At 32.4% G+C, this 72,089-nt stretch overlaps 7 protein-coding genes across 8 annotated transcripts in view; 5 read left to right on the top strand and 2 right to left on the bottom strand.

The window, feature by feature from the left end:
- Positions 1–1,815, top strand: part of LOC106125066 (proton-coupled folate transporter) — a 3,308-nt gene extending 1,493 nt beyond the window's left edge. Inside the window, exons 3-7 of the mRNA XM_013322150.1 lie at positions 87–188; positions 311–448; positions 711–794; positions 1,136–1,292; positions 1,665–1,815. Coding sequence (XP_013177604.1) covers positions 87–188; positions 311–448; positions 711–794; positions 1,136–1,292; positions 1,665–1,815 — 632 coding nt within the window. The remainder of the gene's footprint in view (positions 1–86; positions 189–310; positions 449–710; positions 795–1,135; positions 1,293–1,664) is intronic.
- A 1,667-nt stretch (positions 1,816–3,482) lies between these two features.
- On the top strand, positions 3,483–10,019 carry LOC106125579 (proton-coupled folate transporter). The gene is made up of 7 exons (XM_013322843.1): positions 3,483–4,501; positions 4,865–5,006; positions 5,726–5,827; positions 6,985–7,122; positions 8,234–8,317; positions 8,753–8,909; positions 9,365–10,019. Exons 1-7 carry the CDS (start codon positions 3,695–3,697, stop codon positions 9,462–9,464), a joined length of 1,530 nt encoding a protein of 509 aa, XP_013178297.1. The 5' UTR covers positions 3,483–3,694; the 3' UTR covers positions 9,465–10,019.
- A 5,347-nt stretch (positions 10,020–15,366) lies between these two features.
- LOC106125565 (proton-coupled folate transporter) lies at positions 15,367–22,265 on the top strand. 2 transcript variants are annotated; one of them, XM_013322820.1, is made up of 8 exons: positions 15,367–15,454; positions 16,432–17,511; positions 19,162–19,315; positions 19,546–19,647; positions 20,210–20,347; positions 20,944–21,027; positions 21,417–21,573; positions 21,893–22,265. In XM_013322820.1, exons 2-8 carry the CDS (start codon positions 16,696–16,698, stop codon positions 22,047–22,049), a joined length of 1,608 nt encoding a protein of 535 aa, XP_013178274.1. In that variant the 5' UTR covers positions 15,367–15,454; positions 16,432–16,695; the 3' UTR covers positions 22,050–22,265. The 2 variants fall into 2 exon arrangements, with proteins under 2 accessions (XP_013178274.1, XP_013178275.1); XM_013322821.1 differs by lacking the exon at positions 15,367–15,454 and adding an exon at positions 15,887–16,113.
- Positions 22,266–23,911: 1,646 nt separating this feature from the next.
- Positions 23,912–28,957, top strand: LOC106125538 (solute carrier family 46 member 3-like). Its single transcript, XM_013322780.1, has 7 exons — positions 23,912–24,880; positions 26,208–26,367; positions 26,946–27,047; positions 27,351–27,488; positions 27,695–27,778; positions 28,068–28,224; positions 28,637–28,957. Exons 1-7 carry the CDS (start codon positions 24,059–24,061, stop codon positions 28,704–28,706), a joined length of 1,533 nt encoding a protein of 510 aa, XP_013178234.1. The 5' UTR covers positions 23,912–24,058; the 3' UTR covers positions 28,707–28,957.
- Positions 28,958–29,819: 862 nt separating this feature from the next.
- LOC106125537 (proton-coupled folate transporter-like) lies at positions 29,820–34,533 on the top strand. The gene is made up of 7 exons (XM_013322779.1): positions 29,820–30,783; positions 31,368–31,524; positions 31,740–31,841; positions 32,126–32,263; positions 33,441–33,524; positions 33,945–34,101; positions 34,454–34,533. The coding sequence occupies exons 1-7, from the start codon at positions 29,929–29,931 to the stop codon at positions 34,524–34,526; spliced, it is 1,566 nt and encodes a 521-aa protein (XP_013178233.1). The 5' UTR covers positions 29,820–29,928; the 3' UTR covers positions 34,527–34,533.
- A 6,882-nt stretch (positions 34,534–41,415) lies between these two features.
- Positions 41,416–47,939, bottom strand: LOC106125547 (proton-coupled folate transporter). Its single transcript, XM_013322795.1, has 8 exons — positions 46,530–47,939; positions 46,297–46,456; positions 44,378–44,479; positions 43,868–44,005; positions 43,499–43,582; positions 42,727–42,883; positions 41,813–41,937; positions 41,416–41,687 (listed from the first exon to the last, which is right to left on the bottom strand). Exons 1-8 carry the CDS (start codon positions 47,328–47,330, stop codon positions 41,614–41,616), a joined length of 1,641 nt encoding a protein of 546 aa, XP_013178249.1. The 5' UTR covers positions 47,331–47,939; the 3' UTR covers positions 41,416–41,613.
- LOC106125548 (proton-coupled folate transporter-like) lies at positions 47,623–60,064 on the bottom strand. The gene is made up of 7 exons (XM_013322796.1): positions 58,912–60,064; positions 57,055–57,214; positions 56,703–56,804; positions 52,042–52,179; positions 51,620–51,703; positions 48,551–48,707; positions 47,623–47,794 (listed from the first exon to the last, which is right to left on the bottom strand). The coding sequence occupies exons 1-7, from the start codon at positions 59,698–59,700 to the stop codon at positions 47,722–47,724; spliced, it is 1,503 nt and encodes a 500-aa protein (XP_013178250.1). The 5' UTR covers positions 59,701–60,064; the 3' UTR covers positions 47,623–47,721.
- Between the last annotated feature and the right edge of the window lie 12,025 nt (positions 60,065–72,089).

Raw genomic sequence — 72,089 nt, 5'->3', positions numbered from 1 at the left:
TCTATAAAATTTTTGATTTATGACATAAAAAGACATCAATTTGGTGAGTTTTTTTAATTCTAATGTTTATCTTAATTATTTTTCAGGAGAATATACAATACGATATCTTTTCACGAGATATCGTTTCAACTGGGATGCCGTCAAGTACAGTTTTTACAATACTTTTTATATTTGCATTCATGCGTTCGGTACGTATATTCTCAAGACGATAATATGATGTGACATATATTGTGAGCAAGATTACAGAAATTGTAATATTATACGTTTTAGTATTAGTTGTTTATATTATAATAAAATATGAAATTTTCAGGAGCTCTTGTATCCATAAGCCTTTTCAGTCGGAAGTTTAAATGGGACGATGCTACGTTAGGTCTTATTTCGAATGCGAGTAAAATGGTCGGTGGCTTGGCGACTGGTTTATCAAGAAACAGCCTGGATATGTACTTAGGTGATTTTTATTTATTTCACTAAACACGAGAACACATTTATTTATACTTACTAATATTATAAATGCCAATGTTTGGATGGATGGATGGATAGATTGTTTGTTTGAAGGTATCTCCAGAACCGCTGAATGGATATCACTGAAATTTGGCAGAGATTTAAAACATAGTCTGGAAGAACATATTGGCTACTACTTTTTTATCCTTGACGAACAGTTTCACAGGCGACAGCTAGTTTTCAAAAAATATGGCTTTAATTTGTTTCAGCTGTGGCAGTGGAAATGTTTAACGCAACATCATTTACAGCTTTAAGATCGATATCATCGAAACTTGTTACGAGTGATGAATTGGGTTTGGTTCATTTAGTATTTTGTAAACTACACACAAGTTAATTATAAATTAAGATTGTTAGATCCAACAACATAACATGTGCCGGGAATTGGCCTGTTGACCAGCTTGACTGGTGGAATACAATGACCTTACAGAACATAGCCGAAGGATACGCAGTGATCCTAATATTAAACACCAAGAACAGATCTCTAATCTTAAAAGCTTTAGAAGACTACATTTAACTCTATCGATTAAGTCAGACCTTTTTGTCTTTCATAATAAATCCATTCAAAACTACTAAACGTCATTCACTTTTATAATGACCTCTGTCAGTTTTAGTTTAAATTATTGTTGTTTTTAAGGTAAAATGACGTCATTCTTTAATCTGATGGAGGTGCTAACATCGATGATGTTTGGTCCATTCTACTCCTGGTTGTACATGATGACATTGAAGATAGACGCCGGCATCGTATTCTACCTCAGCACAGTCCTCACTGTACCTCCTATATTGATTTTTGGGTACGATAACGATCATCATTATATTTTAAGAATGCCGTTGCCTTTGTCGTTGGAGCATTTTCCATCAATGTCTAATTTCCTGTCCCATTCTTTTGAATTCTTGTTGCAACACGACTTTTACTCATTTATTGTTCTTTGACATTTTTCTTTTCTACTTTTCCTTTCTTTATTGTGGTTATTAGATCTTCGTGTTGTATCGTATATCCTAGCATCTTTCCTGTCCCATTTTACATTGTTTTCAATATTGTTCTCTCTTACTCTATCTAGCACTTTCTAATTTGTTGTTTTACAATGAAGATTATGGATAGCTTCTCCAGCACCGCATTTTAATAGTACTTTTTTGGTAACTTAATTTATTTTAATTAATTCCAGATGGTTTTTCATTCACAACAGAAACAAACGGCCACAAAAATGTAAAGACATGGCTGGCGAACAAGATGAGTGTAAAAATGCACAAGAAAAGAACAAGGATGATTTGCTCAGCAGTATTGACTTAACGGACAATAAAATTTTTATTGAATAAACGATGTAATATATGTATCTTAAAAAAATCTGAAACAGTTTGTTATTTCATATCCTAAAGATTAATATAGAAAAATGTATATAGAAAAATGGTCGTAAATTTTAGAATTTCTTAGCTGTCAAAAGTAATTGCTTCTCTTTACCCTAGTCTTTTCCTTAATAGAGGAAAATTTCTTTAATTTCTTGCCTCGCACAGTCGAGTTGTGGAACGGTCTGTCCTCGGCGGTATTTCCAAACCAATACGACTTAGGAACTTTCAAGAAGCGAGCATACCATTTCCTTAAAGGCCGGCAACGCATCTGCGGTTCCTCTGGTGTTGCAGATGTCCATGGGTGTCGTTGATCACCTCGGTGTTCCCGCAGCTCGTTTGCCCCCTTCTCTTATAAAAAAAAATCGCACACTTCTTTTACTTCAGTAATTTATGTTTTCATGCATATGAAATAGATAATATATTGCAGAACCTAGAGAGTTCAATGGACCATGATAATCTTCTTACTTATACAGGTTTCAGGAGTATCCCGATTCGTATCTATAAGAAACCAAAATAATGCAGTAATAACGGTATACCTTGTCGTGAAAACGACTAATTGTCCTACTTTAATATCTTCTTTATTTATAATTATAACAAAAAGATGGTATAGAAATATAGTCAATGTTTCATTATAACAACACAAATAGATGCTGATTATAAAAATACAGCTAAATAAAGTTTAGACTCATCTGAAAGGTCAGAAAAGCCATAACCTGAATATACATCTGTGTATGACAAAAGTTACTGTAATAAATGTAATCTTTCCTACTGCTACATTTAATAGCATAGTACCTATAGTGATTGTTCATATAAAAAGGGTGTGGTCGACCGGACAAAATCGGTTTAACTTGACATCGCGAGTAACTCGCGACTTCCGTCGCTAGTTAGATATGTACACTCTCATATAACGTCATATGTCGCGACTGCGCCCGCGCCCTCGAGTTTGATATAAACTAGCACAAACCCAAAATGTGTTGAGATTTGATGTACTGTCTTATATTACTGAAACAAATTAAAAATCAAAAATTAACACACGCTGATGTTGCTAAATAAGTATAAAGTTGTTTAAAAAAATAAAACTGCAATGTAGAATCCGTTATCTAAAACTATATTTTTCTTTATACGATAACATTTTGTAGATGTTAAGAATATTATTTGCTGTTGTATTTATTTAGTAGCAGACAGAAGTCCATTATCCAAATGCAAACATCGCAGTAATGCAATTATGTGAGGTGTTGTAATTCATAACGATCTCTTGTTAAATCTTTATCACGTCATGGTCGATATAGAGGTAACGTCAACACCCAGTGCAAATAGTTAATTATGAGTGTATTTAACAAAGATAATAGCACTATAGTATGTTTCTTTTAAGAAAAAAAATCAAAAATTGAAAGTTTTTTAGGAATTCGTAGTGTAAAAACCAGTTTTCAAAAAAATGTATATCTTACGATTAATATTTTATTAGGAGACAAAAGTAGTTAAATCCATGCAGTGGAATGTTCTTATTTTGTTCTGAAATTATAAAATGTATAGGGATCAGATTGTTTCATATCTGTGGCATTATTGTTTATTTATCCTTATGCCAAAAAAACGATGTCTTCCGTGACATATTTATGACACATGACATAATAATTATGGCTTTTTTCTTTGATGTTTTATACAAGATAGAAAACATTTCAAATAAATCCTCAATAAAGATACATCCTGTACCAGGCATTTGATATAACATTTCGTTTTGTTTTTCTATCAAGCTTCATATTTAACACGATAAGTTACTACCTCAGAAACTGGTAAACACAAATTATCATTAGTACGATTGAAGCTTTCATTCCGTACAAAGTATTTAGTAATGTCTGGAACTAAAGAGAAAAGTTCTGTTAGTCCAGAAGAACAACCTTTTGATGAAAAGAAAGAAATTAAGAATAAATTTGAAGATAAGACTTTTTTTGAAAAATTATGTGCCATAAAATCGAATATTACAGTGGAGCCAATCCTGGCTGGACTGATTATACCATCAACATTGTCTCGTCTTGCAGTTCAAAATTTAAATCTGGATAAAAGTTGTCGAGTCAAGCTTAACTTTGGTGATGAAATTTGTGATGCATTACTACAACGGAATGGTAACCTAACTTATTATGAAGGTGAAGTACAAAAAGTCATATCCTCTATAGAAGCATGGAAGAGCATCATACAGACTGCTATACCAACATTATTAGTAATATTTATGGGTGCGTGGAGTGATAGAACTGGTAATCGAAAATTGTGCATACTTTTACCGATTTTTGGAGAATTCCTCGTCTGCATTAGTAATATTATTAGCACGTTTTTCTTCTATCAAGTTTCCGTTGAAGTGACGATGTTTCTCGAAGCTTTGTTTCCAGCTGTAACAGGCGGATGGGTGATGGTATACTTGGGCGTGTTTAGTTATATAAGTGATATCACCAGTGAAGAATCCAGAACGTTTAGAGTTGGACTTGCCAACTTGTGCATGACAGCCGGTATTCCTATAGGAACAGCGCTTAGTGGGATATTACTCAAAGTACTTGGATATTATGGAATCTTTGCGATAGCTGCGTCTATATATGTAATTACCTTATCTTATGGATTATTTTACCTGAAGAAAAATTCTAAGCCAAGTTCCGAAGAAAACGAAGAGGTAAAGTATTCTTGCAAAATTAGTATTTTAAGTGTAAAACTTGAATTTATTAACATACCAGCGGTCGCCTGCAACTCCGTCCGTGCGTGATAAAAGAACGTAATTAGTAGCCTATGTGTTCTTCCAGACTATGTTTTATATGTATGCCAAATTTCAGCGAAATCCGTTCCGCCGTTCTGAAGGTACCTTCTAACAAACATCCACCCATTCGTCCATCCATCCATCCATCTAAACATTCGCATTTATAATAATAGTAAGATATCAGAATATGAGAAATCCATTTGGATAGATCCTCGCATTGCAAAATTCTATTTTTGGGATAATTTGGGAGACGTTTCTAATAATTAATTTTGCTGTTCCTAGACGAAGTCTGTGACAATATCAGAACTTGCTACATTAGTAAAAGAAACAGTATTAGTTGCTTTTAAGAAACGAGATGGTAAAACAAGAAAGAAAATTCTCATTACTTTATTGACAGTTGCTATTGTTTATGGACCTAATCATGGTAAGTGAACGTGTTAAAAGATTTCCAAAATTCAGCGACTTTAAAAGTGAAAAGTAACATCAAATTCCAAGAGAATTTACAGCCATAAGTATAGCAGTAATCTTGGAACTTTAACATCAAACATAAAGGCAATAAGTTTACTACGAAAATGTACATAAAAATATGATTATATGCACATAGATAGAAATCATTAACAGCCTTTCAATCTATTGCTTAACCTTTGACTTCTCCAATGACTTCCACAATATACGTCTCTCCACGCTTCCCTTCCAGTGACTTTCTGCGGTCTAAACAAAGTCACACCACATGGAAGTTGTCTTATGCTTTATCGTGGCCTATATCTCCAGATTTTCTTCCACATTAATGTCGTCATAAATACGACAAACGTGACCAGCTCTATGCCTCTAAAGTTTACCAACCTCTAAATTAGTGATCCTAAAATCTTAGATGTTGTGACTGTTTGGAAAGGAGGTAAGGTCTTTGACAGCACGTCGCGGTGGTAAGTTAACACGATCCCGTGGCGTCCCACATTATGGCTATGAGGGAACAGAGGGGTTTAGTGGGTATGCTCCCATTCGGGGAGAGAATCCCACATAACTACCGTGCCTTCCCCGAGGCATATGCCTAAAGCATTCCCCTCTGAAACAAAAAAAAGGTCTTTGACAGCACAAATTATTTTATTTTTAATTATTGCCCTTAAATTGAATTGTCTTTTTCAGGTGAAAGAATTATAACGTATATGTTTGTGAGATATCGTTTAAAATGGGACGCTGTTAAGTATAGTCTTTATTCAACATACAGTATCATCACGCATTCGCTAGGTAAGTGTTATGTAATTAAATTACATAAAACTCTTTATATACTTTCCTTATTTACTCATCGTATAAAGAGACTTATATTTAATCATGATAAATATATAAATAGATCAAAGAGGACTATGGTAGCGTGAATGACGCATTTACATTTAAGGATATACAAATATTTGAACACGATTGTCCTTATATCTGTAATTTACTTTCTACGTTTTAATTATAACCGAGAACAAACAAGACATTCTTATAGAAAAATATAGTCGTCTCTTACATTCTATCTGTAAAATATGAAACATAACCACAAGCCACGGCCATATATCCTAAGGTATAACAATCCGATATTAGGGCAAGTAGCGGTCTGAGTAGCTAAAGATTTTCAACTAAACTGTAGTTAGTAATTAGAAGTACTTCTAGTGGAATGTTTCAGCTAATTGAACGATAAGACTGAACACAGATAAGTAGCCATGTATTATCAGTCATCACGCTTTTTAAAATAATATCGTATGTTTAAAATGATGGAATTTCAATTCAATCCAATCATCTACATACTGATAAATAATAGTTTATTATTAGTAACTTATTCATTTATTTAACTTATTTTTAATATATTACATTTCATATAAAAAATAAAAAATAATACAAAATATATTATATTAAAAATAGAGCACCACCGACTGCGGAGTCCCATGACTCAAACAACCAGTGGTCAGGGCTGCAGAGACAGGAACCTTCTCACGATGCGTGCGGTTTCTAGGATAACTGCCTTTTGTATCGGGACCTTAATCCAACTGTTTAGCGAGAGCTTCTTGAGATGTTGGTCGAAACTCTTCGCTATCAATCCATTCACCGATACGACTATAATGGTAGTCGATTTTATACATTTCGTTTCATTTATAATAAGTGTTAGTTACTAAACCATAAATGCATAGATATCCCTAAACCGGAGTACAAAAGTTAGGCGAAGCTTTCGTTGGCCTTTTTTTATGAAAATAAATCAAAAACAACCTCTTATACTATTTTTAGTAATGTTTTAAAATATTTTTTTTACTTTTCATAAAAATGTAATTATAAATTGTGACATTTTAAAAAGACTTGATATTTTTTAACAAAAACAAACCACAATATTTTATAATTATACAATGTTTATTTTATTCGTTTTCTTGCAGGAGCACTATTTTCAATAACCGTCTTCAGTAAGCGATGGGGTTTTCATGACTCTTTGCTATGTCTGATATCTATAACTAGTAAGTTGGCTGGCTCTGTGTTTATTGCTTTCGTCAGAACTGACTTCGAAATGTTTATGGGTAAGTTATGTAAATAACAGGAAACTACAACTATTCTGTGAACCTAACACGAATATTTGTGACATTTGCATTCGTATCGTCATTGTCAATTATGGCGAAATTAGTATGAAATTTATTGATGAACATTTTAATACAAATTTTGTCGAAGATGATACGATGGCGATTGTCGCAATTCGTGCTAGCTTCACGGATTTCTTTCGTAATTTAATACGAGATTAATGCGTCAACTCGTCTTAATCATCATCATCATACCTGACCTTGAGTAAACCGCTCTGGTGATTCGGCGCTTCAGGTTTTTGTCCATCAAATTTTATATTATTCTTTCTTTCAATCGTCACTCTCTTTTTAACCATATATCTAGACTAATTTGCTGAAGTAATATTTAAATGTATGTAAATACAATAAAGTAACGCAAAAATATTATTTCCTATCATATTTTTGGCCTTATTTAGCATAATAAGGTATAGTATTTTGAGGTAAACATAAGACGCAAAACGTTACTGCCTGAGAGAATATTACAGTGTAATACAACTCAAAGCATCCAGTAAATTCAGCTCGCTCGTAAAACCAGACTGGATTTACTAAATTACGGTCTGCCATCAAAATAAAACCATAACTATAAACGGCTCATACTTTTCTCTTATTAATCTATCTTGTTCCGGACAAACAACTTGATGTGAAGGAAAAAAATGTTGCCAATTTTAATGTTCATTTATTTATATCACGTTTGTAAATTTATGAACTTAATAAAACTAGTTGTAATAGACGCTGCAAAATTATTCTTCTTCGGTTCTTTCCATCTCCTCTCCGGTCTTTCGTATTCCAACTTTCTTGCTTATAAATTATCAAACAACTAGTATTTGGCAGCGATATCAAGGGCATGAAATTAAAAAAAAAGATCCAGCATTAAATATAGCCATGTCACCTGTGGATATTTTAGCCACCAATTTCCAACAGTACAAGAATTTTTCTAATCGCTTCAGTAGTTGAGGCGTCTATTGATTATATTTTCATAAACGAACTAGCAACTTATCAATCATATAGGAAATAGCAAACGTAGAGGATGTTGTATTTTTCGTGAACTTAAACAATTTTTTTTTGTTTATTTCAGTGCCCATAGTGGAGATATTGAATGCGTTAACTTTTACGTCACTAAGATCGATGATATCAAAATTGGTGTTAAACGAGGAAGTTGGTTAGTATACCATATATTTATTTATTTCAATACTACGATTTATATGTACCTACTAACTGTATCCCGCGTCTCCGTTCGCAGTATGAAAAAAAAACCTAATAATTAGCCACACTATATAATCCAAATATCAGACCATCAGGCAGACCATCTGTGCCAAATATCATCAAGATCCGTTGAGCCGTTCCGGTGATATCATCTAACAGACATCCATCTAAACTTTCGCATTTCTTGTTACATATTTATAGTTGCCTTTAAAAACTATATAAAAAGCTAGTAATGTTGCTCATGAAATGAAATAATTCAATCGATTTTTTTTTCGTATCAAAATTCAGTGGTGGAAAAAGGTAGAGAAAAAAGAGCCTTCTTGACTACTAGTCAACTAGAAAACAAAACAGTAGAGATATTCAAATACATTTTTTTAAAATAATTTTTCAGGAAAAATGAACTCCTTATTCAGTTTGGTGGAGACACTCGCGGCTTTGGTCTTCGATCCGACGTATTCCACTCTGTATGCCAAAACGATACCAATATTTGCGGGTACAGTTTACATATTCAGCGCTGTCATGACTCTACCACCGATCTCAATGTTAATGTGAGTTTTACCACTCTATTTTATATGAACAAATTCTTCTTTTGTATTTTATTTTGAAATTACTAATTTAGAATAATTTAGCGCGAATGGCGCGCATGACACGCTCCCGTCACCACGTTAAATGTCAAACTCTGTAAGCGTCGATATTTTAATAAGACTAGTGTTGTGCCGGTAAACCGGCACAGAATCGGGTTTTTTTTCTAACAGTAGATAATAAAACGTATGTTTTTTTTTAATAGTTATTAGTTTTTATTACTAAAGCAACTGTTTTCTTTAAAAAAAAACAGGGGGATATATTTTTGTACGTGTTGTCAGTTGAAAAATACAGAAGTCTTTTTACGATGTGATTATATATGGTGTTTAATATTTAATTTTATTAAATTGAATACAATAATTATGGTATCGAACACTATTTATATTTAAAATTTTTACTTTAACTGATGTCTTTTTTTCAGTTGGTTGTTCACCCAACACCGAAGAGATAGAAGACTTAAAAGAATGCAAGCTACATCCTGTGATATTATGCAGCCTACGAATGAAAAAATAAAATCTTAATGGTACCCGGACTTAACTTTATCTTATAAATATTTGTTACTATCTTCAGAGTATTTGTAAGGTCATGTTATTTTAGACCTATTTTTTCCTTGTGAAAGGAGTAAGTATTGTTTAATGCCATCATTTTTTGAAATTAAGAAATATTAATTAATAATGTCTTAAATTTTTATAGTACTAAAACGAAATTGAAATTATAAACACTCATCTGTAGTAGATACCAATTTTGAAACTTTACAACTGTATTTATGAAATGAATTTGATTTCTTAAAGTAAAATAAATCTTAATTCAATAGTATTTACTCCGAAATTGTTAACTAATGTGTAAACTAATGTGTACTAGTTTTGCATGACAGTTGTAAGATTGGCTTTTGAATTGCGTGTAGGTTAAATAACTATAAAATGAGTATCGAGATATTATAATGAGTATATTGTGAGTACATAGGATGATTTGATAAGAAAATTAGATCTTTAAGGACGCAGCCTGTGTTTTAATTAAAATTAAATTAATTATAGACATGGCCGAAAAATGGCCATCTACAAAAAAGAAGTAAAAATAATTAATTTTTTAATCTTAAGAATTTTATACTATGTTATTTTATTTTTGTAAAATAAAGTTTATTCTGTAAAAAATATTCGTTTCTAATTACTCTACTACGTATTTTAATTTACGTAAATTAAAAATATTTATTAAAATTTGTAAACAAAATGCATAACAACAATTCTTTCAATGACCATTTGAAATACTTAAACAATGTTCCAGACCAGTCACTACTCAATTGAAACAAATGCACAAATTTTTTTTTTTGGGCAGGTAATAGTGCTTTTAATCACGAATACGTACATTATATTCTTGTACATAAATTCGCATAGTTCATAAAGCAAGTGACATTAATAAGACAACATAACTTTCGACGACAACAGTTGAAAAGCCGCAAAGGACGCCTCCACCTCGTACTGATAAAGTTACGAGCCAATTGAAACTACGAACTGTTATAACAAGTTATTGAACCAACAGCTGTTTCAACTTATTGAACAAATCCGCATCGCCGTCTATAATTTCTATTTGCCTTGTTGTTTGCTGGAGTATTAAGAAAATTAGTCCCAATACAACTATGGTAGAGCCCGCTTTAAAATCTTCGCACGAATTGGCCCGGCTCGCCCGGTGAAATACCACGACCACACAGAAGACAGGCGTGAAGTGGATAAGTGTGCGTCCCGGAGGCCTAATTTAGTCTTGTTTCCCTTCCCACCCTTTTTCTTATAAGGAAAGGATGGAAAGTGGAAGTGGACTTTCCGGACGAGAGGATGCATGGAAAGGGAAAATATTTTCTCTCTGTGCATCCTCTTCTCCGTCGATTAAAGGTAGGCAAAGCATATGCAATTGCGTATGTCTATGGGCAACGGTCACTTCGCTATTTTAGCTATTTCAGGTAGCCGCTCGCTCGTTTGCCACCTTATGATATAAAAAACTATCTAATATTAGTAAGATGTGCATCAGTTTAGGCATCCATGAATGTTTATATAACGGCAAACTGATGCAGTAACAACAGATCATAGACAACGTAACACTAGAATTATACAGATGACCGCTCTACCTAATAACCGGAAGGCTACTAAATATAGGTATAGTGGCTATATCAAATGACATAACCTTGATAGAATCCAATTTAATGTTGCTTCTTGCAAATGAAAATAAAATAATGATCCATGTTTTCTCAAACAGAATATGAATAACTTTAAAGACACTGCAGTTAAATGTTCATTTCCAAGTTTAGATGGACGGATGTTTGTTTGAAGGTATCTCCGGAACAGCTCAACCGATTTTGATGAAATTTGGCACAGATCTAGAACTTAGCCTGGAAAAACATATAGGCCAATTATTATTTTTTTTTAATTCCGCGTAGGCTAAATCGAGGGCAACAGTGAGTGCATTATTTTGATTTTATGCCACTACTTCCTTTTGTAATGTAATTTTTAGTTGATTTTATTCTCGTTTTGCTCTTCTCTTCAACAATTTACTTTGATGGTACAACAGATATTCGTTTAACTGTGATTTATACATATTGGCATCTCATTCATTCTGTTTTATAAGACAAAGATAAAAAGTTAAATTAACAGCATTTTAAACCGCCTGTATGTGTTTAAAACATTGATCGTCTATTGTTTAAATCATTTTTGCTTGTTGAATAAACTAAAGTTCGACATCGACATTGTTTGAATAATCTTCCCGATTATTTTTCTGTGAAATTACAAGGCATGGACATAAGTTATGTTATGAAAACCATTGTATCAATATCGTATCTAAATAAAAATCGAATACATACGGTAGATACGGTGTGTTCAATTTTTCCATATGTGTCTATCATCATCTCCTTATCCTTATGGCAATCATGTAGGGTTGGCGCATAAGTTTTCGTCCTCCAGGTCGATTAACCTTACGTAATTTTGTCATCACTTCCTTTTTAAACATAACACCTTTCACACATTCATATTGGTCTACTCCTAATGATCTCTCTCAGCTGTCATAAAATTGAAACACATGATAATATAATATTAGAAGTGGAAAAATAATAAGAGTAAATTGTTAGACTAGTAAGTGATAAAAAATTTTGGATACCTATCTCTCATACTCATTCAAAATCATTACAAACAGGGTTACGTTCTTTTTTCAAATGTTATAATTAGTGAAAAAAATCCGAGTAGCTTTAATATTCCGTTGCTATGGGAACTAAACAATATTTTTAATCAAAAAGCTTGAAGTTCGAGCAACGAACGATAACAGTACTTCATGTTATCATTCAATTAATGTCAAACACTTAAGAGAAAGTTGACCAAAATACTTACTAGGCTGAAATATGTTATCACTAGAGTTCATTGACAATAAATACTTATAAATACTACTCTTTGATAATATTAAAAAAGAGGATTTATTATAATAATTTAAAAAAATCTAGCTGGAAGACTGTCAGGGGAAGAATAAATTGAATGACGTTCGATTTACTTTAGTTTAGGTTCCATACGATCTTAATGGAACTTACATAAACACAATCCAATTTACGTACACACGAGAAACATTATCTTATTGAGACAAAGTACAAATAGTTAAAATTTTATTTTAATTTAATTTATTTTATAAGTCACTTTTTCTTGTAGACATTTATACCTCTATTCACACGGGCGCTTTTTTAACGCGCGTTAAAAAAACCATTCAAATATAACAAATGCATTTCGACATAGGTATGTATCTGTTCATACGGCAGCGGTTTTAAACCGCGACCTTTTTTATAGTGCAGCATTTTGAGTACTGGGCGAATGAAATAAGAGTGAGTTCAAAGCGTTCGGCGCTCAAGAATCTAACACCGACTTTAAAAGCGGCGTTAAAAAAAACACCCGGGGGACTAAGCGACACACGGCTTAGATTGTGACTCAATGAAGTTGATAAATAACAATATCATTAAAGACAATATTATTAAGCGATATTCGACAGTTGATGGTAATTATGTTATCATACATATTTATATCTAGTCAGTGTAAAGTCTCATTAAAATATCAACACTATTCTCGTAGCTTATAAAAACCGATCCGAATCTTACTAATATTATAGATGCGAATGTTTATATGGATGGATTTTTGTTTGAAGGTATTTTCAGAACGACTGGACGTTTCTCGATGAAATTTTGCATACATAGAACATAGTCTGGAAGAGTACATGGGCTACTAATTTTCTTTTTTTTGATACCGCCCGGACGGAGTCGCGGGCGACCGTTAGTTATATTATAAGCTTGAGAGCCATGTTTCCAAGAAATTAACCTAGATTTAATGCGATAGTGTTATTGAAAATCTTATTTAACAATACAATTACTGCAATAAAGATACGACTAAAACGTGGCAGCAATATTGACCTTTCTCTGATCTGATAATAAAACTAATTTAATTATTAATATTATATGAATATTTATTGAAACGAGTTTTGTTTCGGTCTATTTTAACACATTTTTATACAGTTTATAACCATCTATTTTGTTATTGTTAAATTTGGCTTACATTGGCAAACAAATTCGAACTTTTACAGTTATTAATACAGGGAAAACAGACTGCAATAAGAAGACGTACATCTTGACTGAACAATTGCGCCAGTGGTGTCACAAGAGAATCATCATCACTCTCACTATACGTCCGGACTGAGGGGCTCGGAGCCTACCCTAAGTTAGGGGCGATTAGGCCATAGTCAACCACGCTGCCGGTTGCATCGCGATGTTTTCCTTCACCGTAAGAACGTCGGATAAATATACATATGTAAATCGAAAATCAAAAAACACATTGGTACAGGGCGGGCTCGAACACAAGCCCTGAAGATTGGAAGTCAAGTGCTTAAGACACAAGAGAATACGTTCCTTATTTAGAGCTCCAATGTAAAACGTTCAAGTTGCCATGATTGTCAACTTTAGATATAAGATGGCAAAAATGGCGCAAATAAACAAAATAATTTTGACCAATTGTAATAATCTTTTAAATTCTTAGTGACTTTTTAAATATTATAACAACCTAATCAGGCCTCTAAATATTTAGTAAATTATACACTATTTTATATTCTACTAGTTGTAATAAATTTAAGCTGGACATTTTTACACATTCATGACACATTAACCTTCGATAAACATAATCCCATAATCTTCAATTCACTGATACAATATTTCCTACCAATATTTTAGCAAATATATTTATATCATAGTTTAACATATCTTGAAGAATAATAAACTTTGAACCGCACGACATTTTCTTATTTCCCACGGATAGTGTTTATTTGATATAAGCAATGCTATTAGCCACAAAACTTGATAATTCTTAGCGCTTTGCTTCTGCTGTACGAATCTGAACACTACTGACGCAATATTATTTCATCCTTGTTCAAATCAAGATATTTACATCTACAATGTACTCATCATCAACCTGCCTTTATCCCTACAGAGAGTCGGCACAGTATGTGGAGTACATAAATCCATAAATCTCTATCAGCCGTCTTATCTGACTTCACCCCTTCTTTTCTTTGGTCTTTTTCTTTTTTGTTTATGTGTACAATAAACTGCAGGTAATGTATTAAATGTGGTCACTCTGTTTATAATATAAAAGCTGTAGCTTTAAGACCACTACCGTCCTTGCTATTTTAATAAATATAATATTCACCATTTGATATCACTTGGATTCTCTGCACTCGGATCAACCGCAGTCGTGTCTCCAATTACCTACTTAAGCAATTGCGATCAACCGGAACATCCTTTGTACGTTACAAGTTCAACATCTAAATGTATATTAACAAGGTAAAAGAATTTTGTACACAGCTACGATAAACGAACACAGCAATTGACTGATACGAAATACCCACAGCATAGCACTAGCTACTTAATAAGTTGCAAATGTGAGCCCCTTATTTATTAAATAAAGGATAGGATAAACAAAAAAAAAGGTTATGTTCAGCTCTAGCTATCTCTTTTCCAAAAGAATCTATTTCTAAAGAATCTTCTCTTTTCCATATTAGAAAAGCGTGAGAAAAGAAATTAGGTGAGATTGGAATTAGGTACCATCATCACGCAAAAATGAATTTTATTTCGCACACTAGTGATTGTATTTCATAAGGTAGGGCCTATTCATTACAAACTGCTATTATTGTGAGTTTTACCACTGTTTTTCTCAAGTACAAATATTATTAACTAAGTATTTTATTTGATAATATTTTGATTTAATTGTTTTAAAAACGATGTTATTGATTAAGGTGGGGATGCGTAAATGATTGACATTACTCTTTCTAAATATATCAATTAGCAAATGTCGGATGTTTTTCTTGCTGCTCGTTACACAATGGTCATTTGCTTGTTTATCAAAGATCAGTTTGCCTTCAGCCTTCGGTTACTTTAGATCGCATACATCGGTCGCGGAGTGAGAAAATATTTAATATTGCATTTATAAGTCAATGTGTTTGAAGTCCTGTTATGGTATGAATGTATTATGATAGCATCTTATTTTATAGTTTCTTTGGTTATATTCAAAATTAAGATTCTATTAAGTGATAAATATTTAATTAATTGCCGAAATAACTTGTATAACCGGTTTTATATCGTCTTTTTTTATTTGACTATTCTAAAATTTCCTATTAATTTATTGTTCGTTAAATTTGAATAATATTTAAAAGTAAGATAACCAAAATTAATTAGGAAGTAGATTAATGTTTAATGCGTTTTTATATTTAAGGTTTATTAACTTATAAGAATATAACTAGCTTATTTATAAACGAAATGAATTTTTTTGATTGAAAAAAAATGTTTTTTTTACATTATTGTACAAAATTTTAATAATTAAATTAATTAAGTAATCCATACAAAATATTATTAGAAAAACTAATAAAAAATTCATACAAATTTTCCTAAAAAGTCACGGATCAATGCAATAGAAACATTTTTTGAGTTAACATAATAATGGCAAAGTACACAAAAAGTAAACTATTGTTTACTAGAATTGTTAGCTCGTAAAAACCAGTGGCTAAACTGACTTGTTCATTGTACATTTGATTACCATCTAGTTTTTATGTTTATAAATGTCGGAATTTTACCTATGAAAATATCTGCAACTTACAACTATTATGTAAATGATGGAGGTAAATATTCGACATAAATCATTGATTTATTTCGATGTCAATTTTTTCCATCTACTAGCTGTCGCGCGTAACTCCGTCTGTGCGGTGTTAAAAACTTAATGAGTAGTCCATGTGTTCTTCAAGACATATTCTACATTTCTGTCAAATTTCATTAAGATCCGTTCAGCCGTTTCGGAGATATTTTTCCAACAAACATGAATCCATTCACCTAACCTTTCGCATTTATATTATTAGTAATATTTAACTTCTTGAGAGAAGAAAGTTTTCAAGTATTGTATAGATAAATTTCTATGTAACTAACACTTATTACCTTTCCAGTAATAGTATCATTCAACATGAACAAATAAAACAAGAAAGTGTATTGTAGTACGTTGATCCAGCTAATATAAAACAAAAGCTAATTATCAACAATCTATGTTTTATCATTATCTACGCTTAATTGATATCACACAAACATATCGTGCAAACAAATAATAGAGGCTATTAGTGTAACAACAGACGTGTATTGTGTTAAAGCATTAATATTTGTGACACAAAGAAATGGGAGCAAGTTTAAGTTAAAGGAACATAACAAACATAAAAATGGCAGATAAGAATGAAAGAGAAGATAAAATAGAAGAAAAGAAAGAAGAGAAACCTTTAAATGATGATAACAATAAAAAAAATAAAAAGAAAACCTTCAGAGAAAGGTTACGGCACATCAAAAACAATATAACAGTTGAACCTTTATTAGCAGGATTGATTATACCAAGTGTTATATCAAGATTTGCAATGTCAAATTTCAATTTGGACAAAGCGTGCAGAGTTAATTTAGATTTTGGAGATGAAATTTGCACAGCACTGATAAAAAGAACATCTAACAACTATTCAATCTATGAAAAAGAAGTACAAAAGTTAATTTCATCTATTGACATTTGGAAAAGTGTTATTCATACATCACTGCCGTGCATTTTAATAATGTTTTTGGGAGCTTGGAGTGACAGAACGGGTAAAAGAAAAATTTGTATCCTATTACCAATTTTTGGAGAATTTGTTACATCAATAAACAACTTGATTAACGTATATTTTTTCTATGAAATACCAGTGCAAGTGACGGTATTTTTAGAGACTATATTTCCGTCAATAACTGGAGGTTGGGTGACTATGTTTTTGGGGGTGTTCAGTTATATTAGTGATATTACATCTGAAGAATCACGGACATTCAGAGTTGGTATGGTAAACTTTTGCCTCACAGCCGGATTACCCGTTGGAATTGGATTAAGTGGTATTCTCTTACAAAGACTTGGATATTATGGAATATTTTCAGTAACTGCTGTACTATTTTTCCTTGTTCTAACGTATGGTTGCTTCTTCTTGAAAGAACCTAATGATTGGCTTCGAGACAACGGTCGTCCAGTGGTATGTAAACTGTTTTTATTAATTTATTTACAAGCTGTAATTTTTCGTGCACTAACAGACCGACAGTTAATCAGACATTTACTTACTTTAAGTGCTAAAAAATCATGATAAATTACATAAAAGTTTTATTTTTATTATTATAAATAATAACAAAGAGTACTAATGTATGTTCAATCAAATGATAATATAAATTCTGACATTATTGTGTGTGCTGTATACAAATGTATGGATGGATCAAGAGACAATCGTATACATACAGAAACTTTAATGTTTCATACCGAGTGTACCGTGTATACAATCTTAGTTTAATCATACCAAAATTTTACGTCAATACATTTGTATGGAATATTTTACTCTCTGAATGGAAAAACGAAATGTTCATACGTATCAATTAAGAAATATTTTATCTTGGATTAACATACATTTTTTTTAATGATAGTGGCAATGGATATACAATGAGATAAGATTTTTTTCATGGTTATGAGTAGTAATCGCGACTGACAGACGATTTAATCGTTTATTAATTTGGTGCAAATTTGTAAATTGTTTATGTATAGGTGTTAAATTTTGTTATTATCAGCAACTTCATAAATGACTATAGCTATTCTATTGATTTATTAAAGTAAGAAAATTATTGGTATTCGAACGCAAACAGTTGTTTTTTTTCAATTTTCTAGGCTCAGTTTAGCCTAGAGAATTGAAAATTTGCAAAAGTTTCTCGTTGAAAGTAGTGGAGAAATATTTGACTTCAGTATGACTTGAAAATTTGATAAAAGTGATTTACAAATAATTTGTTCGCTGTTAAATAAAACCATAGACAAATAGTGCAATATAAACTATAGTTTATGTCTATTATTTGATACTTTCAAAGTATTATTTAACTTTACAATTGGTCACGCTTCTGCCTACTATAATGAATTTATTGTTGCACGTCACCATCATTTACTTTAACGCCATTTATCTCTTAAACTATTATTTTCGATTTGTCGACAGTTTATGTAACAGCAATAGAATTATTTTTATTATTCAAACTGTCGAAAACATACAAAATAAAATACCTCAATGATTCTCGGTCATAAAACTAAAATGGCTTTACTTGTACTTGTAGAATCTGACAGTAAAATTATTAACGTAATAGTGATAGTTACTATAGATATTTTGGGCGTGATTAGAACTTGAAGATGTTATGACACAATCACAATGTCCTATCATTCCCGTGAACATATCGTGTTTCACTCAAATTAGATAGTTTATATATATCGTACATAAATAATACTACATTCTTCTAAGCTCAAGTAGTTTGTATTGATGGTAGGAGAGTAGCTAAGTTACTTTGGATGATGACGAACGTGAATTAGGATTAAAATAAGGAATAACAATTGATATGACTAAAGAACTAGGTAGACTATGAGAAGAAAACTGCGACATCTCTTAACCAAAGTAAGAGAAGAGATAAATAGAAAGAGAGACATATATTAAAAACTATAAATTAATAAAATTATAAATGGAGTTGTCACTACCACAAATTGTCTGACATGGTTACTAATTCTTAAAGACTAAGGACTAAAATAAATACATTAAGCTTAGCTCCCAGGGGTAATATACTTGTAATTATAAAACCTGATCCTTGAAATGTAATTTTTCTTGCAGATAGAACGTGCAGAGGCACCTAAAGTATCCTTTTTTAATGTGTCACACGTAGTAGACACGGTAGATGTAGCCACTCGGCGCCGGCCGTCCAACAGACGTGTTAAAGTTATTCTGACCTTGTTTAGTGTCTTCATTTTATATGGACCATCGATGTGTAAGTTCAACCTTAATAATAATTCATTCCACTGCAGTAACAATGTCAGCTAACATTGTCTCAATACATGTGCATTACAGTTTAAGCTTTATTTCCACTGTGACAATGCAAACCTATACTAACAAATGAAACATCGTTACTGTTACGTTATGTAAAGAATGTTTTAATTTTTAAATCAGGCATTTATGGCTTTTTTATTTTTTTGATTTCTTATTTTTTAATTATTTCAGCGGAGCACACAATCTTTTACCTTTTTGTTCGAAATCGCCTCAACTGGGACATGGTCAAATATGGTCTTTACGCAAGTTACTCCATCCTGCTACATTCATTTGGTAATTTTATTTGTTTGTTATTAAATAAAACAGGTTTTAAAGGATAATTATACTTACGTCCTTTATTCTCAGTTCAGTATTCAATCTGATGAATCCAAGTTTCGTGATGATATGCTAATTAATACTGCAGCTTACTTTTTGGTACATAAAACTTACGTTAATTCTTTATTAATTACTCAGAGTCATTTGATGATTACATAAGCAGTCTCTTGAGAACATCCTTCATATTAAATGTACACATTCCTATTGAGTATTGCTTGAATGGACCGGCTCGACCGGTGCAATACCAGTACCACACAAAAGACGAGCAGGTGTGGCAGAGTCCTCTTTTGACAGAGGAGTGGACGCACAGGAAAGGGAAACATGTATTCTCTTTTAGTGTGTCCCCTTCTCTGTCGATTAAAGGAAAGCAACGCATCTGCAACTGAGGATTTCTACGAACAGCGTTCGCTCTATTTGGGCGAATTCACGCAGTCGATTGCTCACTTGCCACCTTATATCATAAAAATACTTATCTGATTTCGGCAGTGCGTTGTTAATAATGCGCTATTTTCATTTTCAGGTGCTATTTTCTCAATCACAATCTTAAGCAAACGGCTGCAAATCGACGACTCCTTCCTCTGCTTACTCTCGATTAGCAGCAAGTTCTTCGGCTCCATTTGGACTGCATTCGTACAGACTGATATTGAAATGTATTTAAGTAAGTATTTTTAGTAACAAATAGGAGTGCCATAGGTATTTACGGTGTTATTGTTAACGTATCCAGAATTATAGTCGTCTAAATCCATATTTCCTCCGACAGGCTCGATCCCACCCTTGGTAAGGTGACTAGGTTATACTTAATCATGTCGGTCCGGTGCAATTTGGTTGACCTCACACATATCAAGAATTACAGTAGTGTGTACTTGATAATTACATCTACTTTATTGATACTGAATGACTCTTCATAATATTGTTAATATCTGATTATTAATCATATCCATGTTCTACGTGCATGTTCAAGTGTTGTTGTAAGTACGGGAAATATACTAAAACAGTTATATTGTCTAGATAAACAGTATTGCTTGTTTTATAAGTAACTAAAATCTGTGTAAATAACTAGTAGCTGTGCCCTGCGACTCCGTCCGCGCGGAATTTAAAAAAACGTAATTAGTAGCCTATGTGTTCTTCCAGACTGTGTTCAACATCAATGCCAAATTTACCGAGATCCATTGCGCTGTTCTGAAGATGCCTTCTAATAAACATCAGTCCATTATTTAGATTTATAATCCAAGATTTATTTATCTATATTTGCAGTTCCTGTCGCTGAAATACTGAATGCTACAACATTTACATCTCTGCGATCAATCATATCAAAGTTGGTTGAAAAACAAGAAACTGGTAAGTATATATTGTATTTGGAAACTAAAATTTGCGTCAGTCATCACATTCATTCTACGAAAGACAGTATATAACAGATACTGCTGGGAACTCTACCAATGTATAACTCTTTGACTGCCCTATCAAAGTACTGCGATGCATCAAATCCACTTCCCCTTGCTAGCCTTTCTTTATATGAAACGGGTAGAAGGGAAAGAAAACTAAAATTAGGCCTTCGACACCAATCTCATCAGAAGAAATGAAGAATTGCTTCCACTTCAAGTCTATCTTCTATGTGGTGCGAGCCGACCGATTCGTGCAACAGCTGTTGTGCTGGTGTCTACCACTGTTAAGGGTCTGTCAAGCAATCCTAAAGGTTATTTAGTAATATATGGTGTTCTTTGTTCCAGCTAAAGTGAATTCATTGTTTTCTCTAACTGAGACGCTCGGTTCGCTCGTGTTCCATCCCTTCTACTCGTGGGTGTACATGCGGACGTTGCACGCGCTGCCGGGGGCGGTGTTCCTCATTAGTGCGGCCTTCATTGTTCCCGCCGCCTTCATTCTTACGTAAGTCTAACACGTAATCATATAAAACTACAAAGAGTTTGCTTTTGGTTTTTATAATTTTGTCGATTTTTTTTTTAAATTTTAGAACACGATGTATAAAATTTATGGATTGGGGAATGATTCATCTGATGTTACTTGAAGTAATTAATTAGATACAATTTGTGAACAGTGAAAGTATTATAAAAGAAGTTGGTTACAACGTATAGAAGTACAATATTTAAAAAAAACTGTGACTATCGTGTCTGTGATGTTTATATTAAAAATACTTCTATCGGGTTTACTTCTTCATAGGAATTTAATTCACTTTTATTTCTTTCAGATATTTTTACTCACAACATAGAAGAGAATTAAGAAATGCCAGAAAAACTGCGTTAGAAAACGAAGAGAAAAAAGATGCACAAAAACCACAAATAAGCAACAATTTACCGGAAACAATTGGAAGGATAGAGACTGAATTTGAAAAATCAAAATTGTAATCATATTGTAAATTATTTTAACTAAAATATAAAATGTCCGTAGAATTAATAAAAGCTTACTTACTACTGCACTGATAGTCCCAGATTAGTACTAAGCACATCCTTAGTGTTGATTTAATACCATATCTATCATAAGGACGCTCTTATCGTGGGTTTCTTAAACCAAAACCCTTGTTTAAAACATGTTATCTCTGTTTGGTCAAATTGAATGATAGAGATAACGATATGTTTTATAGCAAGATTTCGGTATCAGAAACCCACGGTTAGTACCAAATTATTATCTGTGCATCCTTAAAATTAAGTATATCATAACGTGTAAAGAATTCTAAATTGAAACTGAATATTAAAAAAACATTTTTAACATCTTAAGCGCCGTGTATTTTGTTTTGTCAAACAGTGACTAGAACACGCTGTATAACGGTGTGAACAAAAGTATACACATCGTACACACACAGTATACAGAGTATTTAAATACAAACCAAAAACAAAAATTGTGTGTTTTTATACTGTCACTTAAGAGTTTGGCGCTGAGGGTGTTAAAGAATTAATTTCTTTTTGATTACTTTCATTATTTAAATCGAATTTATTTTTTTCATGACAAAATTGTACATACAAAAAAATCTCACAATTACATGTAACTCGAAATTCCTAAATTATTAATATAAATCAAAAGTTTATTGTATTCTCAAATAGATAAGATTATTTTAGATATAATAATGACAATATATTGTCAAGTGGGGTTATTGTAATGTCGAGCACTGTACAAATATAATTTATGTAAATAAAACGAATTATATACCTAAATAAAAAAAAAGGTTTTTTTTTCACAGTTCTCTTTAAATAGCGACAATGGTTCCACGAAAAGAGAACACGGAATGGAACCTTATATTTCAGATTAGAAGAATTTAGTACAGACAGAACTATCAATTCGAAAAACAATAACCAAATACTGATTAATAAACTAGCTGTCGCCCGCGACTCCATCCGCGCGATTACAGAAAGGTTCCTAGAGGGTTTCCCGGCGATTATTCGCCGTAAAAACCATGTTTGAACTTCAACGAACATTAAAAAAAAATGGCCAAATTGGTCCAGGCGTTGTTGAGTTATGCGCTTATCAGCACATTTTGCGATTCATTTTTATATTATAGATTAAAGAAATGAAGTAAACAAAACAAAAAGAAAACCTATAGACTTAAGTTAGCCGAGTATTGTAAACAATGTCACGGATGTTGATTTTGCGTACCCTTATCGAATGAGCACTCGTAGACCAGACTATTCTATAGATAATTTTGATAATTATTTTATTTCAATCTAGTTATATTGACATATTCTTTTGATGATTCATTCAAAGATACCTCTACTGTTGATCAGGCGAAAAACTCAGAGAAAGTTGGCGATATATCCTACGTAACACAATTTCAAAGTATTATAAAAATTTGAGAGACTATTCTTACCACTTTACACGATTTTTGGTATCTTCGGGGGAAAAGATTTCATGAATTAAATTCATAAATACAATAATACTGACAGTGAAAACAGTTCATAGTAACAAATCAGACAATGAGAGTACACTTCAGAATGGTTCTAAAGCCATTGACAATACAAACTTTATATTCTTCTATCTTTTGTAGTAGTATGTCACCAATGTAACTAGACACTCATAAATTGAGAGAATATCACAAAGTCCGATTCTCTCCTATTCAAATTATAAGATGATTTATTATCTTGGATATAAAATTGTGCCGGACATGACAATGACTCCAATATTATTATAATAGCTACGAGGATTACGATAAGCTAACGCCACGATAAGATTTAAAGATATACATACATCTTGTTCTAACAGTACTAATTGCCCGGTTGTTATGTTACAAACATCTTTATCAAATATTGATAAACAAAATTAATATCAATATATAGAAGCTTGTGCACCAAGTGACAGTCTTAAGAAATCTTTGTCGGAATATCGTTGTTTTAATTAATTAGTTTGTAGGAGAAAAAATATAAAAATGTCTCAGACTCAAGAAAATACTGAAAATGATAATAATGAAGCAGAATTTAGTGAAATAGATCCTTTAAGAAATAAAATACAAGATACAGAAGAAAAAGAAAGAAGATCAAGCAAAGATACTTTATTAAATGTACTTAATAATGTGTCCGTGGAACCTACGGCTATGCTTTTTGTGCTTGCAACAATTTTAGTATTAATAACATCACAGAATTTAAGTCTTGAAAAAGCTTGTCGAGTTAATCTTAATTATACAAGTGAAATTTGTGATTCTCTACGTGCACAGAACATGGAGTCACAAAATGCATATGAAAGAGAGACACAGAAATTGATAGCGTCAGCAATGGCTTGGAAAACTTATCTAACTGCGACTATCCCTTGTGTTATTGCACTTTTCGTTGGATCCTGGTCAGATCGTACTGGACGTAGAAAAATATTTATAATCTATCCACTTTTGGGACAAATTCTTGTGTGTATAAATGGTTTGATAAACACTTACTTCTTTCACGAAATAGGTCTTGAATATTTCGTTTTGTTCGATGGAATATTTGAAGGTCTAGCTGGTAGTTGGTGTGTTTTGTTTCTTGTTGTGTTTTCATATATCAGTTCTATAACGACAGCTGAGAATAGAACATTTCGAATGGGTTTAGTAAACTTCAGTATGTCAGCTGGATTTCCAATAGGAATGGGTATCAGTGGATTTTTCCTTAAAACTTATGGATATTACGGTTGTTATGGATTAGCGTGTGCATTACATGTTACTAATGTTACTTATAATTTAATCTTTTTGAAAGATACAACGATAAAGAAAACACAAACACAGGTAAGCACGACTCAATTTTTAATTCGATATTTTTTGGAAAAATAGTTAAAGAACATGTATTTTCTATGAAAAATCACAATCATTAAGAAAAAATATTTTGATAATAAAACAAATTTGAATGTTGCCATTATTTGAATGTATTATATTCTATAAGGAAAATAATTGAAAAATTGAAAGGTTCCTGATAAAACACGTGTACAAAGAAATATCGTTATCTCGTTATTTTCTAAGTCAATGATAGAGGTGGCGATAATAATTAGGATATTTCGGTAATTAACGCTCACAGTATAGACAAAGAGCTGTAACATTTTTTGATAAATTTTAATTTTCAAATTCCTCCTCCACCTGTCAGCCATGAGACGCCCACTGCTGGGCATAGGCCTCCCCCAAAGATCGCCGCGATGTTCAAATTGGCGTTCGGAAAATAGTTTTGTCAAATGCACCGAGACAATGTCAATTAAAACCTTTCGATACGATAACAATAATCCCAGTTTTATAATCTAATTAAAGTCTAGGCAATAAAGATTTATTTCATTATCATATTTCAAATTACTATCATAATGAGATAAAGAGAGACCTTCTTTGTTTAGGACCGTATCATCGGCATGTTCTATTTGCTATTAAATATACTATCCATTGTAAAGAAAGTCATAGACACGCCGTTTTTATTCGCCTAAAGTATAATCAAACAAGGCTATCTCGCCCTTTGGCCCGATGAGAGAGGCCCTGCTGCCCCGGTATTGCCAGAAAATATGTAAACTACATAATTAAGTTCTTCTAATGCCTACCAACCTGCACATACTCGTATCTGAGAAGAAATTCAAAGATATGTGTGAAGTCAACCAACCCGCACTTGGCCAGCGTGGTTGACTATGGCCTAATCACCCTTAACTTAAGGTAGGCTCCAAACCCCTCTGTGGGGACGTATAGTGAGCTGATGATGATGATGATGAATGCCTACCAGGTCCGGTAACTTTGTGGGTCTTTATGGTAATAGAAAATGAAAGGATGTTTGTTAGAAGGTATCTTCAAAACGGCTCAATGGATCTCGATGAAATTTGGCATAGATGTAGAGCATTGTCTAGAAGAACACATAGACTACAAATTAAGTTTTTTTTTAATTCCGCTCGGACAGGATCATGAGCAACTGCTAGGTTACAAATAATAAAATTTTCTGTTTATTATCTTACAAATTTAATCAGAACAAATAAGCAATCAAATATTTTTCTATTAACATAAATCTTGTACTTGTTATGTACTTTTCATACTTTAAATTGGCTAATATTAAAATCCAGACTTTATTAAAAGAAATTTCTTTCTTTACTAGGAGGAGGGTAAAGGTTTTCGTTACTTTTGCAAAACATTTTTCGACTTGTCCAACTTAAAGGAAACTGTCAAGACAGTATTCAAAAAAGGCGAAAATCACAGAAGAGCGCGAGTGATAATTTTCTTAGCGGTGGTCGCTATGTTGTTCGGTCCAATGTATGGTAAGAGCTTTGCTTACTATTAAATAGAAATAAATTTTTAGAAAATCGTATACTCAGAACTAATCCTGATGCTGATCACGATCAGCCATGATGTACCGACTCTAGAGAGAGTAATAATTTTACATCATAACCAAAAGTATGACAAATAAAAGGAACGGTAAATATATTATCATTGGTAGAAGTAATACTTTTTACTACAATCAAATACCGATAGATATTTGGCCAAAACCCAAATACTATATGAAGAAGAATAAAGAGCGTCGGTGGTTCAGGGGTTAAAGCACTTTACTTGTAATCTGCAGGTCCTGGGTTCGAATTCCGCCATGTACCAATGTGTTTACGATTTTCAATTTACATATGTACATTTATCCGACATTCTCACGGTAAAGGAAAACATTGTGATGCAACCTGCACATATCAATGAAGATATGTGTGAAGTGAACCAACCCGCACTTGGCCAGCGTGGTTGACTATGGCTTGATCACCCCTAATTTAGGGTAGGCTCCGAGCCCCTCGTTGGGAACGTATAGTGAGTTGATGATGAATATGAAGTTAATAATTTACGTTTTTATTTACAGGTGAAATATCGATTTTGTACATTTCAACACGATTCAGATTTAATTGGGACGAAGTGAAGTTCAGTATTTTCCAAACATACAATTTTGTTGCTCATTCACTTGGTAAGTAAACTTCTAAAGCATATTCGATTATTACGAATTTCACACGTAGTATATTTGATAACTAGATTTTCCATGAAATAATTAACTCAGGATTTACTCTACAGTTTTTGTTATACGTCTTTGATGTGGCTCTCATAAAGGTTGTTGTTAATCTTACTTCTTACTATTATTATAAATGCGAATGTTAGGATGGATGGACGGATGTTAGGCTGGTAGAACACATAGGCTACAACTTTTAAGTCCGCGGGGACGGATTCTCAGGCCACATTTAGTTGAAATACAATTACTGTAATACTTTTTCAGGTACTATTTTCTCCTTAACCGTCTTCAGTAAGCTTTTAGGATGGCACGATTCACTTCTAGGAATTATTTCTACAACCAGCAAAATCTTGGCTTCGTTTGTATACTGTTTTGCGCCTAATCAAATGATATTTGCACTCGGTATGTATTTGTGGGAATAGTCATTATCAAATTGTTGTTGGTTTCTGAGACTTAAATCTCTGTATAAAATATATCATCACTGTCATTATCTTTGACGAAATAGCTATAACAGTACATTTTAAACGGATATTTTGGTCTCAGAAACCCATGGTTAGTCCACTAAGTGAATAGGCGAATAATGAATTAACTCATGTGATTACTTTCAGGTCCATTGGTTGAAATATTGAATGGGACATCATTTTTAGCATTAAGATCTTTACTATCTAAGATGGTTGCTGACGATGAATTCGGTAAGTTATTTTTAATGTTTTTACAAAATAAAATAGAAGAATATTACAAATTTAATTATTGCAATACTTAAATAATATTTCGTAAAACATGATTATACTTGTAACGAAACCCACACAAAAAATCGGTCTCTGTCCGCAAATCCGCGTTTGTTCCGAGTAATCTCCGAAACGCTGGACCGATTGTACGGGCGAAACTAAGCTGTTGTTTTTATTCACCGCTGACGAAGTCGCGGGCGATCGCTAGTGTACACGAAATGAATACATGAACATTTTGTATGGTCACTTCCAGGCAAAATCAACTCTTTGATATCTCTAAGTGAAACTCTGATGCCACTTTTCTACATTCCCTTATACACAAAGACGTACGCGGCGACAATGGACGTATTACCAGGCGCAGTCTTCCTGCTGGGTACTGCACTAACACTTCCAGCTGTATTAGTGTTTATGTAAGTTTTTATATCTATAATATTAAAACACTTTTTATTTGTAGAAAATTAAAAAGTGTGATCTCAAAATTATAAGGATTAAAAACCCGAGCACTTATCTGATTTGTCCAGATTTGCTCGAATCTTTCTTGTCCGAATTAACATAGCCTTAATAAGTAGTGACTTTTAGTGAAAAGTCATATTGGGGTTAATATACATCTAGTAGTATTGACTAACCCTCTTAGCAACAAGACGTGGACTCGGATACGTGAAATAACTAATGTCATTAACTTTCTTTTCCAAGAGCAGTGTTATTTGACTGATCCAATGAGTGAATGATCGTTCTTCCTAATAATAAACGATATTACATGTTTGAAATAATGTGACTAAAATCTAACAGTATAATAAGTAACTTATGTACCATTTGTTGCAGTTGGCTTTTCTACGAGCACAGAAGAGGGTTAAGGAAATCAAGAAAAGATAAAGTTAACAATCAATTGTGATATCTCAGTGTGAAATACGACCTTAACCTAATGAAATTAAGTCCCATATTTCCTAATTTGGGAACACATGAATGATTTTGTGAAATGTTAATTATTATGTCCACCTTCCTACTACAGACAGAGTATTTTCATTTGATAAATGCAGATAGATAATAAGATAGAAATAAATAACCACTTAGTTAAATAACTAGATAATAATAGAATTTAATCTATTGTTAAATGTAGAAATTAAAACAATAATTAAGAATTAATATTTGTTTCATTTTTTGAAAAATGGTTTCGTACTATTTGGAATCTAAAGGTGTATTCATGCTACAGAGTAAAATATAATCAAAATAATGAAGGAAATGCTAAAAAAAACTGTTGGGCATAAAGACTGATATTTCTATACATAAATAAAAATGTCAAAGAATACTACACACATTTTATCCTCTCCTAATAAAACAATATTTATATCATACATTAAATATATTTACTACAGAAATCAACTACGTAATAGATGAAATAACAGTATTGCCAAAGATTTCTTTAGAGAAATTAAAAGGAGGTGTTAAGACACCAAGTGGCTGTTCATTTATATTATTGAGCGTATCGACTTAATCAATCAATAAATCAATCTGATTGTACTTGGAATACACAATTCCCTATATTCAGATAAATTTTAAATGCGAAACAAGTCGAAATTGATTTTTTTTTCCAATTGACGGCGGAGACTCAGGAGCCAATTCCAGGGAATATTCTTCCATGGAACGGAATAACTACACATCTACTTCCCAATTTACAAAATTTCTCATTATAAATAATTATCATTGCATGATTTAAAAGAACACTATCTTAATACGAGTTATTCTCTTCCATAGAAGAATATTTTACAAGCCTCCACCATCGACTGGAAAGAAAATAATGACAGAACATAATGCCACTGTTCTTTAACTATTCTCTAACCTTAAGTCTTTGTTACACACAAACGGCTTCATACAAAGCCATCTAGATATTTTTGCAGACGGCCTTTTATCAGCGCTAACACGCAATACTACTTAACAAATATTTACTAACAATAATGATATAAATAATCATAATACAAATACTCATAATACATTAATTGCTCAGCTTTAGACAATTGTCGCTAAAATCATTAGTTGAACAACAAATTCGAAATGTGAATAGCATTTAGATGGTACTTCGCATAGAAGCATAAGCAATAGGAAATATAATTACAAATATGGATTCTGATAAAGAAAATAAAGGGATATTGCTAGAAACTAAACAAAGAAGTGTCGATGAAGCTAAAGATGAAGAAGAAACTACACCTTTGAAAGCAAATATAGATAAAACAGATGTGAAAGATGTAAAAAGTAAAAATCTTTCTATATCAGAAAGATTAAAATTGATAAAAGAAAATATGACAGTGGAACCTATCATGGCAGGTTACATAATGCCAAGTGTATTAGCATCTCTAGCTACGCAAAATTTAAATCTAGAAAAGGCATGTCGTGTGAATCTCAATTTCAGTACCGAGGTTTGTGATGCACTTAAATTAAGACAAACGGAGAATTATACAGAATACGAAGAACAAGTACAAACTTTTATTGCTGGTATTCAAGCATGGAAGAATGTGGTGCAAACAGCGATACCTGTACTGATAATATTATTTGTTGGAGCTTGGAGCGACAAGACAGGGAGACGGAAAATTTGTATTCTGTTACCAATTGTGGGAGAATTAATAACATGCATTGGATTCATGATTAATACTTATTTTTTCTATGAATTGCCTGTGGAAGTGACTGCTTTAACGGAATCTATTTTTCCTGCGATAACTGGTGGATGGTTTACTAATTTTATAGGTGTTTTTAGTTACATCGGTGATATTACTACAACAGAAGATAGAACATATAGAGTTGGGATTGTCAATTTGTGTATGTCTTTAGGATATCCTATCGGAAGTTCTTTAAGCGGACTTTTGCTGACTTGGATTGGATACTATGGTATATTTTCACTATCAGCATTATTGTATTTATTCAGTTTGATTTATGGATACTTTTACTTAGAAGATACTAAAAGAAAAACATGTGAATCGGTAAGTAAATTCACTGAATTTTATTGTAATCAAGTAACATATTAAGTACTAGGCTAATATAAGTCGTATATTTTTAGCACAATTATTTGCTTTACAAATAGTTTAGCTTTCAATTCTACGGGCGATAACAGTGTTGGTTGTATTTATTTTTTATTACAGTTACGCAAGCAAACTAATCTTAGGTATTTCCATTTCTACGAAGGAACTCTTCTGAGTATTCCGTTTTGTTGAGATCAAAGTATTAATTAAAAGTCAATAGTACACTTTGTTACTAATAATATTCAATGTTTGGTTTTGAAAGTGCCTTTGGTGCACTTATTTATACAAAGAATCTCTCTTCACCAGATGTTTATCGGTTGAATATATTATCATTATATATTATATAATCTTTAAAACGATATTGGAAGAACCTAAAATTATTGATCATGAAAAAAAGACTACGAAAAAGCGAGAGTGTTGTTCCGGCTTCATATTCATGAGTAATCTTTAACACGACTCTATTAGATTTCAGTTGAAACATGACAAGGGACAGCGAGTAAAACACTAGATTAATACACTAATTTATATATTTTTAACTATTGCAGAAAAATATAGGATGTATTGGCTACATATTGGAATTTTTCGACACTAAATTAGTAGTAGACACTTTTAAAGTCGCATTCCGCAAAGGATGTGGTAATAGAAGATTAAGAGTGTGTCTTCTTTTAATCGTCGTGTGCGTGGTTTTTGGACCATCACAAGGTAATTTTAGGTCACTCTATTATGACGAAGATGATTAAAATTTAGCGTCTGCCATGCACACTCATCAAATAATATGCGGAATTAGTTCGACTTGACTTTTTTCTTCCTTCTGGTATTGCAAGGCACAGACCATTCCTGCATCGCTGCATTTACTTTATACAGATTTATATGAGTGCTATGGTTCTTTAAAAAGATTTGTTTTTTTTTAATTGCAGGTGAATTTAGTATTTTATATCTGTTTACAAGATATAGATTTAACTGGGATGAAATACAGTACAGCATGTGGACTACGTATTGTATTGTTACGAATCTATTTGGTAAGTGCAATTAACCAAATACTTTCTAGTATTTTTATAGTAATCGTGATTCGACGGAATATCTTACTAATGCCGTAAATGCGAATGTATGTATAAATGGATGGACAGATGAATGTTTGTTTGAAGGTATCTCCGGAACGGGTCAATGGATTTTGATGAAATTTTACACACATGTAGAACATAGTCTGGAAGAACACATAGGCTACTAATAATTTTATTTATTTATTACCGCGCGGGCGGAGTCGCAGACTACGGCTAGTTTTTGAATAAAACATCTTTTACAGGAACATTGTTTTCGATTAGTTTGTTTAGTAACTATTTGAAATTGGACGACACGCTATTGGGAATAATTTCGTGTACGAGTAAAATTGTTGCATCATTTGCTTATGCATTTGCAAGAAATGATTTAGAAATATATTTAGGTAAGTACTAATTTAACATAGTTTTTTAAAAGAAACAAAAGAAAGTTTATTACTTTGATAATAAAAAAAGAGAAGTAATGCATCATTTAAAATAATAAGAGGAAATTAATACATTTTTTTAATAATTTTAAGCCTACATTTATAAGTATCTGGGTAAATGTTACATATTAGATTTTCATAAGATCGTGCTTTGAACGTGAAATAGTATATATATTTAAACATATTGCTTCTAATCTATTGATAAGAAAAACAAACCCACATGAAATAAAGGAAAGTAGTGTGTATTAGATACGAAAGAAGTAGAGCAAAGAACTATTATTATTAGAACTCTATAATCAAATTATTTTAGGTGCATTGTTAGGTGGTGCAGAGCGTCGGTGGTTTAGGGGTTTCAGCACTTGACTTATTAATCAGGTCCTGGGTTCGAATCCGAATTTTCGATTTACATATGTACAATTATCCGACGTTCTTACGGTGAAGGAAAACATCGTGATGCAACCTGCACATATCTGCGATGAAATTCAAAGATATGTGTGAAATCAACCAACCCGCCCTGGGCCAACGTGGTTGACTATGGTCTAGTCACCTCTAATTTAGGGTAGGCTCTGAGCCCTTCAGCGTGGACTTATAGTAAGCTGATGATAATGTTAGGTAGTACTTTCGAAATGGCTTAACGGATCTAAATAAAATTTGCCTGGAATAGTGCATAGCCTACTATTTTATTATTACTAATAACATAATTTAAAAACGATAATCTAAATCAATCACCATAAATCCATATATTTGATAATATTGATAAATAAAATGGTAGAAATGATGTCATGGTTAACGAATTATTAAACGATAAGTGTGTATTATTGTTAGTTTTTTATTGTCCATAACATTAAATAATTATATCGACTTTGCTGACGACTTCAAATTATCGTGTTAACTTTAATAGTTGTCACGTTATGTCAAGATTTTTGTAATAATTGTAACTAACAGTCATATACTTAATCATTCATACTAGTACATTTAATAGAAGTTCGAGATTAAAACAAAAACATTTATGAAATCGTATGGCATTCTTTCGTATTTAGCCTAATTCAACTATAGGAATTCAGACAATAACAAATTATATTTCGTATATTATGATACAATTCTGTTTATTAATATTTTTTGTTTCTTTTTAATTTAGCCCCACTTCTAGAAATACTTAATGGGACATCCTTTATAGCAATGAGATCCATTGCTTCTAAACTCGTCAGTGGACAGGAATTTGGTAAGCATTTTTGTCGAAAATTTTCTAGAATTCAAAAACGAACATGGAATATGAACTGTTATCTTACTAGTCTTACTAATATTATAAATGTGAATATTTGGATGAATGGATGGATGTTTGTTCGAAGGTATCTCCGGAACTGCTCAAGGGATCTTGACGAAATTTGGCACAAGTATAGAACATAGTCTGGAAGAACACATAGACTAAATATTAAGTTTTTCTTTTAATTCCGCACTGACGGAGTCGCGGGTGACAGCTAGTATAGTTAATAAATCCACTATGTATAAGCTATTAATTACTAATTTTAAAAAATTGCACCGGTCTTTTATATTTAATTAAATCTTTAAAATTTTTACTATCTATCTTCCTGAGGCAAGAGAGACTAATATCGGTGGTTTGTCTACTAATAATTTCTTCCAGGTAAAGTTAACTCTTTGTTTGGTCTGGCTGAAGCAATGACTCCCATTGTGTACGGACCTTTATACTCTAGAACGTACATGGCGACTCTAAACATTTTGCCCGGAGCGGTCTTCCTTTTGGGAGCTTTATTAACTTTACCAGCGATAGGTATATTTGGGTAAGATGTTTTCAGAACTATTTTTATTAACATATATTGACGAACGAATACATATACGATTTTCTTTTGTTTAAAATATTAAAAAGTACTATGAATAGTCAGAATTAAAATGTGTATGTTTTGATTTTTAAATTTGTAGTAAATTTCCTAAAATCCAAATTAAATGTTTAGCTCAATAGTAAACATAATTTATCTTCTCAAAACTGATCTCTAAGCTACTAGGAATTCATGATAGAAATTAAGTTTTAATAATATTTATATTGTCAAAATCTTTGGGAAATAACAAACAGTAATATGTGTCAATAATTATCACGACAGTGGAAACCCACAATAATATCTCTATATGTTTCAGTTGGCTTTATTTCGAACATCAAAAGGACAAACGAAAGGCATCACAAAATTTATCAGACGTTGAAAAAAGTTAAACTGTACATGTAAATAAATAAAATAAATTTATTAATTCAAGTTTGCTTTTATTTTGTACATATTTAAGTTAACTTTTTAATTAAAAAAAATGTGTTGTAACAACACACACCTTATCCCGTTCTACGTGGAGTTGGCTCATTAAGTTTTTTCATCCAAATCAATGCCTTGAATATGTGACGTTTTATAATTAAACTCGCTGTCGCCCGCGACTCCGTCCGCGCGGGATTAAAAGTAGATGTTGGCCGATTCTCAGACCTCTCAATATGCTCACAAAATTTCATGAGAATCGGTCAAGCCGTTTCGGAGGAGTATGGGAACGAAAATTGTGAAACAAGACTTTTATATGTAAGATTTTGTACGAACACTTTACTATGCATACCATGCAAGAAAATCCTGCAACGAAAAAGGTTTATGATACATTAATTTTTAAAAATAAAGGGAGTTTATAAACAAAACAGTTTCAACTAAAACTTTCATCGCAAGTAGAGCCTAGGTTAAATATACTGAACAGGAAAACAAACTAAGCAATTAGTTGACGACAAATGTTACAAATGTACTCGCGAATGGAATGAAATAATAGACTAATACGAGCACGTAAAATTAAATTAAATATAGACAACTTATTTTTTCGAGGTATAAAATAAAATTACGTAATTTTACGTATCATTTAGTTGTAACGATAGAATAGATTTGCGTAATTTTATAATTACTGAGTTGGTGAGATGAGATGTTTTTTTGTTATTTAAATTAAATAAAAGTAATTTAAAAAAATAAACGAAAGTAATCTTAATATACCCCGACCACAGAGTTATGAATGTAGGTTTCTAGAGTGATCATTCCTTAACTGCTTTAGATAACACAACGCTTTACAATGCAGACAACCTGCACTTATTACGGTTTAGACTGTGTATGGTGGCCATTAGACCCTTTAGGAAAATATAAATAAAAAACGTTTCTGTAGATCGAATTTAATAATATAAAATTAAACAAAGCTGAAATAACTCGCGAAACTTCTTGCCTCACTCATTCGCGTTGTGGAACGGTCAACAATACGACATGGGGACCTTCAAGAAGCGAGCATACCATTTCTTTAAATGCCGGCAACGCATCTGCAGTTCCTCTGGTGTTGCAGATATCCATGGGTGTCGATCACCTCGGTGTTCCCGCCGCTCGTTTGCCCTCTTCACTTATAAAAAAAACAATGTAATAGCATTCTAAATACTTCAGACAATACTATTATGGATTTGTTTCCATTTAAATCATTAAAAAACGTGATCTTGCTATATCATATAAATGCGAATGTTCGGATGTATGGATGGATGTTTGAAAGTATCTTCAAATTTCTGCGTAGTTTTCGCTGATATTTCGCCTAGATGTAGAATGTAATCTGGACGCAGTCGCGGGCGACTGCTAGTCATAGAACGTATTTAAAAGTAGACGATACATGATATAATAAATTCCCTCATCGTTCAACAATCATTAATTAAAATTCTCTTAACGGCTTGAATATTAAAAGCTCGTCAAAGATACACGCTGGCTCTTAACGAAAGGATTTTACTGCGAGATAATAGGCAAGTTTCGCTTACTCATTAATCGTAATGAAATTACCACGATAACGATGAAGCTCGCAAAGTTAAAGTAATAAGGAAATATAATAATAATATTATTATACATGCCCTTATTTTCTTGAGTATGCCATAACAGCGATCGGTGACGTCATAATTAACACACCTATGGGATCTTCCAAGAGTAAAATCAGTCTAGAGCATAGTATTGTAAAAGGAATGTATGTCAGATCTATTGTGGCCTGCAAAATAAACGTTTTTTTTTTTTTAAATTAATGTGTCTTTGTTTTATACTCTATATTCAAGTGTCATAGTTGTAAAGTCTGAGCGTTTTGTTTTTTTTATTTATTTTACTACTAATAGGATAAATAATTGAACTAGAGTTTCGTTTTAATATTATAAATTATCACTGACATCCATTAACATACACAATTTAAATTAAATCTTACTAATATTATAAATGCGAATATTTAGATAAATGGATGGATGTTTCTTTGAGGGTATATCCAGAACGGGTGAACGGATCAACAGAACATAGTCTGGAAGAACACATAGGCTACTAATTATTTTTTTTTAATCCGCGCGAACAGAGTCACAGGCGACAGCTAGCAATGACATAAATTACAAAGTATTCATTATATCAAAGATCGAATGAAATATTATTCCAGAAAGCTTTTTTTGATTTTACAATATCTTAATAGAATTTCTGTAAAGCTTAAATTGTAAGTCACAATTTTACATTAAGTAACTTAAAGTTATTTTACCTGGCGCGAGTCCTTTGCGGCGATAAAATGCGATCTACCCACGGCTTGGGGACCCGTACCTTATGAATTCAATATACCTATTTGTGTAAAGGAAAATTAAATGAAATTACACTTCATTTTAAAGTTCTTTAAACTGAAGTGTTAACAAAAATAACTAATAAGTTCACTTATTAAGTATCATTTATTACTTAAAACTATGTAAAACAGTTGTGTCACAACGAAGTCTGGTCTCAAGCTCGTTTTGCTTGTCGAAGACTGTCTATCTAGTCTATACCTGTTTACTCCAAAATAAACCAATTTAAAGAGCACAATAACAAAAGCAATCGAATTAATCATCGGATCGATCTTACGGTTTAGTTATTGAATTCGGCAGGTACTTGATTTAACCTCAGATTTCTTGGCATAAATAATAATGTAAATACACCTGGTAAATTATTTTAATGATAAAATATTATTTAATCTACAATTTTTAAATCTCTCCAATATCAAGAAAGTAAAGCTTAACCTATTTCCGAGTTGTTAAAAAATCCTAGCAATAAACATTCGTTTACTCGATCTCAAATGCTAGAGAAGAAATATTGGAAACGTTCAACGTTTTTCAGAAGAGGGCAAATCCACTTAAAGCAATCCAATTAGTCTAGAGTTTAAAAAATATAAAATATGAACGCACCTCAGAAAAACAAGGAAACTGGACAATTCGACTGGATGGCAATTAAGCAAAAAGCATGATTTCTACGCAGATTTCATTTCGAAAATGTATTGTCAATATTGATTTCTCAGTTTTTTCAGATTTACTCTCATTTTTGCTGCAAAATTTTTATAGATAAATTAGGAAAAAATATTAATAACGTAGGCGTAATTTCATAAATACTAAAAGATTTTTTTTTTGCCTAAACTCATGTAAATTATTAGTAATTACTCTTGAGTAAATAGAAATCAAAAAGGTAAAAGCAATTGCAGCAAAAAGTCTTAAATCATTCCTTCGCATAATTCGTACTTGCTAATTACTGTTTCGTATGTCAGAGCAAAGTTCAACGTTTTGGAAGTTGCCTGTATTCATTACGTATGCAAAACGAGCTGAATTTATAATTTTACGCAACGCAGACCGTAATTAAGGGCGGAGGTAAATCACATAGAGCAAAACATTGCTTTTCACTTCCACTCCTCCTCATTTGTATTTCAGCTTCTGAAACTTGTGACATGAGATTGTTGTTCCGAGCTCGTTTTCTGATACTTCATTGAATTTATATATTTTTTATTTTACTTATATAATAAACTTTTGGATAGATGGATGAATGTTTGTTAGAAAGTATCTCCAGAATGGCATGCAATGCAACTGCACGGTTCATGGTTGAATTTGTCAAAGATGTAGAACATAGCCTAGAAGAGCACATACCATTTTTTTTTTATAATTCCGCACTGACGGAGTCGTAGGGCCCGCTAGTATATCATAAAGTTCCAAACGAGAAAGCGGCCACCAACATAACAAGAAAAAGAAAATTCTTTTTAATAACACTATTTTGACGTTTAATTTGTTTTTATTTGAGTTCCGATGAAAAATGAATTTCAAGTGTAATCTTTTGGAACGATGTTTACGCTCTTTGGTTGGCTTCTCTACTATATATTTTTTTAAAGGACTTTGAGAATGAAATTATAAGCAAGAAGTATTCCAATTAATTTACATTAGACTTATGATTTTAGTAGGTACGAGCAAAGAACATCGAACTGTGTTTGCCGCCGAGTATAGACAGAGTAAAACCACAAAATTTAATGTCTATATTAAATTACAAGTATGATTTTCGTAATTAAAATATCTTTCATGAATACTGGAGGTCGTTTGATATTAAACATTGCTCCTTTCACTCGGGGTCATTAATTATTTTCAAAACTGTGTTTAAAATACGAAAACCTCATTAAGACACGCGCGGGCGTCGCGTTAAAGGGTTTTTAGAATCGAACAAAAGACAATTTTTGCTTAGTCATTAATCGCAATTAAATGAGGTCGCAAATGACGAAGATTGCCAGTAATATTGATAAGAAAATATCATTTATGTTTTGAATTTATAATGGGATTAATATGTTATAGGAAAAAGATAAATATATATTAAAAACTATCTGGTAATAACCCTTTTTTTCTTGAAACAAAAGATTCCAATCGAGTGTCTAACATAAAAGTAAAGAAACATCAAAATAAGATAAAATTACGCGTAAATAGATTTTCGTTAAAGTTTATGGTAAACGGAATAGAGAGTTAAGACTTCAAGTGCCAGTAAAATAACTTGTGGATAATTTTAACTCTTATTTATGGTCCCAGTAGCCCCGTAACATTCTTGACTAGTGTAACCTTTGCCCAGTGTACTTTATTCCGTTGAAATAAGGTTGGTTTTACTCAATACGTGAATTTGTGCGATTTTCTCATACTATTTGTTGTTATACTGTGCCTTAGATTTTATTAGAAAATTCTATTTATTTGTACTATTTATTTATTAGTGAATTAGTGAAGTACCTCAAAAAGTTGCGCATCTCTGAGCTATTTGTAACAATAATTTAAAATGTCATAATCCAAAACGCCATTGAAAAAAAGTTTGACTAACTATTATTTCAAGTATTGAATGTCCGGAATTTATATTTAATGTAGTCCCTTACATCATCATCATCATCATCATAATCAGCCTAGATTTATCCACTGCTGGATGTAGGCCTTCCCCATCGATTGCCACAATGCCCGGTCCTGTGCCGCCCGCATCCAATGCACTCCCGCAACCTTGACCAAGTCATCGGTTCATCCCTTGCATGATGTGGATTAAATTTAAACACGGTGTCTGCAAGAAAATCTTAGCTTTAGAATAAAAACCGCACAGTAATACTTTGGTTAGTTACTAAGCTTTGACCAAATGAGCGGCAGCATAATAGGGTGACAATATTTTTTAAGGATTTGCTGCAATTTTTTTCACAGGCGCATATTTAAAAACTCAATATTATTTTTATATTGTAGAAAAAACTATTACTAATAATAAGTACTTTATTTATTTCTTATCTGTCATCTTAAAATGACAGAATGAATACAAACCATCCATACAACGGTTTAAACCAGTTCCTTGTTGTTTCCAGTAGCGATACAGGAAAAAGAATTTTGTTATTATCTATCTTGAATGTTGTTTATTGACAATTTTTTTAATAGTCTTGAGATTTTTTTTTACTTTAAAGTAAACAGTGTAAAAACATGTTACTACGTTAACCGTTTGTATTAAGCAAATTTTATTTTATCTTATACAACGAGTTAAAGAGCCAGTGAAATAACTTGCGGATAATTTTAAGTCTTATTTATATTCTCAGTCGCGTACTAAAGTCCATCGTATGTAAATTAAATTTATGCGCTTTATCACATGTGAATAAGTACTATTTTCGCTTGCAGCTTTTAACAGAACTATGAAAGAAGGAAATACTTTAGAGTGTACGGACTTTGAAGAAACGTAGTGAAATTATTTTAAAAGAAAAAAGATAGATATAAAAGCAAAAGACTAGTTAAAATACTAGCTAAAACACCAGGATAAGCTCTAGAATGAACATTTACGAAATCACCATTCGTCCATCGGCCATTTATGAAAACTTCATAGTAAAGAAAACAACAGATTTACTAAAACGTTGGCTTCTGAGTCTACCTGTATTAAACATATCTCTGATTATCTTTGACAAAACCGAGATAATGATATATTTTATTTAGGGATTTGGGTCTCAGAAACCAACGATAAATATAGTGAGAATATTTTTAATTTGTGTCATAAGATTGTTCCTTTTGTACAACCAGTGTCAATCAATTATTAAATCTATACATATAAGCAATTGGAGTGTATGTTTTTTAATATTAAAATAACCTGTACATACATCAAAATAACAATTTTTGTCTATCTGTTTGTGTGTTCCCGCTCATCTATGAAATAGCTGAACCGATTATGACGCGACTTTTATTGGCAGGTAGCTTATGTAATAAGGCGTAACTTAAAATTAGGAAAACAATGTTGTAATGTCTAAGTTCAATCTTGTACCGCGCGCAGCTCAAATAAGCTTTCACGCGGACGAAGTCGCGGGCATAGCTAGTTTATGTATAAAATTATAAAAGCTCATTAAGATAACCGACAACGTCGCATAAAAGGTTTTTGAATCAAACAAAAGGTAATTTTCGCTTATTCATTAAACGTTGGTAATTAAAAGGGGCGCTACTGATGTGGCTCAGGAATTAAATTAACGGGTAAGCGGCAGGTATTTAGTAACAGCGTGATGTCACTCGTTTTCTAATTTATAGGATTTTGTTAATGAAATATGGATTTTGCCTTTTATAATTTTACCTTCCGGATTTTGTTAGGCAATTTTGCATAACAAGTTTTTAGCTATTTACTTGTGTCTTTTGTTCAAGAGACATACAAGCGCATTGAATATTATTTTACATTTATAATAAAATATAATCATCAATAAATTAATATGAAGTTTAATCGAAAATAAAAAGAGTTTCTTTATTTTTAATTATTTATTTATTGAGTTAATTTTCTACGAGGAAGCTGTTATGGTATTTTATAACATTTAGTGGGATTTAAGTTATGAAAATTATATGTTACGTATACGTTTAAGTCTATTTGACAATCAAAATATGTATATCTATATATTATGGTATGTACAATAATATTTTCACATGGTATTTCATTGATTTACATTACATTTGCTTATTAAAAAAAAGAAATATTGAAATTACAAAATTTTCTTTAAACTTTATTACTTTCGTGAGTAGTTTTAGAACCATTGGATTGTTCTATAGCTTTGACTTCATGGAGCAAACCTAAAAGTAAAAAATAAAGTAATAAAGGTTTAATTATGAATTCTTTTTCTATCCTTTACTTACTCTCTGTTGTACCTCTTTACTTTCTGTATCTCACACTAAGTGACAACTCAAGTTATACTTACATTCAACTTGAGAATTCTTTACAAGCATTGCATCATTTTCATTCTTATCATCACATTCTTCTGGTTTTGCTAAAATCTGCATTTCTTTTTCTTTTACACTCTTTCGATGTTCATGGTAAAACCAACTAAAAAAGAATAGCTTTAATAATAAAACTTAAAGATAAAGAAATTAATTTATTTAATCTCTTCATCCAAAATTCTTAATGGTAATGCTTTTCAAAATATTACCATTGGGGACCGGTTGGTGTAAGGTCAAAAGAATAACTCTTCTGACATTTTGAGACCGCTAGAATTTCGTGCATGGACACTGGCGATTTAAATCTAGTTTTGTACAACACTATTTTAATCATTAATTGAAAAAAACTCAGAAAAAACAAGCCATTTTTTATTGCATATTTATCTATGACTAGATCATGTCGTCCTTAAGATTATAATAAATGGTATTTTAGTCTAAGCTAAATTAAGAAACATCAGTAAATTACCATCTGACGATTTGTAGTGTCAAAAGTCGCTTGCTTCATGCAAAACAGACTTTTTTATTTCATAAGGTGACAAACGAGTAAGATTCGATCAAATTTCGCCGAAATAGAGAAGCGACCGCTGTCCATCGACATCCGGGATTGCAGATACGCTGCCTACTTAAATCGACGGAGAACAGGATGGCACAATCAATGAATACTTCCTTTCTTTGAATCCATTCCTTCGTCACATCCACTTTCTCCCTCTAAAATTAGGGCTTCTGGACTCAAACTCATCAGGCGAAAAGCGGAATGGCTTTCGCTTCATACCAGGCTTTTGTGTGGTCGTCACCGGTCGAGCCGGCCTATTTGCGTAGATATTGTTGTTGCTAGCGTCTACTATTGTTAAAGTTAACTAAATTAGATTTAAAATTAACCAAATGGCAAAAAACTCACCTAAATATCACTAATACGGGTATCGTAGACGCAATACTTAGTAGGAACACAGTCCCTGGTAAGATGTGAAGTGATGCTACATATACCTTGGTGTATATCGGTGCATAGATTAAGGGCATTATAGTTTCAACCATCCCGAACAACGAATTTAATTTACCTGAAATAAAACAAGTTTAATTCTATAATTATATAGTCATTGAGTCAAACTTTACAACTGGCCGTAATTAAGTAAGCTATTTTAGTGTACAAAAAATAACTGAATAAAAAAGGACGTATAAATATAGCCAAATATTTGAAGGCCAACAACTAAATGAACTGTAAACATGTATAGGAATTGTATAAGAATTCAGACCTCAAATCTTGCGGCTTTATATTTAATATTTGAATTAAATAAAGCGACTACATGCGAAGGACCGCACATTATGGAAGTTATTGGGGAAGGCCTATCACCAGCAGTGGGCTGACAAAGGCTAATGACGACGACGACGATGATGAAGATAATGATTCAGATTACTCTAATAATTTTTCACGTCGTGCATATAAAGAATTGAATTGATAAGAAATAAAATACGGGATTAATTGTTATCCCATAAAAATAATAATAGAATTCCATCGAGAACATCATCAGCATAATCAACGGATTGCTTCGGTCCTTTGAAGAGCTGGGTTATAGAGGGAATAAATTCATTTGCAAAAAACTCTATTTATTGACTTTCCAAAAACTAAACTCTCAAAGTAATTAATGTTAAAAATAATGACGAAAATACATTACCTAATTCTTGATAAGAGACGAGTTTTGATGACAGTGATCTTAAAGCTATAGCCGCTGTACCATTCAGAACTTCTACTAATGGACCTGAAAACAATAAATTTTAAGGACACTTGCACATTAACGATAAAGGACAGGAAGATAGAAGTCAGAGGCAAACAAGTAAGGTGTTAAAGATTTCGACTTATTTGTATAAGGGAAGCTTTAAATCTCTGGCACTCAAATTTTCATAAGTAACCTGAAAGTATTTTAATTCTAGAAATATTTAAATAGGGGTACAGTATGTAGATTTTCACGAGTAACATTTTTCTTGGAAGAGGTCTTGTAAATTATTAGATAGCAAACATATTTAAATCATTCAAAATCACTTACACAAGTAAGCTTGATAGTCTTTGACAGCGAATGTTAAGACAAGAGCACCAGCGATTTTGCTTGACGCTGAAATAATTCCCAATACAGAATCGTGGGCTTTCATTTTCTTACTGAAAACACTTATCGAGAAGACTGTACCTGAAATAAGAGATATGTAAACGTAATTAGATTTTTTTTATGAAACGTACTAAAAGTTTTAAATTAATACTGTCCAAATAGTTTTTAGTTTAAAAGAATTATGTTCTGTTATTTCTTTCTAACCTTTAAATTTCACTGACAAAACACTCGTCATCATCATCAACCTTAACCCAACGGAGGGTCGGTACAGTATGTACTTATCCATACATTTCTATCCGAAATCATGGCTGGATCTACCCCTTTCCTACGCATATCCTTTCTCACACAATCCATCCATACTTTCTTTGGTTTCACACTGACAAAACACTCGTAACAAAACTTATTGCTGTGTATGTTTTTCTTCTTTTACTTTTGTGGTTTCTGATAACTTACCAATCAAATGCATGATGAGACTATAAGTTGAATATATACTGTACTTCACTTCGTCCCAGTTGAAGCGATAGCGAACAAATATGTACATCACACTTAATTCACCTAAAACAAATGGATTATAATTGGATAAGTAGACTACTCTTTTTCTACTTCTATTAAATTTTCAAATAATAATGAATACAAAATAAAGTACATACTAATATACTTTATTATTTATGCTAATATGATGTGAAAGATTTGCATTTTATATCCATTACATACATATCCATATCCATAATACAAATGAGTTCTTATTACGGATACGGATATTGATTTTTCAATATTACTAAATGTTTTGACTTTTAGAATTTTAAATTAAATTTTCAAATTATTTTTAACTAGCTATCGCCAGCAACTTTGTCTTTAAGGAATTAAAAAAAGAATTAATTATGCCTATCTGTTCTTCCAGACTATGTTCTACAATTTAGCAATATGCATCCGTTCTGGAGATATCATCAAGCAAACCATTTAAATATTCGCATTTTAAATATTAATAGATATTTGTGAATTAAGAAAACTATTTCTACCATGTTGAATCCGTGACGTGTTTCCGCAAATCTTATATCTTTAAATGAGCAATTCTTGTATATACAGGCTGTCCCAAAAGGTTACGTATATAGGAAGGGGGATGATAGAGGTGGTCACAAGGGTCACCAGAAAAATAAAATAAAAATTCCCCTCTGGATATTAAAAAAAATTAATGGCATTTTTTAAAAACTTAAAAATTTTACACCCTGTATATAATTGGAATCTCGGAACCGGCTCCAACGATTTTCATAAAATTTAGTATGTGGGGGGTTTCGGGGGCGATAAATCGATCTAGTTAGGAATCATTTTTTGGAAAATGTCATTTTATTCGTGTTTTATCGATAATCAATTTAAACATAAACTTAACTTTTTCTATCGGTAAGATCGAAAAATATTATTCATATTTCATCATTTTTTTAGTAATTCGTACTTAAATATAATTTCCAAAAAACACAATTTAAAAAAAAAAATACCGGTCATCCAGATTTTGTTGATAAAATGCCATAGAAGAAATATTTCTATTGTCTATGTTCTATTCAATTGTTCTAAGAAATGTTATATCAACATATTCTTCCTACACAAAGTATAATATAAACTTAAGAATTTACATTCTTTATAATGTAATAACAAAGTGTCCTATGAATTCTATTTAAAAAACTAATACCTGGATGACCGTATTTTCAGTATTTTTTTTTTAATTGTGTTTTTTGGAAATCATATTTAAGTACGAATTACTAATAAAATGATGAAATATGAATAATATCTTTCGATCCTACCGATAGAAAAAGTTAAGTTTATTAAGTCGATTATCGATAAATACTAAATTTTATGAAAATCGTTGGAGCCGATTCCGAGATTCCAATTATATATATATATATATATATATATATATAATTTTTCATTTAAAGATATAAGATTAAATATGCAAAAGCGTACACTTCGAGTATTTTGTACGGTTTAATTAATTATTTTGAAAGCTTGGTTATAGAATTGTGGTCTTTATGATTTGACCTTGAGACAGGCATCGTAGCCAATAAGATAATATTAAATAGTATTAACATAATATAAATTACGATATCTATTTTAAATTCTAGATTCTTAGCCAGGTAGAGGAAATGATTAACTGTAAGCTGAGTAATTTTTAGTTTCAGGATATAAAATTAAGATAATGCTTAAAAAAAACATTAGGTTACCAATAATAATAAATAAAGAGTTATAAAATACTCAAAATATGAGGTATGAGGCCAAAGTATAATGAAAATGAACTACATTCTCTCTGCATTGTCGTCTGGGACTTGAAAGTTACTCTTAGTACTAATATCAAAATATTTAGACTTTTATAACTAACTTACCCATCAGTGGACCAAAATGTAAACAAACGCATGTAAGAATAAGACACAGTTGAAGTCGTCGATTATTTCTTCCCTTCTTAAACACAATTCCCATAGTTTCTTTGAGGCTATTGAAATCAAAAAACTCTGATAGGAATCCAAAAAATCCTCTGCGCTTTTTCTATAAAAAAATAATATGTATTGCACTATCAAATACAAGTTAATCATAAATGTATATATTTTTATAAACTCACCTTGTCCTTATCTTCAAGCCAAGTGTGATCTTCTATATTAAGGTAAAGATAGCAAAAATTAAACAAATGAATTCCACCCGCAATACTAAAAACACCATAAAATCCGAGATACTTTAATAGTACACCACTGAATCCCATACCGATGGGAAAACCTATCGTCAAACACAGACTAAGAATCCCCAAGCGGAATGTCCTTGTCTCTTTGGAAGTTATATCGCATAAATAACTAAAAGTACCTAGGAACATAGTATACCAACCGCCCGTGAGCGATGGAAAAAGAATATCTAAGATCACAGTCCATTCCACAGAGATTTCATAAAAGAAATAAGTGTTGATTAAATTGATCATGCAAGTCATGAACTCTGCAAAGATGGGCATTAACATACAGATTTTCCTTCTTCCCGTTTTATCACTCCAAGCACCAACGAATAGCATGAGAACAGTTGGTACGATTGTGTAGATAACACTCCTCCAAGCTTGAACAGATGCTATTAGCTTTTGTACTCCTAACTCTTCGATCGTGTGATTTGCTGTTTTCCGAAGGCGTAAGTCCAGGCACACTTCGTCTCCGTACTCCAAGTTCACACGACATGCTTTATCAATATAAAGGTTTTGTGCTGCAAGTAATGAAAGTACACTGGGCACCATAAATAACGTTAATATTGGTTCCACTGTAATATTAGATTTTAGATATTGCATTTTCTGTTTCCTTGTCATTACATTTATATTTATATCATCAGTTGATTTAACAAGTGTCTCCTCTACTGCATCTTCGTTGGTATTCGATTTTTCTTTTTCCATTTTTTAAAAAGTTTTTTCACTAAAAATTTCTTGATTTTAAATTTAGTAAATTTTTAATTAATATTTCTTCGAATGCAGTTTCAAAAATCACATTTCCACAGTATTGTAAAACGATATTTGTTCGATTCAAACGTAAAGCGTGTCGGACAGCTGTCGACGACAAATCAAAACTAGCGGTCTATTGTTTGACTTTATGCGAGGAAGATCTCTTTTGTTTGTTGTATCAACGCATAGGAACACGTAATTGAGTTTTAATTAAGATTAATCACTAATTAATTAAACTGATGTAAAATTAAATTGAATAACAACACTGTTTGCAAAATTTTATTACATTTCTTAAAAGTCAAGACAGCTTTTGTTACAACACTATTAATGCACACAACTTCCATCACTATACTTCCTTATTCAAATTGTCAACTTCATCCACTGATTTATTATCTTCCCTTTGTTCGAAATACATCCACCTGGAAATTTATTATTAACTTAATATCAATTGTAGCATTCTGACGCTACGCTTGTTCATCGAAGACTGACCATGTGTTAAGACTTTTAAATAATTTAAATGGATTTAATTTGACGTCGTTAATGAAAGTATTGACCACTCACTGAATTGAGTTAGCTCGAAATGAAACCGGAATGTATTGCAGTTGCATATCAAGTTAAACATCTTTATCAAACATATCAATAGCTTAAAAAGGACGCTCAAATATTCAAAATACAAATTATAAGTTATAAATAGTTTTTTTTTTAATTTTAAACGCTATTTGTTATATGTATGCAATGTTATTTAAATGCTGTCCAAAGCGATTTTATCTGTTGGTCACCTTGAAAATACATTTGTAATTCTCAAAAAGTTTTTGACTGCAAAGTTTTTGCGCGGCTCGGGGTCTGATATATTATTACTTTTACTTAGCACAATTTAATTTAAGCCGGTTTTGGTAACTCAGCTTTACAAGTCGTACAGATTTTTTACACATTTGCTTATAACAGATATACAAGATGTTTATATCAGGACCAATCAAATTATTTTATGGTTGTATGTTATAGCAAATTTGGTTAAACTTTGCAATTAATTAACTAATAGTAAAAGAAGGCAGATGAAAGTTGAGTAAAATACTTTGGCAAAAAAATAATTAAATTTCGGAAATTTTTTAAAAATAACAAGACATATCTAGTAAATAGATAGTCTTTAATATTCCAGAGTTCATTGGTTTACTTACCCAAAAATAGCAACAGCTGGAACCGTCATAGCAGCGCCCAGTAGAAACACTGCTCCTGGCAATACGTTCAACGTAGCCATGTACACTCTTGAATACAGCGGGCCATAAACCAACGGCATCATAGCCTCTGCTAACCCGAATAACGAGTTTACTTTACCTGGAAATCAAAATTTCAATTTTATAACGTAATTAAGACGAATATTTCGTGGGCTTATGTATGTCGGTTTCATTGTGACCAAATGTTTTCAAACTACATGTGTAAATTACTTGACCTAATTTCAAATAAATTGAAGTGCATTCGACTGAAATGCATATTTTTCCAGGAGTCTCAAACCTTCGGTAATTACTACCGAAACAATTACAAAGTCCTTATACTCAATTACAAAATCTGAGATAGCCAATTGTTTCCAAATAGGTGTTTCGGTAATGGAAACTCGCGGTTACAATAATGTTGTCTTTAGCTCATATAAAACCTCACTTAAGGGCTCGGAGCCTACTGTTAGTCGTGACTACGCCAAAGTGAACCACTCTGGCCTAGTACGGCCTATAGAAAGAACTGTCTTTCAGATTTAATATTTTTTAATGAACACAACTAGCAACTTATGGGAATGGGTATTCGAAACAAAAAAAACTAAAATCATGTTAAAAGAATTACTTCGTATTTATTTACAAAATCTGGTTTTTAATATTTAAAGGATAAAGAATGTAAACAAGAAACATTTAACTAAGATTGTACCACCTGACAAGGTAAAACGATTGTCGATTGCAGTCTCTGACGGCCAAACAGTGTAGAATTTATTTTTATTGGTTGAATCCATATTATATTGGATATTTCTTCTTTTAATAAAAAAAATATTTATTTCCAATATACTTAATAGTCTGTAACTACATTCAATTTGGCGTAATGCCATTCTAATTCAAATTTCGAATGATTTTTTTATAAATATTTCTTTGGTTTGATTTGATTTGCATTACCAATTAAATGACCTAGAAGATCGGAATCAAGTCAAGCAAAACCTGTTGTTTTAAAGACATGCAATTCTAAAAATCTAAAATTATGCACACAACAAATGCATTCATAGCAAAAATAAAAGCTATGACCTTTTGTAGTAGATTGGTCAATAGTTTATATTTGGTGAATATGTATTTAAAATTTATGTTCAAACTAATTAAAAAAAACATTATAACAAAGAGGGATGTCGCTCAAGAATTTATACAGATCTTAATTAGGTAATATTTATATTTTCATGTTCATTCGAAACTTCTAAAAAAAACAATAACCCTAATTTGACCTAAATTTATTCTTAGGGTTTAAGCACTTGACTTGCAATCTGCAGGTCCTGGGTTCGAATCCCGCCATGTACCAATGTGTTTTTCGATTTCCAATTTACATATGTACATTTATCCGACGTTCTTACGAAGAAGGAAAACATCGTGATGCAACCTGCACATATCTGAGAAGAAATTCAAAGATATGTGTGAAGTCAACCAACTCGCACTTGGCCAGCGTGGTTGACTATTGCCTAATCACCCTTCACTTAGGGTAGGCTCCGAGCCCCTCGGTGGAGACGTATAGTGAGCTGATGATGATGATGATGATGAAAAGGCAAGAACACAATTAATCAAATACCATATTTGGTTTTAAGATATAATTCAAAAATAAAGTATTGCAAAGAATTGACACGCTAAATATTTAAGACCAAAATAAATTTACCAGTCAATCCTTTATATTAAAACTACATAAAAACTATTAAAATATTTAAATTTCAAATCAATTATACGGCTATTTTATCAAAAAAATATTTATAAGAAACCAATTTTACATTCAATAAGATATTTTTAAATCTGAATAATTTGTTACATTACTAAAAAGATTTGGAAAATATTTATATAAATAATTTTATCCTCTTTTTAACTTAACAAAAAAATACGCATACTTTTCAATATTTCTGTAAATCAATGGACACTAAAGAAGTTAAAAAAGTTACAAAGAAAATTAAAGAACGTTAATAACCTATGCATGTTTCATAATTTTGCAAAACAAAATTTAACGTATTAAAATCTATTAAATTATCATTAATAATAAGCATTTTAATTTAAAATTGGTTTCAAGTAATTATTAAAATTATTTAATTCCATGCTTATTTCTGTCATTTGATTTAGAGAAGCTAGTGTTTTATGCAAAAATTTTCGTTTTTATCTGATTTTACGGTATTAGTATGTTTAAATGCAAAACTAATGTAATGGATTTTGGGATATTATTTTGATAAAAAATCCAAAAGCAAAAGAAAAACGTGTTTAAAAGCCACGAATGAAGATCATTAAAAACATATATGGTCATATGAATGTTAATTTTGTGATGAAATTTTTAAAACTAAAAATTTGAGTACAGCGACATCTATTGATTTATAATAAAAACTAAAGTTAAGTTAGTGAAAATAAAAACAAAATCGAATATAGACAAGACACAAATATTTGTATTGACTAGACATATAGTAAATATTTGAAACATAAACAAACAAACAATTAATTAATGTGATAATCTTATCATATACATATATAACATTCTCGTATCACAATTTTCGTTCCCATACTCCTCCCAAAAGGCTTGACCGATTCTCATTAAATTTTGTGAGCATATTGAGTAGGTCTGAGAATCGGCCAACATCTATTTTTAATCCCGCGCGGACGGGGTCCCGGGCGACAGCTAGTAAATTATGTAAATATTTAGATGACAAAAGAATACGCGTCGTGTCAGTGTTATCTGCAGTATGATGCGGTACAATGGTTATTAATCTTATAACACAATAGCCCTACGTGCCACTTCGTGAACCTTTGGTAATGATATAAGTTTGTGCGTCACGTATATAAAACACAGGACAAGACAGGTGTTTTGTTTGTTTTTACCAGTATATATAATTTTCATCTAATTCTCTACTCTAGCTTGTTTTGTTTATATTACAAACTACGTCAAGATAAGACAAAGGCCTTTAGTACACAATGGGTATTCATCAAAACCTGGCGATTTTAGTCTTAGAATGCCTCGGTTTATTAATTAAATTTACTTACCCAACTCTTCACTCGTTACCAACTTTGATGCAATAGACCGCATTGCAATGAAGGAAGTTCCGTTGAATATTTCCACCAGGGGCGCTGCAAATCATATAACCATATCAATGACATTGAGAGAAGACTAAATTGTAAGTACAAGATCTTTTTTACCCGCACTTTAGATACAAATTTTAGAGATCTACAACAAACTCTGATAAAAAATAAGACAAAATTAATGTAACAAAGACTGATTTTTATAATACTTTTTACAGATTTATGCACCTTTAATTTCAAGTAATCCACACTTAGTTATTGTGACCTAAGTCCGATAAATTGAAAGCAATTTACAAGTCCTTCGTTGTTACAAACGTCTAATAATGTTTTCTACAATAATCCTCAAACGCTACTAGTTATAAAAGCAAAGGAAAAGTAAAACTAACCGATGTATATCTCAGTAGTGGTTGTAGCGAAGGCAAAGATAAAAGAGGCGAGAATCTTGCTGGTGCAGGAGATGATGCCAACCACGGTGTCATCGAGTTTCATGAAGTCGCTAAATATACTGATAGAGAACAGCGTACCTGGTAATAGAAAGTTAATTTTAAAGACCTGATACAATATTACAATAATTAAACAAACACCAAAGCACCAGACTATAACTATGAACATGCGACAGTCAGTAGCTTGTGGTGGTGTGGTTGGAAAGATATAGGGTTAAGGTCACGGAGTCGATCACCTACCCGCGGGTCCAATAAAGTGCAGGCTATACTGGGACTTAATATCAGAAATTCAAAGATATATGTGAAGTCAACCAACCCGCACTGGACCAGCGGGGTTGACTATGGCCTAGTCACCCCTTTTTTTGAAGGAAGAGAGGAATGCTTTATGCATGATCCGCCCCCTCCGGGGGGGGGATGCGGCAGTTATGTGGGATTCTCCACCTTATCGGAGGCATACCCACTGAACCTCTCTGTTCCTTCAACGCATCGTGACCACGGGCACGATTTCGCGGCCTAGTCACCCCTTACTTAGAGTAGGCTCTGAGCCTCTCAATGGGGGGAACTATAGTGAGCTGATGATTCTTAGATGGATTTATCCAAACGTATTACATGGACCACTTTAGTCCCAGATTAGCACGTTATTATGTTATTATAAGCTTGTTTTATTACGATTACGTTTTTATTAATTTTGAAAACACTATATAACGTATAATTTCTTTGTAAGCAGCTAAATTGCCTAACCTGGAAATAAATTAAGTCGCGAGCGGAACTCGTTTTATTTCATAATTTCCTTCAGCAGCGGCAGAACAAGAGATTAGTTCCGGCTACAGAGGACTTTATTGGTTAATTCTATGAAGTTAAATGATAATCTTTTTGTCTTTGTAATCTTTCATTTTTATACATAGGATAATTCTCTTTCATTTAATTTCTAAACATTTAAAGTGAAGATGCAGTTCAACATTTCATTTGCTGATTATTTCAAGTTCATAAATGTATAACTGTTTATATCAATCTGTCATAATTTTAAATGTACTAAAGTAAGTTAACTGTTCAATTTCATGTATCCATAATTGAATTAAAATAATTTAGATTCATTCTAATGTCATTTATATGTTAAACATAAAGGTAGAAATCATGTAAAAAGATGTACACATAATATTAAAAAATGTCACAGTAAAGCTAAAATGTAATTCTCATGATATACGAGGCAACTAAACAATATATTGTATGTCACAATAACAACATTTCCGGTAGAATTTACCGCAACTAAAGGTGGAAGGAATAGTCATGATTAATGTTTCGAATACGACACGGCGACAGCCGAATTTCATTAGCTCAGTAACATACGCCGAGCTTCTATGAGAGTGGTACCTCTAAATCTAAATTAGCCACTAAATCTTACTTAGCATGTAGGTAAGATTTACGAAACGAAGAAATATTGTTATTAAACGCTAAGGTATTTATTTTAACTTTTATTTTATGATAGTAATTTGAAGACGTAAACTACCCTAATTGATTTGTTGTGTTACTCAGTTCAATCACCCTTAACTTAGGGTAGGCTCCGCCACGGACCTTGGTGGGGACGTATAGTGAGCTGATGATGATGTTACTCAGTTTTAGAATATCTTCTTTCGTAGTTGATTGTTAAAGACTTCAAAATTAGAGTCGTAAGTAACCTTTCGTTACCGTATAGATCGTCGGTGGGTCAGCGGTTAAGCACTTGATTTGTAATCTGCAGATCCTGGGTTCGAATCCCGCCATGTACTAATATGTTTTTCGATCTTCGATTTACATATTCCGACGTTCTTACTGTGAAGGAAAACATCGTGATGCAATCTGCACATATCTGAGCAGAAATTCATAATATAGTCAACCAACCCGCACTTGGCCAGCGTGGTTGACTATGGCCTAGTCACCCCTAACACAGGGTAGGCTCCGACCCTCTCGGTGGGGAAGTACAGTGAGCTGGTGATGATGATGATGTCGTACCCTTTACTTATCTTGCACAGACTAGAATTAGTGTAAACCGTGTATAAAGTAGATAAATACCCCCTGTAAATATAGTAGGAAATGTAGCGATGTCCTTTTTTGTGTAAATCATTCCAACCCAGACAATTAAGGATAATGGCGTTGAATAAAACGCGAATTACATAAACGTGCCTTCAATTACAGGGAATAAAGTCATGAGAACGGATCTCGAAAGAGGAAATAACACTGAAGTGTAAACTTACAAATGGCTGAGGAGGTTACAAATGGTACAGGAGTCGGACAATGAGAAACATCGTTATGGCGACCGGCCGTAAAATAAGCCAAAACCTTAAGGTTTATAAAAACCTTGTGCACCGATCCCACATGAGTGGAAATTTGCCAGGAAGTAGTGTGAAATAGCACTGTCACTGATGAAGATATATTTCTTATGTATTGTTAAGAAGAAAGTTCGAAACTGGGCCGGTGTATCAGCGCAACACTAGCCTTATTAAAATGTCAACGTTTATGTCCCCTCACTAATTATTCTGACACTTGATTTTGTAACGAAAGCACGCTATTCACGCCAAATGATTCTCGGTAAAAATGTCTAAAAGTATGTAACGCACTCGTGGATTTCATGGATTATTTATGGAACATAGTATTATAAGAATTTACAATATTGGTATTTTTTTAGGAGTATAATATTCTGATTTATAATTGTGTATACAATAACTTTACTAAGTGTTCTGTGAATTAGTAATTAATCATAAAATATATAATAATTTTAAGACTTCAGAACATAATCTGGGTTATAAATAATTTCATTTATTAGGCGCGCTTCGTTTTGAATTATTTGCGTAAGACACTTCAGTTTGTCAGTGAATAAATATTAATTAAATATAATTTATTACTAACTGAACAGACACGATACTGAAAAATATGTTTTAGAAATCGAGATGGATAGTCAACATTTTTATGTATTTAAAAAAAAAACGGTAAAAAAACGTCAAAAATTGAAATTAAGCAAAATGTAAAAAATCTCTTAGTAAAATAATTATTCCATTATTCATCCAAAGGCATTCAATCTAAAATGAAGATATTCATCATCTCTTTGTCCACATTCCACACATATGGGGTAGCCGCATCAGTTTTCGTTCCACAATCTAACTCAAGACATTTCACTCGTCACTTCCTTCTTAATCAAGTTTCACGCAATCCATCTATCTCTTTTAGGCCTTTTTTCCAGAGAGGAATGCTTTATGCATACTCCGCGCCCCGGGGAGGACGCGGTAATTATATGGGATTCTCCTCCATAGCGAAGGCATACCCACTAAACCCCTCTGTTCCTCCAACGCATCGGGACGGGACCACGGGCCCGCTTTCGCTCTCGTCTGCATCTCTATTAGGCCTACCCAAACCAATGTAATTACCTCTTCACATTCATTCAAAGGAAACTTTGATTGAATGTGAAGGCATGGCAATGAAGATCAGACATCTGAATTAGAAAGGATTATTATTATTCATTTTATTTATAACATTCAAGGATAACATTGATTGACAGCTAGTCTAGTTACGCTGTGACGTCATAATTTTTTTCTTCGAATTCCAGCCAAGTTGTAGTTAGTAATTCTTAACATTTATGCATAAAATGTATGATAACTTTTAACTTACTGTTAGTTACCATTGCCAAAACACTTGAACAGATTGTCATTCTTCCTATACTGTTCAAATAATATTACAAAGATAATGTTTTGAACAGGTATGGTTTTATAAATAAGATTTGTTGCTAAATCATGTTTGCAGCGTATTTCTCGTCGGGCCAATCGGCCAACAGAAAACATTCTATTTGTAAAACATGTCAACAGGATATTTTGAAAAATAAAAACTTAGTGAGTACAAAAAAATCATTGAATATTTATTATTTTATCATAAGAAATTCTAAACGACTTATAAAAATCAAGAAAAGACCTTGAAATTTTAAAATAAATGCAAATATAGACTAAGGATTTTTTTTTTTTTTGAAAAAAACTGGAATTGTACATTTGTGTCTACTTATAATTCTTGTGCAATATTTTGGATTGAACGCGACACTAATCTTGATATTACACGAAACCAAAATAATAAACAAAAACGTGTATAATCAATAATAGGCTAACACTTATCCACGTAAGAGCAAAGTATCAAGAAAGAAATATTTTAATTTAGCAATCTTAAAAGACATTTAAAAAACATATTTTTAAAATAATAGCAACGTCATCAAAATGACAATGAGTAGGGTATAACAAAAGTCGTTGTAAAAATAAATATATTGATATTCTGGATACGACACGATACGATGACGCTATCTTTTAAGTAGACCTTAGCCTACAACAATACGAATCTCCACGTTTCTACATCTCACTCAAACACAAAATAATATCAAACGTATAGTTCACGTTTGTGCTTCTCTACATTACCAGCGATTCCCCTTATCGATTCCAAATTTACGTCCGTCCCAAATATGCAATCAAGCTTCCAATTGATTAACTAAACGAATGAAAAGCAAGAATGTTTTGAAGGTACAAATCTTTACTGCGTCTTATTCTATGTCGTGGTAAGTGTAATAAGCGTAATGATAAACTCAATGAAACACATACCCACTAAGTTCGTGATGATGCTGTAGGTGCAGAACATACTGAATTGCACCTCATCCCAGTTGAATCTGTACCTCATGAAGAGATACAGTACGTTCATTTCACCTACGGAAGAAATATTGTAAATTAACTATAAGATATAACAAGAACACGAGCTGCGGCTCAACCATCAAGGACTATAAAAAACTTTTAAGCTAAATACTGGTCCAGAGATTGAAGCGTATCTTGGGAATGCTGCTAAAGGATGGTCTATAATCGGCCAGATTGCTTACAATTCAGACAAGAGAGAAAGTATGCTTGTAAAATATGTAAGTTAAGGTTTGAATGTCGAAGTGTGTAAAGGAATATCACTTGCCATGTAAAGGTCCAAAAATAACACAAACGACAACTATCAAGAGCGAAACTCTGAGCCGTCTCCGGCGCGGTCCACTCCTGAATGCAACAGTTAGCGTCTCCCTGACATGACGCGCGTCGAAAAACGAGCACACCCATCCTCGGCAACCTACTGGTTGTTCCTAAAACAAAATTAAATTGGAATCTTATTTTTCTTCTTAAAGACGCAGCTTTTTTCAGGGGACTACATACAATCTAGACTGGCAATCTCGAAACTGTTTCTTTGAATATCGAATGACAATTTCAAACCACTTTTTTTTTCTTTTTCCACTGACTTTTTCTTTAGCAATTACAGCCAGGATTAAATGAGAATGAAATTACCTTAAAATTGATCTAATTCTGTATGCGTAATCCTTTGTTGATATAAACGGATACAATTTGGCAACTTAACATTTAAAACAAAAAATTAAAATAAGATTATTATGAATATAGTATAATTCTGTTTATTAAGCAGAACATATTGAGCATTAATTAATATGGTTTTTAACTGTAATGTTAAACATATTGTAGGAATATGTGCATATGAGACAATTTCTCTGATAATAAGCTTAACATCGCAAGCGAGTAATCCAGCTCGAAATGGAACGATAAGTCCCAATACGTGCAGCTTAATAATGAATAAAATTCTGAACGCTTTTGTATGCAAATATAAGAATATTTCTTCGATTGTTAACTATGACATTTTCCAGTTCTTTGACGGTATTGTAGAATCTCGATATCAAGAATGGAAAGGGGAATGCAAAAGACTTCGACATGTTGAGTCCTAACAAAATGTTCAAGATATAGAATTTAACACGGAATTCCAAGTAAGACGTCATGATATTTTGATAATTTCGACTAACAAAGCTTGGTTTTTGAAATACGTATTTGGAGTATAAATATGAACTAAAAGGCGTACTGAGGGAGAGAACATTTTCTTCGTGTTACAAAGACTAAATAGTTTGAATCACTGAGTACTTTGTGTTTCTACTAACATATTTTCCTAACCACTTACTAAAGTAACAGATTTTAGACAATATTGAGTAGTAGATTCACTACAGGATGTTGTGATCAAATTTGCATTTTTATGATGGTTCCAGCAAATAATGCTAATCATGTGACTTTTTCTATTAAAGGAAATTTTCATTGTAATCGTTCTGTTGGAATTTTATTTCCCCTATTTCTTATGACAGGATGGTTACCAATAATAATCTCATTAATAATTAATAAATATAAATTATTTATGTGCCTGAATTATTTCTAAAAATTTTATCGTTGTTTTTAAATTACTTTTAGCAAGCTAAATAATTTGACATTTCAATCATAGATATTTTCAAAATATTTGGAATTGCTCATTTATCGTTTGTATATCATGGTTGTTTTTATCAATCTATTTAACGCTTAACGCTAGTTTAAAGTTCTTAAATATTTTAAATTTATATTCTTCCTCTTTCAACCTTTAAAGCTAGTAGTAAAACTTTCACACGTGAATAGACGTATATTGCTAGCAAGTCAATTAAATTCAATGATCGCGCCAGACATGACATCCGCGAGAAGACAATGTCCTGGCACGATATTTCCAATGTGCCCGACACCTATCTGAGCCTCGCGTAAAAACAACGACAGGGCGTTACGAAGTTCCCCTTCAATCGAATTTGCGTTGTGAGCACGTAGCAATTTATCACTTACTCGTAGGACCAGTCGAGCATTGACAATACAAATTGTTCACATTCAATCTGACGTTGGTAGTATCGAAACAATGGGCTGTCGACTGAAATTATAGTTTAAAATAGAACATCTGCCACATTTCTACAGACAATAGAATATATAACCAACTTACTATTTGACGATCTTGAGATATGACCGGATCCTTTAAGCGTATATATCCATAGATAAGGCTAGTGACATAAAGGCAATTCGATATGAGGAATATACCATAATACCCAATCTGTTGCAAAAGTATACCGCTCAGAGACATTCCGATCGGTATTCCGAGGGACATACACAAATTGGCCACTCCCACTCTGAATGTCCTCATTTCTTTCGTCGTTACGTCACCAATGTAGCTAAACACACCAACGCAGACAGTAATCCAGCCTCCGGTTAACGACGGAAATAAGTCCGAGAGAGCCGTGACCTCCAACGGTAATTCGTAAAAGAAGTATGTGTTCAGAATGAAACTAGTGCAACAAAGGACTTCACCGACTATCGGCAAAAGAATGCACGCTTTCCGCCTTCCTGTTTTATCACTCCACGAGCCAACAAATAGCACTAAAATACAAGGAAATGCCGTTTGAACGATATTTTTCCAAGCTTGTACTGATGCTGTTAACTTTTGCACTTCCGCCTCCTCCATTGTGTAATTTTCTGTCTGCCTCCTGTTCAAAGCGGAGCATATTTCGTCGCTGTAACCCAAATTAACTCGACATGCTTTCTCCAGATTTAGATTTTGAACTGCAAGTCCAGAAAATACATTTGACATAATGTAACAAGCTATAATCGGTTCTACTGTTATATTTGATTTTATCTGCATCAACTTCTCCCTTACGCTTGCTCTCTTTGGTTTCGATTTCTCCTTGGTCTCCACACCCACTCCGAGTTTATCTGCGGTTACACTAATGCCGTTCATTATAAATGTTTATATCTATATCTGTATACAGGTTAAAGGCATCTAAAATTTGGACATGAAATATTTACAATGAATTTGCTGTTATAGTCCATCTTGGCTTCTTTGCTTAATTTATTTAGCACAACACCAGGCTTTTTGTTTTAGTGTATTAGTAAAGCTTCGTAACATTTTGATGGGAACTTAACCGCATTTTGGAAATACACAATAACTTGGAATTATATAGTCAATCTTGTAACTGGATAAGCATACCACTACCTCACAGATCACGAGACAAACTGGGACCTGTTCTTGTCTTAAGAGACGATTAAGCGGATACGCGTTGGAGTGGTGCCATTAGCGGCAATTGGACGGCCGTAGTGTCGGCTCGCGACGGCGGAGTGGCCCGGAGCCCGCAGGACCGCCGGGCTCAGCGCGTCACAACCTTGTACTAAGCAGCCGTTTATCCCATTAGAGCAATGCCATTATGCCGTGAAACTGTGAGTACGGCAGTATGCCCGATTATTAGTACACGGTCAAGGTATGATTTGTATTTAATATTGGTGGTAACCTTCCATAGTACAGCTGATATCTACAAGGTAAGCAATCATTGCAACCTTTAGTATGGCGATATTCTCTAAGATACTTGGGCAACCAACTTATATACTTCTGATATATAATTTGGATGGTTTTATCATAGGTAGAGTTTCTTTTGTTTAACACTATTTAATTCCTGACATCTACCTTCCTGACGTCAAGAAAATTTATCCTTTTATTCGTTCTGTCATTCATTAAACGTATTTCATTCGTTCGTTCGTTGTTTCATTCATTCCGTTAACTAATTCCAGCGCCATCTCTTATAGAACGAGAAAAAGGTTAAAATTGTTAGATGTTACGTTACGATTTTCTTATAATCCAAAAATCCTTAACTAAGAATTCATGAACTTTAAAAGAATAAAGCGAGGAACTGATAGATATCATTTGAACTAACAATCATAACGATTTAATCTAAGATTCAAAGATTACTCACAAATTGCATTTAATCAAATCACAAGTAGAACACGATGATGATCTGAACACCGATTACCTTGTCCACATATTCTGGTTCTTACTAGTAGAAGTCGACTATATCACAAAGTACGATATTAGCCCTACATTTGCAGAAACGTAATCTATTTTGCATCATATTGACATGTGGCTTCTATATAAAATATAAATATGAATATACACCAGCCTAGGACGCAAGTGTATTACCCTAGAACAGTCTTTCCCAAAGTGGGCGATAACGCCTCCTTGTGGGCGCTGCAGGTCTCAAATTGCGGGTTACAGTATTCCGTTTAGAATTCTCCGTTAATATACATATATAGATCACAATCATAAATTAATTAAATTTGAAGTTATAGTGGTTTTTAAATATGTGAAAATATGGGGGCGCTAAAAATATATATATTCTCAAAGTAGGCAGTCAACAAAATAAGTTTGGGAACCACTGCCCTAGAATGAGATGGATATATTGTGGGAAAGTTAAAATAAATATGAAGAGTGTGACAACTGAAATGATGAATAAAAAAACAATTTGGGGGATTTTTGACTAAATTGCTAGTTTGCCTAGAAGAGACGTTTACAGTTTCTGGGATTGCGGTGGCTGAGCGCAGCTCAGAAAATGCAACACAGCATAAATCTCGGCGATTTGAGAAGTTATTGGGCGGATCGCACATAGTGAGGACAGGTAGGATCAGGTATGTCGCATCTAGATTTTATATTATTGTATTTAAAATTGATTTAATAATATTATAATTTCAAACTCGAAGTAATATCGTGCGCTATACATTTTATGCACGTGTAAGGTATTTAAAGGCAAAGGACAGGTTTTGCGAAATCCAAAAAATAAAAAGATCAAATCCTTTCACTTCATACAATAAGTTATTTCTGTCTTTATAATTACTAATTATTTTGTTGACGCAACACTTGATCTACACTTTTGTAGTTAAGTGTACTTATAGATTTCATAGTTTTTAGGGTTCGTACGTCACAAGTAAGTAGTTTTTTTTGGTATTCAAAACGTTTTGTTACTAAAATAACCACTTGAATGCGTACGAAGTAACTTGAAGGTCTATGACTAAAAATAGCCTGTGATTGTTCTCAAAATCGAAATACGAGTAATCATATAAAATAGTACGTTATTAACCGGAGAACATAAGAAATACTACTTATAAATTTACTTTAAAACAATTAAATTTACATCCAATTTTTTGGCAAACATTTCGGAAGCCTTCGCATTTTTGTGTGTATTTATATAACCTCAAATCCCTGAAATAGCGAAGTGACCGTTGCCCATAGACATACGCAATTGCATATGCGTTGCCTACCTTCAATCGACGGAGGAGAGGATGCACAGAAAGAAAATATTTTACGTTCCCATGCATCCTCTCATCCGGAAAGTCCACTTCCACTTCCCATCCTTTCCTTATAAGAAAAAGGGTGGAAAGGGAAAGTGGACTAAATTAGGCCTCCGGGAGGCACACTCATCAGACGAAACGCGGAATTGCTTCCACTACACGCCTGTCTTCTGTGTGATCATGGTCGCCGGACGAGCCGGGCCAATTAGTGCGATGTTAAAGCGGGCTCTACCACTTTTAAAACGCGTGATCATAACTCAATAACCATGATAGAATTGTCTCATATTAGTGTGCGATACAAATGTCAACAGATATTCCCAAATATTAGCTAAAGTAACATTCACTAAATTAACAGATTATAATCCAAAAGGCTGAAAATCTAAGAAATACGATTATAATTAAATAACTTTAAAAAGTTATCTTTATTACCATACGAAATAATAAAAGTTCAAAATCCATATATTATCGAATAAACACGACATGGTGCAAATTAAAACAAAAATAAAATAAATAAGAACCCAACTCTTTAAACGTCCTACAAAGGTGCAGTCCGCAAGTTTAGTAGGTAAGCAATTTCAATTTAACATAGAGCAACCATAACACAGACAGATCAATCAACGAATATATATGAAAAAATATTGATTTTTTTTGCACATGTTTTTTTGACATTGACATTCTACAATGATATAGACGTGTGCTTAGAATGTTAATAGTTTCTAAAAATAATTAATACATAAATAATAAACTTATTTAAAAAAAAACTAGCAAGAATTCATTAAATTTAAATGTACAAAACTGCATACAAGGTAAATCAGTAAAACAAAGTATACATTTAAATTTAAATCAAGCATTTTATATGATAGCGTTGAAAGTGTTTGATAATAAATTTAAATGCCTCATATTTAATTTCCATATTGACATACTACAAATACTTACAAGACGACTTCTTTTAAATTAATACTTATTTATAAAACAACACATTCAAAGTCACAAATGCTTCTACATGTATAAGGATATTATTGCAACATTCATAGAAATATTTGCTTTACTAAAACGGAAACTTCCTCGTTTAAAATTAAAATAATTTATATAGATTTCATTGAAATCGTTAAACAATATCTTGGTTTATAACCTTCTAAATGTTACAATACTAAAGTAACATCATCAACCTTCATTATGAACATTACGTCCCGGAGACCTAATTTAGTCCTCTTTCCCATCCCACCTTTTTTCTTATAAGGAAAGGATAAGAAGTGGACGTGGACTTTCCGGATTAAAGGATGCATGGGAAGGGAAAATATTTACTTTCTGAGCATCCTCCGTCGATTAAAGGTAGGCAACGCATATGCAATTGCGTATGTCTATGGGCAACAGTCACATCGCTATTTCAGCGATTTCAAGTGGCCGATCGCTCGTTTGCCACCTTATTATATAAAAAAAATCATACTTCATCATTATCAACTTAAATGTCTTTAACAATAGTAGTAGACATTCTGAAAAAATATTGTTATTTATATAAATTATGAAGTGAATAGGCGTTGATTAACCGTGTTTACAACATGTCAAGTTTGTGGAATTAAGTGTTCCATTTCTACGAAATTGAACGTGAGTTCTTTGCACATTTGTTTTGGGATTTTTTCTCGTTCGCAATAATATCTACCAAATCAAACGATTGTAATGTAATATTTTCGTGTTCGTTTAACCTTATTTATTGTATTCTTCTATAATACGTTTGAAGACGCCTTTCCGAACAATAAGATTGGTGGTCAGTAATAATTATTCTTAAACAGTCACGTCTGTTGTAAATATGATTTGTTTCGAATAAATTTTATAGAGCGTCGGTGGCTCAGGTGTTTAAGCACTTGACTTGCAATCTGCAAATCCTGAGTTTAAGCCCCGCCACGTACCAATGTGTTTTTCGATTGTAACATATGTACATTTATCCGACTTTCATACGGTGAAGGAAAACATCGTGATGCAACCTGCACATATCTGAGAAAGATATGTGTGAAGTCAACCAACCCGAACTGGGCCAGCGTGGTTGACTATGGCCTAAGCGCCCGTAATATAGGGTAGGCTCCGAGCCCCTCGGTGGGGACGTATAGTGAGCTGATGATATTTATGATATATAAATTTTAAACATGTGCATTTATTTTTAAATTATATAGATAATATTTATATTAAATATTTATAGAAATTTGATTATAACTTATACCTAATCAAAGCAAAGGAAATAAACTAAATTAATTCATAATAAAATTTATGTCAAAGGTATAATTTGACCGAGCTCGCTTCTCAATGGTATTCTTAAACAACAAGTTTTCTTAATTTAGTGCAGATAATGCAAGAGCCAGCGCTAACTTTAATGAGGAAACTTGCTTCATGTAAAAAGGTAATTTAAAGAACAATTTTCCTTAATTAGGTCGCAAAAACAATGAGCCTGTTAAGTTAAACTAACATTTGTAATGAATAGAATAAACTTATTGAATTTATCACAATATCAACTATTTAATAATATTTATCTCAAAGGCCGGCTACGCATCTGCGGTTACTCTGGTATTGCTGATGTCCATGGGCGTCGTTAAACACCTCGGTGTTCCAGCGGGAACAGAAGAGGGCAAACGAGCAGCGGCTCGTTTGCTCTCTTCTGTTAAAAAAAAAAAAAACTAATACCAAGTTTATTTTGCTAACATCGACCGTTACAATTTGTTAGTTTGTATGAAGACCGATTTTAAAATATCAGTTTACTGTGGTACTGACACATTTCTTTAAAATTCATACATTTAGTCTTTAACGGTTTCAAAAAACATTATAATACTTATTTTAATACGAGAATGGCAATATATTTTAGAGATTTAAACGGATGCACCTCTAGTAATCTGACGGCAATTTAAATTCATATCCCGAGCTTAACCCTTATAATCCTAAAGGATCGTTTTTAAAGTGCGATCATGTATCTACAATATTAATTCTGCAGGCGAAGCGACACGATGGCGGCGCTGCGGGACACCCGAGCCTCGTTCCCAACACTCGACTCCAACACCATCTGTATTTTAATATGTTCAACGTTTTAACCACTATGTATACTTTCAAGTGCTGGAAGAGTCAACTAACCGTCCTACTATTTAAATGTAGTAATAATATGTTACTCTTACAGTGGCATCCAACTAATTGGGTTAATAATATCGTAAAATGTCGTTACGACAATCAAAAACACGCATAACAACTCTTCAACGCATACACGCCATCTTCTTTCGATCGTTCATGTTGTTTATTCCGTAGACTTGGAAACTCGTGATTAACGCCTCTTAAATTATGTATTTCTAAAGTGTGATAGACGCTGTCTTTCAACTTTATTTTGCCGATTCATTGAAACCCCAGCCCTGTTACTCTCACATATGTATATTTGTAACGTGGAAATAAAGTAAAATAAAATAAAAATATTAAACAAATGCCTGTCATTTACCAACTTTCGCAAGTATATTTGTGACTGATACAGCAATGTACCATCACTCTTCTAATTGTGACTCAAATAAATAAGCAAATAGCCTATAGTACAGTCAGTACATAAAGATATGTGTGAAGTCAACCAACCTGCACTTGGCCAGCGTGGTTGACTATGGCCTAGTCATCCGTGAGGCTAGGCTCCGAGCCCCTCAGTGGGAACGTATAGTGAGCTGATGATGTACAGTCAAAATAAAATGCAAGCTAAAGTACGCAAGCAGTTCAGTACACTCCCGCATAGAAATGCGTTGCTAAACCACGGGTTTGTGTGTAAATTCATTATGAATCTTAGCTTATTTTGTGCAAAGGATTTTCTTCCTACGAGTTTATACAGTATATAAGATACTAACTGTCGCCCGCGATAGTAGATAGTCGCTAAATGTACCATTAGTGACGAGCTGGCGAAGAATATTTGTCAGCTCATGTCCCCACCGAAGCATCCTAATGTGCCCGAGAGGCTCTCGAGCACTGAAAACATTTAACTATGAAAATATGTTGTAAATTATCTAAAAACACATAAATATTTTCATATTATTTTTATGTCATATTTTCGACACAATATTTGTATGTCATATTTTCGACATAAATATTAGTGATATAAGTTAGCTAAACAAAACAAAATGTTAGCTCTTAGTGGTCGTCTAGTAAAAACTCATCTCACATTTGTACACAAGCCGACGTTGGCAAATGTTTGCGAAGCGCCATATTGCACGGTCTCTAGTCGTACTTGCATTGCAACTCTTTACTGCAAACTCTACCGACCAATTGTTACAATTCATTTCACACGTTTCATGGATACATACTTGCATTTTCATTATGAAAATTTCTGAACTGATAATTAACTTGATAATTTAAAACGCAACATCTACGCATTTTATAGTTAGTATTAGGGTTGCCTATCATATTCTCGCATATATATAAATATATGCGAGAATATGATAATATATATAAAAAAAAATATCAGTCTCTTGACGTTAAACTTGAAGTCAAAGTCCCGTCAAAATCAGACCAACCGTTTCGGACATTACCCGGAACAAACGCGGACTTTACAGACAGTCAGACAGAAAAAAATAAATCCATATTTTAAAGTAACCATGTTAACGAAATGTTTTATAAATATTACATATAGACACTTCTATTACGACGCCAAAATATTAGTGATAAAACATGTTGTTGTCTCATACATTCCCTTTGATAAAACTGAGATGAGGAATGTTTCTCCTTTCAGATGTTTTTGGAGCGAAAACAATCGCTTGTGTTGCTTGTATCGGTGGACGTATACAATTGCTTTTCGTATGTTTTATTTCTGAAGTTGGTATATTCTTTTTGTCACTATGAATTTTACTATGTAAAATATTATAAATGCGAATGTTTAAATGGATGGATAGATGAATGGTTGTTTGAACGTATCTCCGGAACAGATAGAGCATAGATCTCGCTGAAATTTGGTATAGATGTAGAACATATTCTGGAAGAACACGTATGTACGCTAGTAATTAAATTTGTTTTTAATTCCACGCAGACGGCGTCTCAGGCGACAGCTAGTTAAATATAAAATCTCTACAAACTATGACTTATTTATAAACGTAAACAAACTTCACTGTTTGATTTCAAAATAAATGCTTAACTTAAAGGCATTGGAAAGCTAAGTATCGCAGCATTGCTTCGATAACTTATTTCTTTACTAAATTTACCGCTCTAGAAGTTTTTTCATTTAAACTTCTGTTCAAGTATCAAGTTTGGTTGGTCAATCATTTAACATACTTATCGATAAACTTTAATAATAAATTGATGCGTTTCTTATAAATATTTGAAACCATCGCACGTTGTAATATCATACTAAGTTCAGTTCTCTTTCTCTACCTAACATTTTTATAAAGAAAGAATTGGAAGGGGATGTGGATTTGATGGGGGAGGAGAGGCATAGGAAGGGGATATATACATTTCCTGTGCGTCTCCTCGTCTGTGGATTAAAGGTAGGCAAAGCAACTGCAATTGCGGATATCTATTCACAAAGACGCTGGCTCTTTTGCTATCTTATTATAAAAAAAAATATAATATATCTAATACAGAGCTAATCCATAATAAGATAATTTTTTTTGTATTAAATAGACTAAAAGGCGTTGGTAAGATGAATGCAGATTAAAAGCGAGGAGAACAATAATACTCAAGTAACAGCCTCTTTAGAAGCTCTGGCAAAGTAACAGAAAGATCTTCCACTTGAATATTTATTCAAGTACCAATAACGGCGCCCTGTGAGCAACATTCGATTTTCTCGATAAGACAATGTTCATTTTAATTTTCTTTCATTAAAAAAAACAACATGATAATATTACGTAGTACATCTTTTTTGAAAATTGTGGTCACGTAAAACTGTGCGTTTAGTTACATAAATTGTAACTAGATGGCGTTGTAGTTAAAAAGATTGTGAAGATCCTGGATGAAGTACACTTTGCATAATAATTTTTTATAACTTATTCAAACTTTCGTGAGACATTATAATAAACTTATATAAAAACGGCTAAACACTCAAGTATATTCGTCCGACATAGCGACGGGCCGAGTCCGCGAAATAGTACCAGTCCAACTCACCCTGATGAACATCCCCTGATGGGCTCGAAACTAGTCGGTGCCGCCACCTGACGAATGTACGTGAGTGTTTAGCCGTTTTTATATATTTTTTTTTACATTCAAATTGTATTTAAGTATGTCATTTGGATCCATTCATTAGGATTTATTATTATTTTTTATTTAATTAGATTACTCATTAGGAGTTTCCTTGTAACTATTGTAGTTTTGTATGCGTCTAGGTTGATGCGTTGATCTCACAAAGGCTATCTCATTAAAACTTGTTTGTAGCGGAAATGATAAAAGTTTTCTACAGAGAACTGCAACAAAATAGTATTCAGATATTCTTGTTTAGCTAGTTTATAACATTCTTTTATGCGTAACTAAAAATAATTGGAATGACAAAGCTTTTTTACTTAATTATATTTCACGTGTACATTACCTTTTTAACACCAGCTCCTTAGAAATTAAGCAAACGAAACGTATGCAGTATGTTATTCTCTACTTGTATTTTAACTTATATTTTTAAGTTAAAACGTTTTTTCAGACTTATTATACAATAATAAATCAGAAAAATCTTTGACATAGTCTCTTAGAATTTTCGGTTTTGAGTTGAATTTTAAAAGTATTAGAAACCAGTCACTTAGCTGTTAAAGTGACTCGTGAGTCTTTGTACATCTGCGAAACTTAATTCGCATTTCTATAAGAGCTTAAGCTTTCCGTCGAGCTTTCAAGTTTCATTTTTGAGATTTCGCTCCTTAATTATAATGTCTGTAAATTTCAATACAGTCAGATTAATTTTTAGTAAGATGTTGGATTTTTTGTCATTAATTATGCAATGGTTTTTCAACCATGATGTATTTAATTAAGTAATTAGAAATTCAATTAAGTAATTAGAAAAAAAAACAATTAAGGTTTTTAAAGTCAATCAAACAGTTACAAATTTAAATGTTCTGTGGGAGCGATTAGATAGCGTCAATAGCCTAATGGTTAAGGGTACGGATTTCCGATCACGAGGTCGGGGGTTCGAATCCCGCCATTCGACTATTGTCGTAAACTATATCCCAGCACAAGCCTAGAGCTTAGTTGGAATTTTAAAAGAAATATTAGTAAATTTACAAAAAAATCTGCTAATATTTTAGTTAAAAAAAAATAAAAATGTTAAACTTTACGATTAAACAAACCAGGCGTAGATATTTTTAAAACAATTTTTAAGGGAGTTTAATTGTTACATAAATCTGAAAAGCAAAATATTTCATTTGGTAATTATTAATACGTTTGTTTAAAATAAATAATGTTTACAGAATATTATTTATTGTGTAACAAAAAAAAATTACCGCGACTTTATTTCTAAATGGAATTAAATAAATGTTGGATCCCTCTCCGTTTTATTAGAAAAATATCAATTTAAATCATATAAATCTAGACTAAGTAAATACAGAATTTATATAATTAAAATTAAAATAACAGTTTGAATTACTTAAAGCTCTAACTTTGGCACCAGTATCTGAAAGTTAGATAGAGCAACCGCTTTTTAACCTTATCTATGCTTTCCTATTAAAAAGTTGGCAACCTACCTGCTACTTATTAGATTTTTTTACGCCTCTTTTTAAACAACAAACATTGAAGAACTTGCAGTTGAATTTTAAAGATAGAATCTGTCTTTAGTCACTACGAGTATATCTTTTGACAGTTACAATTGAGATGGGTAATAACAAAATAACAGACGAACAACTTCTGTATTCTATTACTAGCTATTGCCCGTGACTCCGTCCGCGCGGTGTTAAAAAAACTTAATGAGTAACCTATGTGTTCTTCCATAAATGTAGTACATCTATGCCAAATTTCATCAAAATCCGTTGAGTCGTTTCAGAGATACCTTTAAACAAACATCCATCCATATAAACATTCTCTTTTATAATATTAGTAAAATATTTATGATTTATTTACTCATTTTTTCATTTTCATTTATAAATCGCTTACATTTTTTTTAATTTATATTAAAAAAAATATAAAACAGGCTTAAGAAATCTAAAGATAGCAAACATTACAATCTATTTCAGTGTAAAATTCTAAGACGTATTTCTATGATATTATATCTTTCAACATTTTCCAAGAGAAAGGTAAGAAGTATGTAATGCATACAGAAAATACTGGAGAGAAATCTATACCTGAGATAAAAGGGAATGTAATCCTGCGGTGTAGTTTACTTTACCTACTACATTATATTACCTAATAAAAGTTGAAAACTGTTATTTAATAATGGTGGACAAAAATCATACGATGTTTTTATTTCATATCAAATATTTTTGCAGTCTCTTTTAACCGACTTCAAAAAGGAGGAGGTTCTCAATTCGTATGTATGTTTTTTTGGTGTATTTTACGTCTAAAATTATGCATTATTGTGACCCATTTTGAAATCCTAATGTTAGCAATATTATAAATGCGATTATAAAATGGATGGATGGATGTTTGTTAGAAGGTATCTTCAGAACAGCTGCATGGATCTCGCTGCTTGGCATGGATAGGACATAGCCTGGAAAAACTCATGGGCTACTAATAAAGTTGATTTTTAATTCCGGTCGGATGGATTAATGGGGGACAGCTTAGATTCCCATATAAAAAAAATGCAATATCTTTATTTATTTCTTTTTAGGGTTCCGTACCTCATAGGAAAAAACGGAACCCTTATAGGATCACTTTGTTGTCCGTCCATCCGTCTGTTAAGACCCTTTTCTTAAAACGCGTGAAGGTATCAAGCTGGAATTTATTTGGTACTAAAACTTCTTTTGTTTTAAAAAATGTTAGACATAGTTTGCAACTATAATCAAATGCATTGCTTGATTAATAATATTTCATCTGAATCTACGTACTATTGTAATTATCAAGTTAATAAACATAAAGAATCTCCTATTTACATTGCCCAGCAGTTTATATGACGCTAACTCGTTAAACGTGTATATGTTCACACTAATTGTAGGCAATTACCCATTAAAATAGGCTTTTAATGAACAAACTGACAATGTACAAACGACACATGTTAATGTTTTGTTTATAGACTCGAAATTATACATACACATACTAGCTGTCGCCTTTTTTTATATAATAAGGCAAACGAGCGAGCGGCCACCTGAAATCGCTGATATAGCGAAGTGACCGTTGCCCATAGACATACACAATTGCATATGCGTTACTTACCATTAATCGACATAGGAAAGGATGCACAGAAAGAAAATATTTCCGTGCATCCTCTCATCCCGAAAGTCCACCTCCACTTACCATTCTTTCCTTATAAGAAAAAGGGTAGGAAGGGAAAGAGGACTAAATTAGGCCTCCGGGACGCACACTCATCAGACGAAACGCGGAATTGCTTCCACTTCACGCCTAAATCCCGTCTACGATCCCGTCCGTGCGGTATAAAAAAACTTAGCAGCGTATGTGTTTTTCAAGCCTATATTCTACATCCATGCTAAACTTTATTGAGATCCGTTGAGCCGTTCTGGAGATACCTACTAACAAACATCCATCCATCTAAACATTCGCATTTATAACATTAGTAAGAAGTAAATTTCTATATAGAAGTAAATATAAAAGTCCCTTTTAGAGGTTTTATTTATAATTAGTATAAGAACAACCTGTAATATCAATAAATAATAAGATAATATAATCTTATGATATTTTGTGCATAATTTCATTTCAAAGACAAACAAGAATTTAATTATTGTAAAGTTTCCGACATACACTAGTCACGTAACTGAAATGCGTTCGAGTAAAAAATTGAATTCGGTTAGTTAGTGGCGCGACTCTTGCCAGAAGAAATTGCTTTTACGTGATCACGCCACTTTGTGTTCTATGTACTACAAAAATACTGTTCGATGTTATATTTAATATTACGAATGTTATTCATTGGACCTAGTATTCGTGATATTGGCGACGAGCTCT

Source organism: Papilio xuthus, unplaced genomic scaffold (genome assembly GCF_000836235.2).
Source record: "Papilio xuthus unplaced genomic scaffold, Pxut_1.1 DF825928.1, whole genome shotgun sequence".
NCBI classification, from domain to species: domain Eukaryota; kingdom Metazoa; phylum Arthropoda; class Insecta; order Lepidoptera; family Papilionidae; genus Papilio; species Papilio xuthus.
This window is presented reverse-complemented; position numbering and strand designations above follow the sequence as displayed.

What these genes read in the sequence shown, in the direction of transcription:
- LOC106125579 (XM_013322843.1), top strand. Translation starts at nt 3,695, where the DNA reads ATGTCTGGAACTAAAGAGAAAAGTTCTGTTAGTCCAGAAGAACAACCT. An exon ending in TGTTTATGGACCTAATCATG is followed by an intron (nt 5,007 to 5,725) that starts GTAAGTGAACGT and finishes TGTCTTTTTCAG; the next exon opens with GTGAAAGAATTATAACGTAT. An exon ending in GGTGTTAAACGAGGAAGTTG is followed by an intron (nt 8,318 to 8,752) that starts GTTAGTATACCA and finishes ATAATTTTTCAG; the next exon opens with GAAAAATGAACTCCTTATTC.
- LOC106125565 (XM_013322820.1), top strand. Translation starts at nt 16,696, where the DNA reads ATGGCAGATAAGAATGAAAGAGAAGATAAAATAGAAGAAAAGAAAGAA. An exon ending in TTTATATGGACCATCGATGT is followed by an intron (nt 19,316 to 19,545) that starts GTAAGTTCAACC and finishes TAATTATTTCAG; the next exon opens with CGGAGCACACAATCTTTTAC. An exon ending in GGTTGAAAAACAAGAAACTG is followed by an intron (nt 21,028 to 21,416) that starts GTAAGTATATAT and finishes TCTTTGTTCCAG; the next exon opens with CTAAAGTGAATTCATTGTTT.
- LOC106125538 (XM_013322780.1), top strand. Translation starts at nt 24,059, where the DNA reads ATGTCTCAGACTCAAGAAAATACTGAAAATGATAATAATGAAGCAGAA. An exon ending in TTTTGTTGCTCATTCACTTG is followed by an intron (nt 27,048 to 27,350) that starts GTAAGTAAACTT and finishes ATACTTTTTCAG; the next exon opens with GTACTATTTTCTCCTTAACC. An exon ending in TCAAATGATATTTGCACTCG is followed by an intron (nt 27,489 to 27,694) that starts GTATGTATTTGT and finishes GATTACTTTCAG; the next exon opens with GTCCATTGGTTGAAATATTG.
- LOC106125537 (XM_013322779.1), top strand. Translation starts at nt 29,929, where the DNA reads ATGGATTCTGATAAAGAAAATAAAGGGATATTGCTAGAAACTAAACAA. An exon ending in TATTGTTACGAATCTATTTG is followed by an intron (nt 31,842 to 32,125) that starts GTAAGTGCAATT and finishes CATCTTTTACAG; the next exon opens with GAACATTGTTTTCGATTAGT. An exon ending in TGATTTAGAAATATATTTAG is followed by an intron (nt 32,264 to 33,440) that starts GTAAGTACTAAT and finishes TTTTTAATTTAG; the next exon opens with CCCCACTTCTAGAAATACTT.
- LOC106125547 (XM_013322795.1), bottom strand. Translation starts at nt 47,330, where the DNA reads ATGGAAAAAGAAAAATCGAATACCAACGAAGATGCAGTAGAGGAGACA. An exon ending in TCTCATCATGCATTTGATTG is followed by an intron (nt 44,006 to 44,377) that starts GTAAGTTATCAG and finishes CTCTTATTTCAG; the next exon opens with GTACAGTCTTCTCGATAAGT. An exon ending in AAAGAATTCTCAAGTTGAAT is followed by an intron (nt 41,688 to 41,812) that starts GTAAGTATAACT and finishes TTTTACTTTTAG; the next exon opens with GTTTGCTCCATGAAGTCAAA.
- LOC106125548 (XM_013322796.1), bottom strand. Translation starts at nt 59,700, where the DNA reads ATGAACGGCATTAGTGTAACCGCAGATAAACTCGGAGTGGGTGTGGAG. An exon ending in CACTACTGAGATATACATCG is followed by an intron (nt 51,704 to 52,041) that starts GTTAGTTTTACT and finishes TATGATTTGCAG; the next exon opens with CGCCCCTGGTGGAAATATTC. An exon ending in CCAGCTGTTGCTATTTTTGG is followed by an intron (nt 47,795 to 48,550) that starts GTAAGTAAACCA and finishes ATAAATTTCCAG; the next exon opens with GTGGATGTATTTCGAACAAA.